We start from the raw sequence: 72,089 nt of genomic DNA, 5'->3' as shown, positions 1-72,089 counted from the left end.
CTGGCAGACCTTCGAGGAAGAGAGATCAAGCACAGAGGAAGAGTTGGAGAGGGAGAGCACGAGGGAGGAGAGATGGATGCAAAGACTCCAGTTTTGCAGTGGGTGCTCTTCCAGAGCAGGTAACCCCTCTCTGAGCTCTGCAGTGTGGCTGAGCCTGTCCCTACATCTATTCATTGCTTTCCAATCAGTAAAAAAGAACTCTTTTTTTTTTTTTTTTTTTTTTTTTTTTTTTTGCTATTTTGGAGTCATCTCCGTTTCCCAAGCTTGATCCCTTCTCCAGTGAGACTTGATCTCATCCTTGTTTCTCAAAAACCTCAAAATCTTATCTGCTTCTCTTTCTTCTAGAGCAGCATCAGTCATTTTCTCCTTTTCAGTTAAATATTCTTGTTTTTTCTTGATTTCGTCTTGCATTTTCTTTTTGATTTGACCCTTACTTTGTGTGTCCTTTGAGGTACGTTTATATGGCTGTAATCCACCCAGTAAGATTCCTAATGAGTTTAATCAAATGGAAATCCATATTCAACTGTCTTGGCAAAAAATGGTTCAACCAATCAAAGTTCCCGACCCGAAGTGCCACCTTTCTGCAGAAATTTGCTCCAGGCCTAATTAAACACCTGAACCAACTGAAAAAGGTCTTCAGGATTACTGGGTGTTTTGGAGCTATACTCTGTGGGACAGTTGCCCTCAAGGAGAGCAGGATTAGACACCTATGGTTAAGGCCCATCTGACTGAAGGTGATGGTGGTCTTAAAACCCTGTGTCCCATCTCAACATTATCTGGTTGTGATTCTGCACTTATCACCTGCCAGGACCTGCTCTTGGGAGTGGAATGGCTGCTCTTGACTTGGGAGAGCTGGAGCAAGTGCTACTGGATGAGGAGCTGGCCCACAGGCTTCAGGAAGAGGAGGAGAGATCGGCTGAAGCGGTGAGCTACAGGACCAAATATATCTACTGCAGTTTTGGTATACGCCACTGTCTCCTTAATTTTACACTGGGCTCGTTTGCTGCGGTCCGAGCCCGTGGACGATTTTTCCCGGCGCCGCCCGCAGTGTTGGTCTGCTTTCACACTCAGTAGTTGAATCAAACCCAGGTGTGTTTGCAGTCACCTTACGTCATCGCAAACGCACACGGAAAATGCATGGAGAACACAATGCGACTGAGCATAGTTGTCATTTTTATTTATTTTGGTGCTATTATGCACAGTATAATAATTAAATTTAATTATTTTAATTATTTCATTTTAATTTATTTAAATTTTGAGTTTTAGGAGTGTGTGGAATCAACCTCGGCTCTCTCGTGTGTTGAGGAAACAATGATGTCGGCAGTTTTACGCATGCGCAGAATACTTTACTTCCTGAACTAGTGCGCACCCGAGTCCGTGTTGCTTGCACATTCATGTGAACCGCACCACAGCTCAGGAGCAACCGAACTCAGACCACCTTCTCCAAGTAGTCTCTGGTTCGGTACCCCAGTGCGCACCAGCGTCCGATTACAGCGTTCACATTAGCGATTTTTCATGCGAACCGTGCCACGTTCCGCACTAAACTGCCAGTGTGAAAGCCCCCTAAGAAATTGGACTGTCAGGTAAAGGAGATATTCAAAATGTTTAGTGTTGAGGAGCTCCAGGAACATGATAGAAAACCACTGGTATATTGTGTACACTGAGCCATCTGGCTCCTGGAGGGCCACTTTCCTGCCAAGTTTAGCTCTAACACACCTGCCTGTAGGTTTTTAGTGTTCCTGATGAACTGCTTCAGGTGTGTTTAATTAGGGCTAGTGCTAAACACTGCTGGAAGGTGGCTCTTCAGGAGCAGAATTGGACATCCCTGGTATGTACCATCATACCAATCAGCTCTATTAGTGCTCTGCCGCAAATGTCTGTTTAATATCCATATCAATAACAGTAGTACAAATTCCTAAAATAAAGTGAAAATATGCAGAATTGTTTTGTTCTTTCATTGACTCACCAAGGTCCCTCTCCTCTTACAACCCGAATTCCGGAAAAGTTGGGACGTTTTTTAAATTTTAATAAAATGAAAACTAAAAGACTTTCAAATCTCATGAGCCAATATTTTATTCACAATAGAACATAGATAACATAGCAAATGTTTAAACTGAGAAAGTTTACAATTTGATGCACAAAATGAGCTCATTTCAATTTTGATTTCTGCTACAGGTCTCAAAATAGTTGGGACGGGGCATGTTTACCATGGTGTAGCATCTCCTTTTCTTTTCAAAACAGTTTGAAGACGTCTGGGCATTGAGGCTATGAGTTGCTGGAGTTTTGCTGTTGGAATTTGGTCCCATTCTTGCCTTATATAGATTTCCAGCTGCTGAAGAGTTCGTGGTCGTCTTTGACGTATTTTTCGTTTAATGATGCGCCAAATGTTCTCTATAGGTGAAAGATCTGGACTGCAGGCAGGCCAGGTTAGCACCCGGACTCTTTTATGGCGAAGCCATGCTGTTGTTATAGCTGCAGTATGTGGTTTTGCATTGTCCTGCTGAAATAAACAAGGCCTTCCCTGAAATAGACGTTTTTTGGAGGGAAGCATGTGTTGCTCTAAAACCTTTATATACCTTTCAGCATTCACAGAGCCTTCCAAAACATGTAAGCTGCCCATACCGTATGCACTTATGCACCCCCATACCATCAGAGATGCTGGCTTTTGAACTGAACGCTGATAACATGCTGGAAGGTCTCCCTCCTCTGTAGCCCGGAGGACACGGCGTCCGTGATTTCCAACAAGAATGTCAAATTTGGACTCGTCTGACAATAAAACACTATTCCACTTTGAAATAATCCATTTTAAATGAGCCTTGGCCCACAGGACACGACGGCGCTTCTGGACCATGTTCACATATGGCTTCCTTTTTGCATGATAGAGCTTTAGTTGGCATCTGCTGATGGCACGGCGGATTGTGTTTACCGACAGTGGTTTCTGAAAGTATTCCTGGGCCCATTTAGTAATGTCATTGACACAATCATGCCGATGAGTGATGCAGTGTCGTCTGAGAGCCTGAAGACCATGGGCATCCAATAAAGGTCTCCGGCCTTGTCCCTTACGCACAGAGATTTCTCCAGTTTCTCTGAATCTTTTGATGATGTTATGCACTGTAGATGATGAGATTTGCAAAGCCTTTGCAATTTGACGTTGAGGAACATTGTTTTTAAAGTTTTCCACAATTTTTTTACACAGTCTTTCACAGATTGGAGAGCCTCTGCCCATCTTTACTTCTGAGAGACTCTGCTTCTCTAAGACAAAGCTTTTATAGCTAATCATGTTACAGACCTGATATCAATTAACTTAATTAATCACTAGATGTTCTCCCAGCTGAATCTTTTCAAAACTGCTTGCTTTTTTAGCCATTTGTTGCCCCCGTGCCAACTTTTTTGAGACCTGTAGCAGGCATTAAATTTTAAATGAGCTAATTAAGTGGATAAAAGTGTAAAATTTCTCAGTTTAAACATTTGCTACGTTATCTATGTTCTATTGTGAATAAAATATTGGCTCATGTGATTTGAAATTCCTTTAGTTTTCATTTTATTAACATTTAAAAAACGTCCCAACTTTTCCGGAATTCGGGTTATAGAAGGGACTGTCCTATTGGAGATTTCATAGTGGCACAGGTTGCTCAAGATGAGGTAAGCAGTGCTTAAATGAGAGGGCTGCTTTCCCATCACATGAATGGGGGTGAGTATTCATTTGTCGTTTTGTTGCAGGAAATTGCACGTTTCATGCAGAAACAGGAGCTTAAGGTTAAACAGAGGTCTCGTGAGCTGGAACCTCTGGGGAGAATACTGGGAGAATGAGAGAGCAACATGTGACAGACAGGTAGTCAGTTTTAGAGTGATACTATCTTTTATTATTGTGTAACATTGTACTTCTAACTTACCAACATTCCAACCATCTAAAAGTTTCAAATGACACCTCTGCAGAACTGCCTTGTCCAAGCATCTCTTTGGGACAGGTCATTCTGATATTAGTGCTGTTGAACTGGAGTGCTGTGGTCACAAGCTCCATCGTTACCATGTGTTCAATGTAACTAACAACCATAGTTAGCTAACAATGCCTTTGGGAAATTCCCCCATTTTTAAACATTACTTTTGCTGTGCTAACATGAATTGATCATGTGATTCATCATTATTCAATTATAAATGAAATAAATGTATGCATTTAGCAGACGCTTTTATCCAAAGTGCCTTACATTGCATTCAAGCTATCAATTTTCTCCTAACGTGTTCCCTGGGATTGCCACATGTGTGATGTATCACACAGACTCAGAAATTCTTACAAATTCTAAAACCTTATTTGTGTTTGTTGAACCAGAGTGAACCAGCCTTTATGAGCCTTTTTTGTAGTAGTACAAAGAAATTCCCAAAAAAAATGATTAAAAATTTTGCTGTTTTTATATTCAGAGGCACAGACTGGATTCCGAAGGTCTTCATTCCCCATTTGATGACTTCACCCCAGACAATCGACTCGCTAGTCCAATTTCCGTGACAATGTAAATCACTCCTTTCTCTATGAATTACTGCTTCATTTTCAGGTAATATCATTTAACATCCTTTGGTGTCCCCACAGGCAACAGCAAGCCATCAGTAATATTGCTGAAGTGCTGGACCTCACCTTTCAAAAGGATTCAGCTGAATCAGAACAAATGAATGGTGCTTTGATTCATTCACATAACACAGCAACTTCTAATATATTTATGAATGGAATAAATAATAAATATAAATAGTTCATTTACAGGTTCATGTCAAAATCAAACATCACAAGTAGGTTTGAACAGCCCCATGGAAGAACCTACTTTTGTGCCCCAAACGAAACGACAGAGTGACAAACTGGGACGAGTAAAGCCCAAGGAGAAAAAGGAAAATGCAAAACAGAAAGAGAACTGCAAGCAGCAGTGATGCTGGACATATAAAAGTGTGAAATCAACTGAAATAATGAATTGATAACCAAATTAGTTTAAAGAAATGCATGCACGTCCTGGCAGTTTGGGGCTTTCCAGTCTTCTGCTTTCTCCAAGACCTGGGATAATTTTGTATTCAACAAATCCACTTGAACTTACAAAACAGGGACACTCCATCCAGATAATGCTATTACTACTAAACATCTGTTTGTCATGCCATGCACTATTAGTTTGTTTCATTTTTATTTACCTTCTGGTTAGAGGCTAGTATCGCACCACAAGAGGGAAAGCTCCCACTAGCGGTACTTGGTATTACACATTTGACTTCTGGGAAAACCTGAAGTGATACTATGCTTTGATGCTGGCACATGGTTGAGTGATCCTCTTTGGAGTTTTTCTACATGACTCTTGATCTCTTAAGATATTTAATCAAGCATTCTTTTTGAATTCCTGTATTCCCGGAACTAAACTAGTCTTAATTTGCCCAAAGTGCTATTTTAATTTCTAATGGATGCCTTCAGTATGTAAGAATGTCTCTTGTTTGTATAAAGTTATAAAACAAGTCCTGCTTTCACACTGTAAAAAAAAAAAAAAATGTTTACTATTCTTAATATTATTTGAATATTCACCGGTTTACGAGAGTGCTCCTTCATTGTGGTGTACATCAGCATAGTCTGTATATAAATGCACTACAGTAGTTTTACCAAGCTGTGTTTTCTTGTATTTTTGTACTGATGCTGAGTGCTATGAATATATGTTATCATATCTTTCTTGATGTGCATCAATAAGCTCTTTTTACTTTTACATTTAATTTAGACTGTAGGCAGAGGTTAAGACTTTCCCTAATACCAACAAATTCATGCAAATCTCTGCGGGAAGCACCTTTAACATCAAGTTCCACAGAGACCTCTTCTTCCCACAAAATGAAACTTCTGTGTAAAAAAGGGATTTTTTTTATTTTTTATTTACAAGAGGGAGAGCTGTTTTATTAACTCGGTGTAGGGTTTTACATAAATATAGTAGTGATGCATAAACTGACATTATACAGCTTGACTTTTTGTGGAAGTTAAAGACAAGTACCATCGTCACAAACCACCAGCTGTTTTGTTTCATCCTCACGGCCTCAGAAAACCTCCCTGGAGCCAAATAAGGTTGTTGGGTTTTTTTTTTTTTTTTTTTTTGTGGCTGCAGAGTGAATTAACTTGGCATGTCAGGATGGTGTGTTTGCCCGAGTCTAGACGTGGAAGGAAAATGACGCCATTATGCAAAAAGATCCATCATGATCCCTAGGTGAACTCTAGATTAATATCAGTACAGATACAGTAAATATTTTTCAAACCAGGTCATTAGGAAACTCTCGCTGAGTCAGCTGGATATACAGTCCACTAAACAATTTTAGAATTGATTAGTTCTGTAAAACCATCAGACGCTATCTCTTGTACTAGTAAACCTCTGTTCTCAGTGAAAATAACTGAACTTCATGAACTTACTACAGGAAAGTCCCTAACGCATGGATTCTGTGACCCCTGGGGTAAGCTTGGAGTTTTGATTTACGGCAAATGTATTTACAATATAGCCTACAGCACAAGCTGTGCAACATACATATTGCCACAGGGTAGTTATCGCATTCTATTTGATTATATAGGTTTTTTCTCACTGACCTTAACACCAGGCTGACATCTTTTGTGTGGTTACCTCATATGGCAGAGTAAAATGTATACAGTGTGAAACGATGCAATGTTTACAGTTGAACATAACGGCCTACAAACCACCAATTATAACCTAAATAGTACTTGCCTCATTTATTACTCATGCGGTCTGTACAGTTATCCCAATATTCAGTGCCCTATTTTGTTTTAGTGTTTGAGAGGGGAAAATGTTGAACACTGATGAAAACACATTAACTGGAGCAAAGAGACTATTTTAATTTTACAGCGAAAAGTTCAAAAAGTCTGTTTAGGGTAAACTAAAAGGCACAGTCAGGAATAAATAGCATAAGCCAAACTGATGCATATGAGCGAGACAAGCTTTAATTTAAAGTTTATCAAGTCAATGGAACTGACAACCCAAATATGCAAATAAGAATTTTAACCCGGAATTTACAAATGAATCATGTGAAACCTGAGTCAAAACCTAATTCTCTAAATCAATTCCTAACCCCAGGTGAACACTGAACTGTGAATGAATGAAAAGCAACAAGTCATGATTTTGTAAACCCAGGGTTTAGAATGGCCTGAGTTGACAATTTTACTTATTTTTAAATCCTAATATGTACAAAACAGTAAAATAAACACAAAAATCTTGAGGTCAAATGTTTAGTTATGCCAGATCAGTCAACACTACTCTGCTTTCTCTGCTGATTTTCAGACACAGAATAAAAAAATATATGTGTATATATATATATATGTGTGTGTATATATATATATATGTGTGTATATATATATACAGTATATAAACAATCAGACAAAGAACTATTAATTAAAAATAGTTAAAGTGCAAACATGCCATTTAAAACGGTCTCATTGCTCTTCGGTTATCCTCTTTGTTCTCTGTCCAAAGAGCTTTTATTTAATTTTTTTAATGATGTTGTTTTTAACAGAAAAGTGGGGAAGCCCACCAGGGTATTTCAAGAGAGCTTTGACCTGTAAATGTGACGCAAGCGCCAGTAGATGACGCCTACTCTCATAAAAGTGTTGACATATTGTCTGCTACTGCACACCTACATTAACAACCTCTCATCTATGTGTTATTAAGGTGCACTATACTTCAGAAGTTAAAACCTCTGACGTGAAACTACCCATTTTGTTCCCATTTATCACTTCTACACAAACTGGAATAGCTGACAGACACCCAGTCAAGTATGTATTTCACAGTTTAGTAGATGTTCAGTGGTTGTGCCCTCTCGTTCTTGAAGCAGTGCTAGAGTCAGATAAGAAAATTAAGGCTGTCTAGTGAATTCACACTATGAGTTTAGACTCTGAGTCTTGCGTATTGATGGACTCTGAGCTGCCACCCTGTTCCTGCTCAGGATGACGGAAACTACAGTCTTCTTGCTCAACAACCATTATCCTGGACTCTGAGTGGTCTAAAAGAAAGGAATGGCAATACTGTAAATTCAGACATTATCATGACAGTAGGGTTGCCACCCGGCCTTTAGAGTGACAGACAAATCCATGCTTCTAAAGGTAACGACCTATTGTTTTATTAAAATTCGGATAGTCTGTTAATATAATCTTTCATACATTATCAGAGCTTGGTAGACATAATTATTAAATTCTTAGACAGATGAATTAATAGATTAGAATTAATGTTAGTCCCTATTTATTCATTTTAACATTTATATTAGTCATAAATCTATACATAATAAATCATCATATTTATCATATAAAATTTGCCATTTAAAAAAGTGCTAAATTATTTAGATAAAAATGGAATAAATAATTACATGATGTAGTCCTAATTTAAGCAAATTAATAATAAAAAAAGAAGAAGAAGAAATTTGTCACATCCAGGTTACAGCTGCATCACTGGCAAAGACTAATAATAAATAATAATACAATACAATAATACAATTAATAATAATACAATTAAAAATAACAATATTAATGTATTCTGTGACAAGTTTACATACTGGAGCATGTTTTCTCTTGGTTTATTGATGAGCTGTGAGTTCCTCACTTATTATTTGGGTCCTTTTTCTTTTTCCTTTTTTTTTTTTTTTTTTTTTGGTTGGGGAAGGGTGAATGGGTGTCCCTTATTTTGCCTCGCTGAAGGTGGCAACCCTACATGATAGGTAGTTTTATTCTAAGAACGGCATATAAGAAAGACAAAATGGACACACAGGTTTAAATAGTACCTTGGTCAGGGGTATCTGTTTTTGGCTTCTCTGTTTTGTTTTGTGCCTTTACATATGCAACCACTGATACTATGATACAAAGGACAGCAAACCCTGCCATCCCTACAGCAATGTAAACTGGAAGCCATTTTCTTGGTTCTAGAAGAAACAAAATTATACTTGAGGTTAGAATTTGACATTCATATTGAAAGATATGCAGTCCAGTTAACTTGAGCACAACTCTGCAATGATGCTATGTTCTTTTTTTTTTTAACTAGATATTCTCATTTACCTTTTTTATCCATCAAATCAGTTTTTTTGTTAGGTTTAGGTTCTGTAACAAAAACTGTAGACAAAAACATTAGATTATGCAGCAGTATGTTGCTTGCCATCAAAGTTATGTTCTTCTCCTGTATTTACTTCTTACCTTCTAAATATGTGCACATACTGTCGCTGGTAACATTTCCTTTGACCAAAGTCTGTCCATCAGGACAACTAGAGAATTAATACGAAAGTTGGAATGACATTTATGACAAATGCATTTCTGAGAAAATACATAAAATAAATAAACAAAAATTGTACTCTACCTTTTTTTCCATTCTTTGCACATACTGTGGATCTTATCGTTGAATTTTCCCTCTGGACATTTTCTGCAAGATCCTACAAACATTAAACTACACAATTTAATTGAAAATAATACAGCGAAACAGCAAGTAATTTGCTATTAAACAGCTTGAGAGCTTATTTAATAAGAGATGGTCAAGAAAAGGAGTTTGATTAAATTCTTACGTTCTTCGGTTGGCTCCTCCCCCTCCTTGCATTCCGTAACACAGAAAGAACATTTGTCATTTCCACACCGATATCCGGCCTTGCATCCACATACGGTATCGCTGCTGATAGTGCAAGGTTTAAGCGTAAACTGTTTACCTGCAAACGTGTAACAGAAATATTAAAGCTTAGTCAGTATGATGTTATGTATGCATCATGTACTCAGTATGAAGCACATACAGTGTCAAAGCTCATGATGATGCAGATCAATAAAATCATTTATATCCTAGCCTTAAATTTTCATTTGCTTAACTAAAATGGCAATGAGGATGTAAAACTGGATCATACCTATGCACTGGGTACATCTCAAACAGTAGAATTCATGACTGGTTGTGTAAGTGTCAGGTTCACAGGGGGTACAAAGATGTTCTGGGTCTCTTCCACAACTCTCCACCAAGCGGTTCCCTGTAACCACAAGCAGCTACTTTTAGCATGGCCAATGAAACTCATACACATGTGATTCTTATAGATACATGGAGGGGTTAAAGAGCACTAATTTTGAGTATGGGTCACCATACATGTGACTTCACTTTCACTTTCACATTCATGACTTCAGGACTCTGATCACAAAAGCATGTCCAAAAGTCAGCAAGGGGATTTTTTCCCCATCTCATTAAAAACCCAGCAATAAAAAATGTTTTAGGATTTGGAAAAAATATAAAAACAAACAAAAGTTAAATCTTTTCATCTGATCATATTAAAATATTGAAATTTTAGTTCCACTGTATGTTTCCACTGTATGTTTTGTGAATATTGCAGAATGTTTGAAACTGGACCTTTAAAGCAAGCTTTACAGAACTCCTTATTTACAGTAAGATTTCCAGGACATCCTTTCAGATTCTCTAAGGATGATCTAATCATCTGTATGTAATGACAAAACACATCAAGGATTTCCCTTCGAGTGCTAAACCACATCCTTTTTCATGACACTTTCAAAATGATCTGAAACTTCACTTGGTCACTCACATGTAATCTGCTGTTTGGCATTTCGATATTCCAATCAATTATTTTGAAAGTGGTAAATCATGAAATCGTACCTTCATAAATGTTGCAAATATCTTGTTAGGTTACATAACAGTACATTGCAGTCAGTTAATGTCTCTGTACCTGGCTTGCATCTCTTGCAGCAGACATCACTTCCATTAAGACTCCAGTCATCGCAGCCAGTGTCAGCACCTATAGTGCAGTTCAGTACTAAACTGAATATTAGCAAAAACCTTGGGAGTCTTCCGGTAGCAGCCAACATTTCTTCCTGGGCAAGAAATTTAAAAAAAATGTACAACTAAGAAAAATCATTAAGCCATTATTAAATAACTGTTTATAATACCAGAGATGTTTACGAGTCATTAAGTTAGAGTCTAAGTCAAGTTTTGAGTCTTTGGTCACGAGTCAGAGTCGAGTCTCAAGTCCTTTAATAGCTTGCTAAAAAAATCCAATTCAGAATCCTCATGTATTGACATCGTCATACAAAACTGTTTTATAGGCTATACACAAAATATGTGATCTATGATCTTTTTTTTTTAAGAGGTGTTAAGATGTAAGCTTAATGTACATACAGCCTGTTATACGTTTTAATCCATTACCACGTTCAAAAAAGTATTTCTGTAATCAAATGATATAATAAAAGTCCTATCTACCATGACACATAAGAAAATATGTGACACAGATATTACAAAACCATACAAATCAATTCTTTATTTTTGAAATCAGGGGTATTCAATCAAATTAAATTCAGCATTGTTTTTTGTGTGTGTGTGTGTGTGTGTGTGTGTGTGTGTGTGTGTGTTTTCAGCATTGTTTTTTTTTTTTAGTTTTAGTAAAAGAAATCTGTAATTTTGCAGCTCTCCGTGTTTCTGGTGCTGTTAAAATAACCGCGTCATCCGCACCGGCGCGCGTCCCGAGAGAGAGAAAGCGCACGGAGCTGAAAGGGCTTGCGCGTTTAGCTTTAGATAAACAATACTAGAGTAGCCTCTATAGCGCTAAAATATATTTAAATGACCCCGAGCGCTTGTTATGTGATCTGCTCCGCTGTTCTGACGCGCTGCTCACTTAGAATGGTGCTATGTTACGGCTCGCGTTCCGGTTGGATGCCAGGACGCGGTCCGCCTTTTGAATATCAGTTAGGCCATATAAGGATTTAGAATCGATTTGCATTTAAAATATTTACAAGTCATTTTCCTCGAGTCGAGTAAAGTCTGGAGTCATTTCAGGTCGAGTCCGAGTCTCTGGAGTGCCCATCTCTGTATAATACAATAGCCTCATGAGAACCAAAAAAAAAAAAAGTTTTGTGATCTTTTTTTTTTTCTTGTCTTTTATGTCATAACATGGGTTGGAGCATTAAAAAAACAAATTGAGAAAAAAACATTTTGGACAAAATATTTTTATTCCTATTTTATTTTTATTTCATTTGTAGAGGACGCCGAGACTAAATAAATAAATAAATAAAATAGACATGAAAGGGCACATATAGGCACTTTTTTTCCTTTTTTTTTTAAGTTAGTTTTTAGGTTTCAGGATATTTAACCATACTTTGTACAAAACTCTCAACTATGTTATGAAAGATAGAATGATTTGATAAACTACCCTACTATACTCCATGGAATATGTGCAAAAAATGTCCATATAGTTGGTATTCCCATACAATGTATCTATATATTGCATCTGGTTTGCATATTAATGTTTTCTGGTGGCAAACTCATAATGAAAAAAGAAGTGTAATACTGGGAGTAATAACTTGGCAACATTTTCATAGGAATATTCACCTATAATTCTTTTCTTATTGACTTGTTGTGTCTCCCCAAAATGCCTGATTAACATGATGTTTGTCCTGGTGTCCTCAACAGAAGACAAATATGAAAATTATACCCCGTGTCGTAACAAAAGTCATATTCCGGTTTGAAACCCCATAACATTTCTGAGATATTTATATACGACAAACAATTTGAAAATTAGTCAGATTTAAAAGATTATTACAAAACATTGTCGTATTTCCCTAAAAGTGCTAAATGTAATCATTCTGTCAATATCAGTCATATTTAAAGACCCAAAGAGAGGGAGTGTTTATTATCAAACCTCCAAACATTTGATATCTCTAAGAAGCACTGAATGTTCTCTGTACAGGGCATGCAGAACTTAAAAACATCCAGAACATCCTTATAACTGTGGCATGTATGGTCTCAGAGAAATTCGCTTAATTATAATGCCCTCTACAGAGGATATATATATATATATATATATATATATATATATATATATATATATATATATATATATATAAATTATTAATAATAATTATAATTAAAAGTGTAATTCATTCATCAATTCATTCAACTCTGTCCGCAGTGAACAGTGAAGTAAAACAAAAGTCTCAGTCAACTTCTAAAATCCACAAATGTTTGTAGATGTAGCATAGAAAATAAAGTAACAATTATCTATATGATTCGTATTGATAAATTGTATTGATATACAGGTAAAAAAAAATAGTCTCTTACTGTTTTGAATGTAGTGGTCCTGGCTCGAAGCAAACGCGCAATAGGTTGAGAATTTCCACTTGCTCATGATTTAAAGATCACAAAAAAAGCGTTAACATTGCACTAGTAGGAGGGGCTTTTCCTCTCGCGCTCCTCTGTTAGCCATCCGCGTGAGTGACCGCATGTTTTTCTACTCACACATTTCATATCGGGTTATATAGAGTTTACGTTTTGCCAACTTTAGCGACTTTTTTTAAAAAGCGACTAGCGGCAAATATAGCGACTTCTTGGACAAACCTAGCGACTCGCTGGTACTACTGACGCACTAGCGCGAGTTCTTTCTTTCACAACACGTGCACACTTCTCTCGCTCTCTCTCTCTCTCTCTCTCTCTCTATCTCTCTCTCTCAGCGAGCGGCAGAGAGGAGGAGCAATTTCATTTAAATTATGTTGCTTCTCTAATTTTACATGTAAATATATCTTTGCTTATGTGATGTGTATTTGATTTCATCAGACGTCGGCTCGATTATAAATAAGGATTTTTATGCAGATTAACATCTTGGAAGGGAACGCTGCATGTAGTCTTAAAGGACCACATTTCAGTCAGTATTTCATATTTTTTATATATAATGAAAACAGTTTTAATGTGAATTTGGCTGAAATAAAATAGGCTACAGTATGTGAGCACAGAGAGGCAAACGAATGTAAAAGGCAATATGACTCGACGACGTCATGGATATGACGTCATCTAGTGACATTTAGCGATATTTCAAACTTTACCATTGAAAGAAGCTGTCAACACTGCGTAGTTTGTATTTTGCCAACTAGTCAACATAAACTGGTTAGTGACAAATCATGACTCAGTGCTGTCCAAAGGAAGGAGCACAATATATTTGCTTTGTCATCCACATTTAGAAACTCCGCTGCACATCGTTTTCGACTTCCTCCTAAGCCTATTTTAAAATATTTCATTCTTACTCCTGGCTTTAGAATGGAGCTTAAAGGAAGCTAGTAATATAGTGGCAATAAACAAAGACACCTGTAATAACTTTCAAGAATCCGGTGATTACTCATTGTCCCTAGAGGTGACCTCTTAGCTGCTGCTTCTTTCTCTTTCTTTCTTTCTTTTTACGGTCACACAAGAAAATATACCCATAGAAAAAACAAGACAAGCATGTTATATGGTAATGAAAGCATTTTAATGAACATACTTTGTACAAGATAATTTGTACGAGACACTTTTTGTAGTACAGTAAGCAATGCAAAACTTGGCAAATGCAAAATCCGCATTTCACAAACAGGCTATCTAGCGTCAACTAACAACAATAAATCAATACCATAGTTTAAAAAACTGAAATAATGAGTTAATACATATTAAAACACAAACAAACACAAAGGTTGACCAATTTCCTCGAGAACTTAAATCCTGGCTGTTTTTACCACTGGAAACAGAACAACGTATTTGTGGCAACTTGGAAAACTGAAGCAGTCAAAATGTGGCGTCTACATATATATGCAGCTTTTAGGTGGTACCCTACAAGCCATATCTCTCAGGAAATTCCTATTTTACAAGTTGTAATTAGGAGTTCCATGTAGACGTAAACTCTTTTTTACAATCCAGTATTTGCGGTAAAATAAACATTTTATATTCAGTCAATTGCCTGAGTCAGTTTGCAGCAGATGGCAGACACACACACCTTAATAATTACAGGTGCATCTAAAAAAAAATTGAATATCATGTCTTTATTTTTTTGTATTTGAAATACTTCAAGATTTTTTTGTTTGAATTCTGATGGTTACAACTTACAGCTTGGAAAAGTTAAAAAGTCAGTATTTCAAAAAATTTGAATATTCATTTTGAGCTTGATTAGTTTGATTAATTTTGAGTATAAATACTGGGTACCTCTTGGGCTAGTTTAGAACATGCAACTACAATTATTGGAAAAACTACTGACTTGACAGTTGTCCAGAAGACAATTATTAACATCCTCCACAGAAGGTCATTGCTTAAAGGTCTGGCTGTTCACATAATGCTGTATCAAAATATATTCATAGAAAGTTGACTGGAAGGAAAAAGTGTGGTAGGAAAAGGTGCACAAGCAACAGGGATGACCACAGCCTTGGAAAGATTTTCAGGAAAAGCTGATTCACTTGGAAGAGCTTCACAAGGAGTGGACTAAAGCCGGAGTCAGTAATAATGTCAAAAGCATTTCACCTGGGGTAAAGAGAAAAAGAACTGGACTCAGTTGTACAAAGTCCTCTTTTCAGATCTAAGTAATTTTAGCATTTCATTTGGAAATCAAGGTCTGGAGTCTGGAAGAATACTGGAGAGGCAAAGAATCCAAAGTCCAGTGTGAAGTTTCTGTCAGTGTTGATTTGGGTGCCGTGACGTCTGCTGGTGTTGCTCCATTGTGTTTTCTCAAGTCCCAAGTGCAGCCATCAACCAGGAGATTTTGGAGCACTTTATGCATCCCATCTGCTGACAAGCTTTATGGAGATGCTGGTATCATTTTGCAGCAGGACTATAGCACCTGCCCACAGTGCCAAAACCACTTCCAAGTAGTTTGATGACCATGCACAGCAAAATATCCAGTGTTGAAATCCTAGTGTTGGGTACTTTAAGAGTAAAGTGTTAAGGTTGTGGGGTTGAATTTTAGAGGATTAACACTAACTAGTGTAAATTTAACAGCACCCTCTGGCAGTGTAAATACGCAGAGCTACACTGTTGAGTGTTATTAGTCACACCCGGGAAATTTGCAGTACTGGTTTTTCTCAAAAAATTTTCAGTACTGCTTTTACCCCCAGTCCGACACCCCTGTATATATATATATATATATGTGTGTGTGTGTGTGTGTATGTGTGTGTGTGTGTGTGTGTTTCATATTTCATATATTCATATATTTTCATATATATTCTGTGTGTGTGTGTTTCATATATTCATATATTTTCATATATATTCTTTTATATTCATTTGTATATATTTGTAAATAATTTTCAGTATACTCAAAATCTCTATACTGAGTTAAATTGTTCACCATTCAAAATGAATTTTTGCCCTCACAAGACTTGAAATATGACACATGGGTAGCATGAACTACAGATCACATATTATTTTTTGGTATGCGTGTACTGTCATTTATTTATGTGCTGTCCCATTTATGCACATGCATTTTGATAGACGGAACACTGCCTCAGCGCAATGAGATCAGCATGGATCAGCATTCAGGAATTGCGACCTATTTTCCAGTAAGACGGACTTTCTTTTTACAACAAAAATATATACATTTACAGTGAGTTAAATGCTTTTCCTTAAAGGGATAGTTCAAATTTAAATTATCATTTTCTTTACTCTTGAATTTGACTTATGTCATATATTTCTTTGTCAGTCCACAAAAGGAGATTTAAACAAAATGTCCCGAATGTGCTTGTCCATATAATGGAGAATAACATCAAGCTTTTAAAATAGAAGCAAAAGTATAATAGAGAGGACTTATGTATCATGTGATGTATATTCCAAGTGTTCTGCGGGTATACAATAAGGTTTGGTGAGAAACATACTGAAACTTTTTAATATTATTTAACAAACATCCTGACTAGATTGTTGGTCTCTGTGCATGACTGTCTTAATGAGAAACTATTAGTTCAGTTCACTCTGAATTGCACAAAAGTTGTAAAAAAAAAAATCAAGATTAATAAAAATGGTACATAAAAAACTAAGCATGGAAATCCCCCAAAAAGTATCTGTGTACTTTCTTCACTGACTCTGGACTTGAGCTTAGGTTGTCATGACTGTCAAAATGACAGCTGAGACATGATGACCTGATAACTTCCTGTTGCAATGAGCACAACAGATATATTGACCTCAGATAAAAAAGCACATAGATTGCATTTTATTTTGTGTTTTTATTCATCTGGATTGTTCACAACTAGTGGGCTTTTCCTGGTTGAGTTAGACTGAAATGCTTTGCTAATAGAGTTTCATGAACGCGCATACAGATACCAGCACCTCACATCAGCTAAGTATGGCCCTGGATTCAGCTTTGATGGTAATGAATGAGATGCTGTGGTTTAAGCAGATAAATGTAAGCTATTACTGTGTTTGATTGGCCAGCCAACTCACCTGACCTGAACCTCACAGAGAATCTATGGGGTATCGCGAAGAGGAAGATAAGTAACATCTGGCAAACAATACAGAGGAGCTGAAGGCCGCTATCAAAGCAACCTGGGCTTCAATAACACCTCAGCAGTGCCACAGGCTGACTGCCTCCATGCCACGCCGCACTGAAGCAGTGATTCATGCTAAAGGAGCCCCAACCATGTATTGAGTGCATAAATAAACCTTGGAGATCTTGAACATTTCTGTTTTGTAAATCTTTTTTTGATTTATCTTTGATAAAAAATAAAATAAAATAAAAATTTAGATACTGACTTTTTAATTTTCCTAAGCTGTAAGTCATAACCATCAGAATTCAAACAAAAAACTTGAAATATTTCAGTTTGTGTGCAATGAATCTAGAATATAAGAAAGTTTGCTATTTAACTATTTTATAATCAAATTAAATTATAAAAAATAAAGAACCTTTCCATGATAATCAAATTTTTTTAGATGCACCTGTATACTGCCTGAAATACCCATAAACATTACAGATAATATCTGAAGTAACAATTCATCTCCATATACACATCCTAAAAACTAATCCCGTGCTACTAATAAACTAAAAATCCGGTTGATTTTAGTTCAAGGTTTTGGCTATCAGTCAATGACACCCTCTGTCAGGAAGGAATAGCAATATGGCTGCTCGAACACTTCCTGTGGCTTTGCCGCATAGATGACCACTTAGAATTCTATGATCAATCCATTAATTTGTATAAATCAGTTCTGACTTGTAATCAGACTTTGAGGCAAATGCTGTATTTAATTACTGTTGAATTGTATATTTACATGGTTGAAATGGCAAAAATGTATTGGGGGGACACTGAAATATGCAGTTTCAGATGTATTTAACAAAAAAGAAAAAAGTAAGAATCAGATTTAGAAAGAGCTTTATTGCCAAGTATGTTTGCCCATACAAGGAATTTGTTTTAGTGACATAAGCTTCCAGTACACAGAGACAACAACACACAGACAAAAAACAAAAACAAAAAAAAACATTAATTTGCAAATAACTAGTAGAACTGTTTCAGCAACTCCTGTGGCAAGTTGAACTTCCTCAGCTGGCACAGGCCGATGACTGTAGTGTCGTCTGCAAACTTCAGGAGCTTGACAGAAGGGTCCTTAGAGGTGCAGTCGTTGGTGTACAGTGAGAAGAGCAGTGGGGAGAGAACACATCCCTGAGGGTTACCAGTGTTGGTGGAGCAGCTGTTTGACATGAATTTCCCCAGTCTCCCTAACTGTTGCCTATCTGTCAGAAAGCTGGTGATCCACTGACAGATAGAGCTAGGAACAGAGAGCTGGGTCAGTTTGGTCTTTAGGGCTGTTGGGATGATGGTGTTGAAAGCCGAACTAAAGCCCACAAATAGGATTCTCACATAAGTTCCTGTTTTGTCCAGATGTTGCAGGATGAAGTGCAATCCCATGTTGATTGCATCATCCATGGACCTGTTTGCTCGGTAAGCAAATTGCAGGGGGTCCAGTAAAGGTCCAGTGATGTCCTTCAGATAAGCCAGATCCAGTTTTTCAAACGACTTCATGATGACAGTCATCAGATCAGAGCCATCAGGTCTGTAGTCGTTAAGTCCTGTTTTCTTGGGTTTCTTTGGAACGGGGATGATGGTGGAGCGTTTGAAGCAGGAAGGCACTTCACACAACTCCAGAGATCTGTTGAAGATCTGAGAAAAGATGGGGGCCAGCTGGTCAGCACAGGTTTTCAGACAGGCTGGAGTAATGCCATCTGGGCCTGGTGCTTTTCTTCTTTTGTTCTTCCTGAAGATCTGGCACACATCATCTTCACAGATTTGAAGAGAAGGAGGGGTGGAGAAGGGGATTGCAGGAGGTGTTAACGGTTGTGTAGGGTGATGGTCAGATTGGGTGTTGGGGGTTTCAAATCTCCAATAAAACTCATTCAGGTCGTTAGCAAGTTATTGATTAGCCTCAGTGCAGATGCACTTTATAATCTATAATAACATTATTGCATGTATCTCTAAACCACATGCTTTCTTGGGTATTGAGACACGCACATTCGACATTCAACAGAATCTCTGCATCAAGATAATAACCCGTGTAATTCTGGCTAAATAATAGATTGTGTAGGAATCTGCATGTGTTAATGTTAGCATCATTAATGACCCCTTGTGTTTAATAAAAGGAGAATGAGGACTTTTGCTCCTAATAATAATAATAATAATAATAATAATAAACAATTAATAAAAAAAATAGGAGTACCTTCTAATCATTGATAAAAATTAACCTTCTCAATACGAGGCAATATTTGATTCCTTAAAGTGATTTGCAGGGGCTGTTTTGTATTGCCTTTTTTTATTCATACATTTATATTTACAAACCTTTTTTAAAAATGTAATAAAAAAATAATTGAATTAGAATAAGACACAATCAGGAAAAATAAGTTACCAATCAAATAAAATCAACAAAAATAATCTTTGCACTACAGAGGTGCACGGAAGAACACAAAAGTGGTATTTAGGTATATTTACAGTGTGTAATGAGGCTTAAAGGTGGCATGAATGCTTTTAAATTTATAACAATTTTTTTATATATAAAGTTCTGAATATAGAAATATTAAATGCTTTAAATAACTGAAATTATTCTTTTAAATTAAAATAAAACTGCTAGTAGGTGGCGGTATTGTCACTGAATCATTCAATCATTAATTCATGGCTGATTCATTCATTCATGAACAAAGCGACTTTATGGTAACTGAATCATTGACTCACTAGAATCATTCAAATATGCACATTCATTCATAAACAAAACACAGCTGTGTTTGCTTACTGGAGATGTGCAGCGGCAGCTGTGACTTTGTTTGGACCTATTTAAACTAAAGACCTTTAAAATTGGTTAAGATTGGGGTGTCAAACTCAATTCCTGGATTAAACCCTGTTCCAACACACATACCATGTAGTCCCACCTCGAAATTCAACACTGAAAACAACTGGAAAAAAAAGACTGAAATAATTGCAAAATTACAAAGTGAAATTACAGTTTCTTTGAAAAAGTTTTAGGGACTGGGCCATAGTCGCAACTAACTTGAGAGAAATTACATTGTCTTTTGATGAGGTGTGGCTAAACAGCCCTATCACTTCTATCACTTTCACTGCAGCCTGGTAGTTTCACTATTGTCACAATTTACATTTAAACATACCCCAGAGGCACAGCCTTCATAATTAAAGGAGCATTTAATTTAAACATCCACTAATTTTCATATCCAATAACAAAAGTGATGATACTTCCAGACATCGTCACTGAATCACTGTTTTCCCCATTAATTTTGTCTAGTCATTTACAAAAAAATAAGTTAAATTTCGTAGTGATATTCTAAAATGCTATTATGTCATGTAATGAACTAAAAAAGAAGGTTAGTGAAGCTCTGGCACATACACCTATACTACCACATCACACACACCCACACCGACGTTTTCAGTGGAAAATTAAATGACATTGTCAGCCCACACCAAACACGTCATGCAGCTCAGCTTACTTAAGAATCTCTGTCTGGACAGAAAAGAAAAAAAGGACAAGAAAAATAAACAGGCACCAGATTCAGCATATATTGCAAACATGTTGCTAAGATATCTATCAGGTTAAATATTATCTCAGTATCTGTACTTGACACTTAAAAACCATTTTATGTAATAAGAATTTAGTTTATGTTAAAAGCTCACTTCCTCATACTTCAGAGCAGCAGTAGTGTCAGAGCCAGAGCATGACACACTCATGCAAATGTCTGACACATAGCAGGGAATAAACATCGTAGATAGTAGATATACTATGCCAGTAAGTGTTTCAGAATACTGTCTCAGACTTACCATCAAATATTATATATATTCACCAGAGCTGCACAGGTTGTTGCTGGGATCCACTTCCACTCCTCCACAATGACATCACAGAGCTGCTGGATGTTAGACACATGGCGCTTCTCCACCTTCCTCTCAATAGGGTTCAGGTCTGGAGACATACAGGTGCTGGTCATATAATTAGAATATCATCAAAAAGTTTACTTATTTCACAAATTCCATTCAAAAAGTGAAACTTGTATATTATATTCATTCATTACACACAGACTGATATATTTCAAATGTTTATTTCTTTTAATTTTGATGATTATAAGTGACAACTAAGGAAAATCCCAAATTCAGTATCTCAGAAAATTTGTATATTACTTAAGACCAATACAAAGAAAGGATTTTTAGAAATCTTGGCCAACTGAAAAGTATGAACATGAAAAGTATGAGCATATAAGTTACTCGATACTTAGTTGGGGCTCCTTTTGCCTGAATTACTGCAGCAATGTGGCGTGGCATAGAGTCGATCAGTCTGTGGCATTGCTCAGGTGTTATGAGAGCCCAGGTTGCTCTGATAGTGGCCTTCAGCTCTTCTGCATTGTTGGGTCTAGCAAATCGCATCCTCTTCACAATATCCCATAGATTTTCTATGGGGTTAAGGTCAGGTGAGTTTGCTGGCCAACTGAGAACCAGGATACCATGGTCCTTAAACCAGGTACTGGTAGCTTTGGGACTGTGTGCAGGTGCCAAGTCCTGTTGGAAAATTAAATCTGCATCTCCATAAAGTTGGTCAGCAGCAGGAATCATGAAGTGCTCTAAAACTTCCTGATATATGGCTGCGTTGACCTTGGACCTTAGAAAACACATTGGACCAACACCATCAGATGACATGGCACCCCAAACCATCACTGACTCTGGAAACTTTACACTGGACCTCAAGCAACGTGGATTGTGTGTACCTCTCCTCTCTTCCTCCAGACTCTAGGACCCTGATTTCCAAAAGAAATGCAAAATTAACTTTCATCAGAGAACATAACTTTGGACCACTCAGCAGCATTCCAGTCCTTTTTGAAGTGAGACGCTTCTGACGTTGTCTGTTGTTCAAGAGTGGCTTGACACAAGGAATTCGACAGCTGAAATCCATGTCTTGCATACGTCTGTGTGTGGTGGTTCTTGACGCACTGACTCCAGCTGCAATCCACTCTTTGTGAATCTCCCCCACATTTTTGAATGGGTTATCTTCTACAAGGTGTGGTTATCCCTATTGCTTGTAAACTTATTTCTACCACACCTTTTCCTTCCCTTTGCCTCTCTACGAATGTGCTTGGATACAGAGCTCTGTGAACAACCAGCCTCTTTTGCAATGACTTTTTGTGTCTTGCCCTCCTTGTGCAAGGTGTCAGTGGTCGTCTTTTGGACAACTGTCAAGTCAGCAGTCTTCCCCATGATTGTGTAGCCTACGGAACTAGACTGAGAGACCATTTAAAGGCCTTTGCAGGTGTTTTGAGTTAATTAGCTGATTAGAGTGTGGCACCAGGTGTCTTCAATATTGAACCTTTTCACAATATTCAAATTTTCTGAGATACTTTTTATAATCATCAAAATTTAAAGAAATAAACATTTGAAATATATCAGTCTGTGTGTAATGAATGAATATAATATACAAGTTTCACCTTTTGAATGGAATTAGTGAAATAAATCAACTTTTTGATGATATTCTAATTGATGATAATGACCAGCACCTGTACTTGGCCACGCCATCACCGTCAACCTTCAGCTTCCTCAGCAAGGCAGTTGTCATCTTGGCAGTGTTTGGGGTCTTCAAAACTGCCATTCTGGCCAGTTTCTGAAGGGAGGACATCATGTTTTGCTTCAGAATGTCACAGTACATGTTGGAATCCATGTTTCTCTCAATGAAGCACAGCTCCCCAGCACCAACCGCACTCATGCATCCCCAGACCATGATGCGACCACCAAGTTTGACTGTAGGAAAGACTCAATTTTCTTGGTACTCCTCACCAGGATGTCACCACACATGCTGGACACCATCTGAGCCAAACAATTTTATCTTAATATCATCAGACCACAGGACATGGTTCCAGTAATTCGGGGCGGCAGTGGCTCAGTGGTTCATGTAGGTTGTCTACAAACCGGAAGGTTGGTGGTTCAATCCCCAGCTCCACCTGACCAAGTGTCGAGGTGTCCTTGAGCAAGACACCTAACCCCAGCTGCTCCCGACGAGCTGGATGGCGCCTTGAATGGCTGACACCGCAGTCGGTGTGTGTGTGAATGGGTGAATGTGAGGCAAATTGTAAAGCGCTTTGGATGGCCACGTGGTCTGTTGAAAGTGCTATATATATAAATGCAGTCCATTACCATTTAATTCATGCTCTTGGACAGGTTGTGAGTCACCTTAAAAAGAAGCAAGAGGCAAGTTGACCTTCCACTTCTGCAACCTCTAAAGCCATGCCGGCAGCACTCATGCAACTGTTTTTTGATGCCAGCTTCTGCACTCGACTTCTTTGATCGACCCTTGTGAGGCCTTTTCCAAGTGGAACCCATCTTGGAAAACCTCTGTATGTACAATAACGGTTGTATGTTAAGTTATTTTCAGAAGACAGTAAATTTATACTGCTATACAAGCAGCACATTGACTACTCTAAAATATATCCAATATACTTTTGTATATTACTGTATATTACTATATATATATATATATATATATATATATATGAGACATATTAAATAACTAAAGTAATATAGTGAAAATTTAGGTGGTTCAATATTACAAAATAGTTAAGATAAACAGTTCCTAACAAACAGCTTTATGCCTAAATGAGATAGACATTTAAGGCATAATGCACAGTCATATATCTATTTACACAGCTTTTTGTAACATAAATAAAGGAGGAGGACATACAATGTAACTTGAGGAAAAAATGTTTTTTTAAATCTTACCTGTTTATTTGCTTAAATCCATTACAATGTACAAAACAAAGATACACATATAAAGATAGCAGCTGCACTGCACACAGGGGGACAGTGTAATATGTGACAAAATGTAAAGACGTTGACAGTGTAAAGACGTGAAAAAAAAGCGCTGGCCTAAAAACTGAGTGGTGTTATTTGGAATTGCTAATGAAGACGATTATTATTTTAGAAATAACCTTTGAATGTCACAACTAACCAATCAGAATCAAGTATTCCAGAGAACTGTGTAAGAAATTGTATTATATAGTACGCATGCATACATTGGGTACTAAAAAGAATTAGCTCCCTTAAAATAATCACATTTTGTTGCTTTGCAGTCTGAAATGTAGATGGCAGTTTTTGTTTTATCCAGCTGTATTTACTCAGTGCAACTTCTAAACATCCAAGTGAAATATATAACACCAACTTGTCATAAAAAACTGATTTATTGAGTTAAAGAAAGGATTACCCACTTTTGTCAGTATTTTGTTGAACCACCTTTAGCTTTAATTATAGCCTTTAGTCTGTTTGTATATGTTTCTAAAGATCTAGAGAGCTATTTTAACAATCTAACATTTTTAACAATTAACAATTTAACAACAGTGCCTTGAGAAAGTATTCATACACCTTATTTTTTTCACGTTTTATGTTGCTGCCTTGTGTTAAATTGCTTTAAATTACTTTTTTTTACCCACATCATTCTACACTCCATACACCATAAAAGCAAAGCAAAAAACAGGATTTGAACATCTTTGCAAATATATTTAAAATAAATAACTTCCATTGCATAAGTATTCATATATATATATATATGTATGTACTTATATATATATAAGTATATATATGGGACAGTTGAAATTTAGCTCGGGAACATTCTTATTGCTTTTAGATGTTACAACACTTCAAGTGAAGTTAACCTGTGGAAAATTGAATTGAATGGGTATAATTTAGAAAAGCACACATCTTAATAGAAGGTTAGAACAGCTAACAGCTGAATATCATATGTATATGCATATCAGAGCAAAAACCAAGCCCTGAGGTCAAAAGAACTGCAGTAGAAACAGGTTTGCTTCAAGCCACACATCTGGGGAAGAGTTCGGAAAAAAATTCTGATGACCCTCAATTCCAAGCATCATGTTTGAAAGAAACCAGGCACTGTTCATAACCTGCAGAGTACCATCCCAAAAGTAAAGTGTGCTGGTAGCAGCCTCATGGTGTGGGCTGTTTTTAAGTGCCAGGGACTGAGGGAATCATCAGTGTAGAAGAAAAGCTCAGTACACCAAAATATTGAGATAGCCTTAATGAGATAGCCCTAACCTTCTTCAGACTGGGAAGAAGGTTCACCTTCCAAGAGGACAATAACCCTAAGCACAGAGCAAGACAACTCTGTGAATGTCCTTGAGTAGACCAGCCACAGCCTGGAATTGAACCTAAGTTATGAATATTTATGTAAATACTTATTTCAGTGTTTTATTTTTAATAAATTTACCAAGTTGTGTCAGCTCTGTTTTTGCTTTGTCATTATGGTGTATGGAGTGTAGATTGATGTGGGGAAAAAAGTAATTTAAAGCAGTTTAACATAAGGCTGCAACATGTAAGCACTTGTAAGGGCATGGTCTAAAGTGCACGGTGCAGGTGCACTCAGGGCGTGTCCAAATCCACTTTTGCTAGTTTAACAATGGGAAAATGGTCTAAACGGTTTGATCCTATTCTCTTAATGAGTAATGGGTGTTTTTGGGCATAATGTGCAATAAACCAATCAGAGTCTCATCTCCCATCCCCTTTAAAAGCCAGATGCGCTCGTGCCATGACGGGTTTCGCTATTTAAATGTTGGAATATCATTTTTAAAAACGTTTTTGTGCTGCTGCGCGTCTCTGTGTGTGTAATAAGCAACGTGTACACGCATGGTGCACACTCTTTACACGGTCTTTAAATAACAAAGAAAAAATACTGTTCCAGACTTTAGACCAGATTTGAGTTGGTCTATGGCGCAGTCTATTTTCAGTTCCTCAAAATAGCAACGCGCAACAATGTGCCTGAACACACCTATTTTTTTAGACCAGCACGCTCATAGGTGCACAAATGAGTGCAAATTCATTTGCTTTTTAAACAATGCTGCACTGGACAAGAAAATGAGAACTGTGTAGGACTGAAAATAGCAAAAACACTGTCTTGAGCCATGCCTTGCGCTGCATTGCGCCGGGTGTATGATAGGGCCTCTAGATTTGGTAATATTTGTCTATTCTTCTTTGCACAACTGCTCAAGTTCAGTTAAATTTGATGGTGACCATTTGTGGACTACAGTTTTAAGCCATTCCACAGATTATCGATGGAGTTTGGGTCTGGGCTCTGACTAGGCAATGATTCAAGGACATGACCTTTTCTCCTTTAACCGCTGTGGTCAGTTTTGCTGTGTGCTTTGGCTCATTGTCATGTTGGAAGGTAAACCTTCTTCCAATTGTCTGGCAACTTTCTGGCAGAGGGCAGTAGATTTACCTCAAGAATTTAATGGTATTTTGCTACATGCATTTTTCCTTCTATCCTGACAAGTGCTCCAGTCCCTGCTGGAGAGAATCACCCCCATCACAGGATATTAGCGCCTCCATGCTTTACTGTAAGAATGCTGTTATTTGGATCGGGAGCTGTATTTGATTTCCGCCAGACATATCGTTTGGTGTTGTGGCCAAGTAATAACATTTTTGTCTCATCTGCCTCTGAATTTTCAAGATGCGTTTAGGCAAAGCTCAGTCATGACTGCACATGGCCTTTTTTGAGGAGTGTCTTTTTCCATACCAGCCACATTTGTGGAGAATTTGTGATATTGTAGTCACATGCACACAATTCATGTGACAATGCATGCCAGAACACTTCCCATCTAGGCTAATATTAGTCTCTTTCTTTCTTATTCCAAGGTCACCGTGGCCACCCAGATCCAGTCCAGATGGTGGATCAGCACCTGCAATAAACCATGCCATGCTGGTTTCCATCTGCCCTTACCAAATAGTAGTATACTTAAAGTTTATTTTATTAAGTATACTTAAGTAAAGTTCAAGTTTATTTTTAAGTATACTACATGTATCAAGTATACAAATATCAGTGTTCTAGTAGTATACTTGTAAGTGTACTGTTTCAATACTCCTTGGGACTAAATTGGCCCTAGTATATTAGTATATAAAAGTATACTTTTAAGTACACAACTAGTTTACTTCTATGTTTGTAGTTTGTACTAGAATTATACTAAAAGTGAACTTATAGGTATCCTGATAGTTTACTAATTAAATACTTTGTACACTTTGAAGTATAGTCGCAGTAAACAACTATTTTAGTAGTTTTATACTAGTTTTCTTAAAGTGAACTTTACATCATAATTTAAGTATACTATTATGTCCCTATTTAGGTTTAAATGTGTATATATTTTGTTACATGAATATCTGAACATACAAAACATCAAAATAAAGAACGGTATCTGCTTGTAAACAAAAACATTCTATTCTAGCTTCATGCATTCTTTTATAAAACACTTAAGTTCATGTGGGTAAGTTTCATAAAAAAAATTAAGAAATAACATTCTGGAAAAAAAAGCTGAAAAAAGACTATGAATTGGATCAAAACGTAGAGTCTATCAACACCCCAAAGCTTGACTGTAATTATTTCCTCTTCATCAGTCGACATTTTATTCCATAATGTTACAGTTTTGATGCGGTTTCATGTCAGATGATCGTGTTAGATTACATGTGTTAGTAGTTTTTGTTTCTTTTTCTTCTTCACTTGTGTTTTCTTTTTTTTTTTGGAAATTATGTACAAAATGTGTACTACCGCCCTCTACCGAAAAACAATGACAACATGGATTCTAGGAGAACAAGTATAGTTCAAATATATTTAGTCTTTTTGTAAGTATAAGTCAAGTATGGCATTTTAATCCCACTTCTGAGAAGTACATAAAAAGTAAACTAATAGCATACTTTCATATTTTAGCTTTAAAGAAGTATACTAATAGTACACTTGAATAAACCTATTTTTCATAAGGGTGTCCAGAGAAGAACTGGCCCCCCAACTGAGCCTGTTTTTTTTCCAAGGTTTTTTCTACATTTCTGTCACCAATGGAGTTTTGGTTCCTTGCCACTGTAGCCTTGCTTAGTTGGGGATGCTTACTGATTGCACGGACACTATTGGAAGAGAACTGAACTGGATGATGACATCACGGAATCATCAATGAACTGACTTTAGCTGAAAAATGACTCTTTTATTGTCTTCTTGCATCAATTTTGACTCTGTAAAGCTGCTTTGACACAACCAGAATTGTATAAAGTGCTACACAAATAAAGGTGACTTGACAATGACCACTCTTTGTCATAAATTCCTGTAAATGCTTCAGAGTTGCAGAGTTCAGAATACTTCTTAAAGGGGTCATATGATGCTTTTTTAAAGATCATTATTTTGTGTATTTGGTGTAACAGAATATGTTGACATGCTTTACTGTTCAAAAAACACATTTTTCAAATAATGTACATTATTGTAAGTCCTCTATGCCCTGCCTCTCTCAAACGAGTCATTTTTAACAAAGTCCCTCCTTCTGACAAGCGCAGTCTGCTCTGATTGACCAACTGACCCAGTGCATTGTGATTGGCTAAACACTGCAAGCACTCACCAGAAATGTAACGCCCCTTGCCATAATAGTGTGCTTCATCTTTCAAAATAAATGTAAAGACAGGTAACAATCTCCTTCGTTTTACCATCAGTTCAAGGCTGGAAGGGGAACAGAGTGGTGTGACAGACACAGTGATGAAGCTTGTATGATTTTGCAGAACACAAGCCACGGACGGTTAAGACAGCTGACTCCTCTCTATGACCCTTTCTCTCTCTCGCTCTCGAACACACACACACACAATGCGCAAAACTCAGCATTTGAACATTCAATAGCAAATACTAATAACAAAACATACGTACAGTAGCTGATTCAGAAGCACCAGATTTTCGTGGCAAAGTCAGAATTACCTCGTCTCCTAGGTTCAAGAAACGGTCGTCCATAAATTGCGTTGCTATTCTGTTGTAATCTTAAAGATTCCTAAAGTGCTTTTGCTTTGACGTAGATACACACAGCATCTCCCCGACATGGCTGCTTCAACACTAACTGCGGTTGCTGAAACCACTCCTCCTTTCTTTGCATGAAAATTTGGGCGGCATTATGCAGATTATTTCCACATAGTGATGTAGACATGTGGGGGCGTGTTTGAATGAGCCATTTTAGGGGGATGTGGCAGAGTCTAAACTTTGATGAAGAATATCTCTTTGGATTTGAGACTTCAGTCTTTGCAGCTTTACAGATCTTTTTCATGCACCAAGAGCTTGTAACACTCCTAAGAGAAAGGAAAAACTGAAATCTGAGGGGCCTTTATTCTTTCCTCCGAACTGTGTAAGGGGACATTTTATTACAGATATGTGCACTTTATCTCAGGTCTTCTGAACTGTTGACAACAAGCACCTGGTTTCCCCCATTGAAAGGCTTGGAAGAGCAAGGACAATTTTTAATATAACTCCGACTGGATTTGTCTGAAAGAAGAAAGTCACATACACCTAGGATGCTTCGAGGGTGAGTAAAACAAAAACTGTAATAAAAAACTTACAAGGATTTACGATGTTTACGACCATTAAACACGTTATCACAGTTTTGTGAAAAGGGTCCACTGCTGTTAACAGTGTTCATCGTCTGTTTGATTACGTCATTAACTGAAGTTTGCTGCACATTTTGACATCAATTTGACAGTCGCCACTTTCAAGCTAATACTAAATATAATGTAGAAACTTACAGTAATGGCTTAAAAGCTGCTTTGAAATGATTTGTATTGTGAAAAGCACTATACAAATAGGCTAAACTTTAATTGAATTTAAGATTTTGAAAAAAACTGCCTGCGTTAACACACTAATTTTGATACCACTAATATAGCCTATATACTGTATGGCCTGCACTACAGTACACACACTTTATCAATCTTCACTATATGACGTTATGACTTAAGGTATATAATGTAGGGTATTATTTATATTTGGGAAAACAGCATGACAACTGATGTCAAGAATGTGTTCAAATCCTACAACACTGCCAGTTATTCAGAATATAATTTTGTTTCATTTCTGTCTGCAGTTTTGGTATGAAGTTTAGTTTTAAGATAAACTTTTCTGATCACTGGTTCAACATCGAATATATGTTGTTATTGTTACTCCAGCTAAACTGGGGATATGATCCCCATCGGAAACTATGCTTCAGAAATGTAAAAATGATACCTTCCACAAATTTCAAATGACCACATAAGCAGACACAACACAAAGCTTGTCTTGTAAACTGTGTATAATCATGGGCCTTGAAAACTGATGAGTAGACAGGAAACATCTGTTCATTGAAAATGATCCGGTGTTTTGGCAGCACAAATCATGCAAACAAAACACAGATGACATCACTTCCCTAAGCTTTTACAGACACTCCAATGTTCTGTCCCAAATAGGAAATACTGGAGACCTAGTGCCAAACAGTAAACCAAAAAAGCCATTTTTGTAACAAGCTGGGTTCATGAATAAAAAGAAAGAAAAAAAACTACAAAACAATCGCTGTTCACTTCTTAATACTTTAAAATTTATTTTCTCAGTTTCATATATATATATATTTATATATTTATGTTATCATATTTACAATTTTTTATTCTTCCTTTGTGAAGAAACAAAAAAGCAAACCGCTTCCACTGCAATCAGCGTTTCATTCTAAAGGGCACAGAAGTTATATTTCAGAAGTGCTTGCCAGACTCTTACTCTTTTCCCGGTTTGGCTCAGGCAAATAGGTCAGTTCATGGAACAGGACATTATGAACAAAGACAACACCTCACTACTTTACCAGTAAATTTTATCATATTAAATATCATATCCTTTCCTCTACAAAAACTAAAATCATGACTCACTAATTGTCAAGGGACTTTGGTTAGCCTATCTGCCCGTTTTAATATCTACGTTATAACTTACAGGGCCTACAACCACTCTACTGTATTAACTGTACAGTGATGTTCATAATACAGTGGTGATACAAATACAAAACTGGTGAAATCTGAACAGTCAGTTCACAGAATCTATGAAAAGCACCTGTTTGTTGTTGTTAAAAATGTATCATGTACATTTAGAGTTCATGATGCTAATGAGGGAATTTTGAGTTGTAGTCTCATAAGACAATACATTCAACAATGTTTAGGGACATTATGATGTTATAATGTCTGATTGTCAACAGGGTTATAAATCTGTGAATTTAAAGTCAAATGCAACTGTGTAAGAAAAAATAAATCATCCACAGCATGGATACATTTAGAAGTACACTGTTTCGAGAGCTGTCATGCCAGTTTTCTGGCTTGTAACCTGTGCAAAGATTATAGCAGCTGCGTAGAAGAAGCAGACAGTCTGATGCACTGACATTCTTGTTAAAAGCTTATTAGTTGTGTTGTTTTGTACTGCTACTGTAGTGTTTGTGTCAGAGTCTAAATTAACTCTGCAGTTGTGCTTTTTTTTTAGTATCTTTCTATCATTGAAACAACATTGAATCAACGTTAAAGGAGTAGTTCACTTCCAGAATGAAAATTCTGCCATTTACTCAAAGTTTCTTTCTTCTGTTGAACACAAAAGAAGATATTTTGAAAAATGTTGGTAACAGAACAGTTGATGGGCACAATTGACTTCCATAGTATTTTTCTACTGTGGAAGTCAATGGTGCTCATCAACTGTTGAAAATATCTTTGCTTGTGTTCAACAGAAGAAAGAAACTCCTAAAAATGAAAAATCTGTCATTTGCTCACTCTTATGTTTTTTATTTTTTATTATTATTATTATATTTTTTAAGTAAAACTAAAGTAGTCCACGCGACATAGTGGGCAATATATCAAGTCTTCTGAAGACATATTATACATTTTCTAAACAGAAAGCTAAACTGTTAATAAATGATAATCTCAGTTTTATTATGACTACTTTTATGTTTTTTGCTTTTTCGTCATTTTGTACCTTGACAGCCCCAGTCCCTAGTCACTCAAATTACAAAAGAGTTGTCAGGATATTCTGAATAAAATGTGTTCAGGATTTTAAAAAATATATATTAAAAATAGCAGTGCTATTTTAATATTATGTATATGCTGTTATACCCCAATTTTATAAAAACAATTTAATAGCTTTTATTTTTATACGTTGTTTTCATTTTAATTTGAACGTTTTAATATTTATGATGCATATAATTACATTATTATATTTATTTATTACAATAATAATTATGTGCATTTGTCATTGTTATTAGTTTTTATATTTCTATATTGCCATTTTCATTTCATTTAAATAATTTTAGGACTTCAACTTAAATGTATTTATTTCTGTTAGTTGCCAAGGCAAACTCACATTTTCATTTATATTTTATTTCAGCGTTATTTCAATTACTGAAAACAATTTTTAATAGTTTTAGTTAACAATTACAACAGTGACAGTTTTTTGTTCCACAGAAGAAAGAAATTCTACATGTGCACAAATGAGAGTAAATGACAGAACTTTCAGTATTGGGTGAACTGTCCCTTTAAACGCTTTAAATTGGGCTGTCAGTTTGTACATTCTCTGCAGGGATGGTCAGTAGCAAAAATTCATTAAGCAAACTGCGGGAAATAGGCATTGTGCTCTGAAAGGGGTTGAAGGCACTCTCTTGTCACATAATATCAATGAAAAATTCACAAGGATTGCCCATAGCGTGTTGAAAGGACTGCCGACTAGCTGTGAGTTCTGGGGGGACGTTTGCTAGCTCCCGGATGGGAGGAGCCCCAGGTGGGCTGTTGCTTGATGTCGCTTTGCGGGCGAGGTGAGCGAGGCAGTACGGAGGGGGCAGACCTGGTGGGCCGTACGAAGAGCCGTGACTTCTCTCACTGTGGGCACACGACAGATGACTGGGCTGAATGAAAGGGGCATGGCTGTAGGTGAAGTTGTGGCTATGCTGCGGGATGCTGTGACACTGGCCGTGGCTGTACCCAGAATGAACGTAGCTGTGGCTGGAGTGGGCCTGACTGGCAGCAGAGCGGCTGTGACTTTGATGACTCAGCTGACTGGGTGCTCTCTCACCCCTCCTTCCAACCCACATTCCCATTTCTGATTCGCTGCCCCCACAGCACGGTGCCTTATGGTCCTTTTCTCGAGGGGAGGGTCTCCGTCCTTTCCCAGTGCTGGGGTTGGAGCCACTGCTTCTGCTACCTGAAGTGAAAGACAAATGTGTTTGGACAAAAGAAGCATCATTTTCCCCTCACAAAATCATATGCTAACCAGACTCAACAAGCAATGTCAGCCATTTTTTTCAGGTTACCTGAATTTCGAGCCGTGACAAGCAAATCTTCATTTGGTTAGTTACTTGATTTATATTTTTTGCAGCATCCACCAACTTGAAATCTCATTGAAAAAAAATCCAGCTTCTCATCTATACTACTTTTCAAAATTGCCAAAATATTTACAAATATTCAGTATGCATTTAAAAGAAATACAAATTCCCCAAATCTGACAAGAAACAACATTTAAAAAAGCCGTGTGTACAGGCATCATGGAAGGTACATTTTTAAGAGTTACGCTCTTCATCTGTGCTCTGATTGGCTGTAACGTTGTTTTGTCGCACCTGGTTAGGACACAGTGTGAGGGACAGCAATACCATGAGGGTACTTAACATCGATACGATATGGTAAGATTATGCAAATTCTGTGGTGGAAAATACGTCAGCATTGAAGGTAGGTCAAAATTTTACAATAATACAGTTCTTGTGAATGCAATAAGCTTCAACTCACATCATACAGTATCATGGAAATATTCATTTAAGCTTTTCCTAGTTGATTCAGACTTTGGCAAAAAAAAGAGTAAGTGTATTGCATAACATTTTAAAGGATGAGAATCAGTCAGATTCTCATCCACAAGGAAAGTAAAACTGCACATGCCCACACAAGAAACACAAACAAGCAACACAGCTGGGGAGCCACAATGGCCACCCAAATGAGTCATATGCCTTATGATGACAAACCACTGGATTAACATGATGTCAAAGAGAAAATGTGGGGCAGGAGGACATTCAAATGAGAGTGCTAATCTTACCGGATTTTCTGTAAATAGAAGAAATTTCCATCAGTCTATAGACGGCCAGCAAAAACAGAGGGAATATAAGAATTACGACATGTTGCCTAACCAGATCTTCCATCTCACACTCCCACGCCGAATATACCAACAAGCTCTTCACAAAAACCCTGCACCCCAGTTTCTGTGATGCCACCATATGTTATGCTTCCCAAAGCGACCAAACTTGTGAATGCTGGATCTGTGTTAAAAGTCATTAAGATCAATGACCTTTGCATTATTACTGATACACATTCCCAACTCTGTACTAACTCCACCATGCACATTTATGCAAAGGGTGGCATAGACAGTGTAAATTATTTAAAAGTCTGACCATACCACATATATGGGATATCCAAGCGAAAACAGCGACAATGATGATGGTTAAAAATGTAATTTAAAAAAATTTGAACCCATAAGTTGGGTTAGTTCATATATGACCCAAAGTTGGGTTGAAGCAACCTAGAATTTTTTTAGAGTGTACTAAAATAGCCAGATTCTGAGATATTTATTGGCTTATTTAATTTTTTAAAAATCAATAAATAAAGTAATTTAATTTAAAGAAAGGATATATATATATATATATATATATATATATATAAAATTTTATCTGTGCATGCTACAGAAAAGGTAATTAAATGTTCTTGTTTGCTTTTATATTTTTCTATATTATTTTATTATTTTTGTATTATCCATTATGCTATTTTATTTACAATAAATCAAATCATTATAAATTAATCCTTTAAAAATTTTAAAGAGCAATAATACAAAACACCAGAATAGGTTTCTTTTTGTGTAGTGTACCTTTAGGGAAAATTAGGGAATGTTTAATTATAAACATTCACATTAGAATAGAGTATTTTCATGTCCAGCAATGGTGTTAATTAATTGCTATGCATTTGATTTACATGAGTAACTGCTAATATGTCAAAAAGAAGTTGAGTTTTAAAACTTATTATTTTCAATATTTTCTGAATGTATAAATGGACAAAAATGAAAAGTGTTCTAATCATGCAAATATGTGCACATAGTGAACTTGTCTTGTGCGACTGATGTCATTCTGGCTGGATGCCGTGTTCATTTGTGTACTGAAAGCAAAACTCAATCTGCTTTAACATATAATAGTATTGAACCTAGTCATCCTACATGCAGATTTTCAATAAACCCACTGATGTTTTCTATTTTACTGTAATAAATTCCATTTATAATACATTTGAGCAATTACTAATGTAACAATTGTTACTTAACAACATTACGCACTCCTGAATCGGAAAGAAAAAGTCACACAGGAAGCTCACGAGATTGCTTGTGGGGACAAGCGTGAAAAGGGGATTTCCCTTTTATCTATTTATCGCGCTCTCTTACACACAAACAACACCTACCTTCACTCTGTTGGCTGCCTGCACTGCCACTGTGGAAACTGTGGCAAGGATCCGAGTATCCAGGAGGGAAGCCTGGTGGAGGAGTGGGGTAACCTGGGTAAGGGTAGGGCTGACCGCCGGGGGGCCAGGGGTTGGTTCCTGGTGGAGGAAGAGGAGCAAGACCATCCTGGTCAGAGCCTCCACCACTAGAACCCTCGTTGAGATTGAGAGAAGCCATATCTGAAAACAGAAGAATTTCCCAATACCATTAAATTGATCCATATTTCAGGTTATTTTAATTTTTAGTGTTATTAATGATGGTTTATGACTCTAAGCACAAAATCTTTGACTTTAACCTTTAAGCCATAACTTATCTTAACGTATTAAAAGGTACACTAGCGCTCTAAAGTTTGGGGTTGGTAATTTTTTTTTTTTTTTTAAATATTTTTATTCAGCAAAAATACATTAATTCAAAAGTGATAGTAAAGACAATCACAGTTTCCACAAAAATGATAATAATCAGAAATGTTTCTTAAGCACAAAATCTGTATATTAGAATGCTTTCTGTAGGATCATGCAACACCAAAACATATATAAGAGTGATATAAGAGACTTTTTTCTAAGACTGAAAACTCTTTGTCAACTCAAGTGTGTGTGTTGACTGTACTTTGGCACAGGTCTCCAAAAGTGTAGTAGCACTGCTCCGAGAAGGTGATTTTATTGACTGTGTGTCTCAGGTAGCCATGCTTCAACAAACTGCTGGCATATTTTCTAGCATCCCGACGGTCCTTGAAGCCCTCCACCCGTGAGAACAACCAGTCCACAACATCAGCCCCTGGAACACAGAGATTGAGCAATGAGAAAAATAACACCAATTACACTGAATATATAAAACATCTACACAAAACTTGATGCATGCAATAAACTAGGCACAAGGAACGTAACTCCCACCCAACAAATTCAAACCACGGCAAAGAAAGGAACAAACCGATGACAGCGTTGGCTATAGTGATCTTCAACCACATTCGGTCTCTGATCTCCAGGCCTGAATCTGGTAGCTGCATGACCTTTACTATAGTTGCCATGTCCGTTTTTGACAACGAAAGGGGGAGGTCATCAAACTCTGTGAAATGAGGGAGAAATAACAGTATTGAGCATAAGTTTGCCATTCCATTAACAGGTGATCTCCAGGATTCAGGAATCTGACTTTGATCATACCATAATGGGGGATTGGCCCAGAAAGTGCTGTAGTGTGTGAGATCCAGGCAGCAGGGTCAATGGGTCTCACTGGCTCGGCTGAAGATAGATAGACAGCAGAATTGAACTACAATCCGAAGGGTGATCCAAAAAATGAACTGGACGAATGCAGCATGGATCTTTATGTCTATAATTTAGCTGCTATAATGATAGGTGATAGGTACCTCTAGGGATGGTGAAGTAGCTTCTAGGAGATGGGTCCCAACATTTCGCCACTGTTAGGCTTATTGGCCTGTAGAGGACAAATGAAACATGAAACAATGTTAAAGAGTGCATTATGACAGATTTAAAGAAAAATGAGGTATAACACCCAATCTCACCCAGGTTTGGAGACGAGCTCCCGTAGAATCCTGACAGCATCATCATTACTCATGTTCTCAAAGTTTACGTCATTGACCTGAGAAAATTTAACTTCCATTAAACCTCCCATTATTTGAAACATTACATATATTTTTCCTATTTGTGGCAATTATTTGAGGGTTAGTATGCAGTAAAAAAAATAACTACCGTAAATATTATTTTTATTCCCTTATTCCTCTTTTTCCCCCCAAACTCTTACGAGTTATTTTCTTCTACAGAGCATAAAAGGTGAATATTTGAAGAGAATCCTGGCCACTCTTTTCAATAAAAAGAAGTAGAACGCAAACTAGGTCTGTCTAGTTCCAAAATGACTAAGAAGCTCCATAAAGGTCTCATAAAAGTAGAATAAATCACTTCTATGCATTATATTTTGAAGTCTGATACAATGTGTGACAAACAGACCAAAATGTAAGTCAATGTAAATGTAAGTCTATTAAAATTTCTATTTTTATGTTTCACACAAGAAAGAAATTCAAATGAGTTTGTAATACATTGGGGAGTAAATAATTACTTTTAGAATTCTAAGAAATTAATTCTTCGAAAGAATGGCTTGGGGAAAAAAAACTTGGTCTATCAAACTGCCTGTTTGTTTAAAGGGGTCATAAGATGCTAAATAAAGAAGATCTGTAAAGTTGCAAAAATACTTTGTTTGGCCTTCCAAAAGAGGACACAACTAGAAATCAGTGGCTAAGTTGTATTTACAACACAGTTCCAGAACAGTTCAACCCAATTATTTATTATGCAGCACATTTTATGGAGGACTGTTTCCTAATCCTGGCAGAGAAGACTACAATGCCGACTGTTCTGACTCACAGTCTGTAAGTATGTTTACATATGTAAAGGGTTTGCCACTGATGATTCAAATGCAAGTTTTGAGCAGTGTAGAGCAGCAGTTCTCAATTCCAGTCTTCGTGCCCCATGCTCTGCACATTTTGTACGTTTCTCTTATCGCTTCAGACGTTTGTTCTATTTGAACGCAAGTGCCCTGTGAAGTGGACATCACAGGATATTCTGCCATGATTTCAGTTCGAAGCGAACGTATATGTTCCATTCAAAGTGCACTGAAGTGTGCGAGAAATGAATTTAAATATTGTATTTATTTACAGAGGTATATGATGTCACGCTTGTCCGTGTGTGAAGACGTTCCGCAGCGCAAACCATGAATGAATGTTCCGAAGTGAGGTACTCTTCAACAGATTTCCCCTGCTCAGGGAGAAGGGAGCAATGAACACTGTGTAGGGACCATGTCAGTGGGAACACAGTTCATACACGGCGCTCACATCTAACTAACTGATTATCTGAATCAGGTGTGTTAACAGAGAGAGACGTGCGAAATATGCAGAGCTACTGTGCACGAGGACTGGAATTGAGAACCGCTGGTGTAGAGTAGCGCTTTGTTGTTTGACGTTTCTCTGATCACAAATGCAGACATGGTTTTATGTTTACGCGATGTGGCGCGATGCAATGCAACGCATAAAAACACAGTATAATTCATTATAATCGGTAATTATGTCCCCACTGGATGCAAAAAATGGCTCGTTTGTAATGAGTTTTATTGTGTTTGTCTTGTCTCACCGGTGTTCTGACAGGGACATGCATCACAGTATGGCAAGAGGCGTAACATTTCCGCCACATGCTTGAGGCATTCGGCCAATCACAAAGCACTGGATAGCTGGCCAATCAGAGCACACCTCGCTTTTCATAACTGATGTGCTTTGTAAAAAACGGTGCGTTTCAGAAAAGCGGGGCATAGAGGAGAAACAATAATGTACAGTATGTGGAAAATACCGTTTTTTTTGTTTTTTTTAACCTTAAACCGCATAAACATATTTAATTACACCAAATACACTATATTATATGACCCCTTTAAATATGTGATGTTTTATGGACATAATTCTGCAAAATTCACCTAATAACACAGTGTTATCTCATCATTATGGTTTCTAAATAAGATCACTGGGCTGAGGAAAACCCCACTGTTATGTAAATAAATGACAAAAGACTTGAAAGCACCATTCTATCCTTTGTGGTTTTCCTTTAGCATGAAGTAAAGGGAGTAGAACACAATAAATCAACAACACAGGGAAGTTAAAAAAATTAAATCTTGACAATTCCACAAGTGCATTTAGAAACTAAAAAGAGAAGAGACTAACAATAACAGGCCAGTTTCAGTTCCTTTTAATGGATTCATTGTTAGTGTATATTATCTATTAAATGTATATTGTGTAAACTTATTCATGCAATAACAATGAGGATATATTCGAGACGACTTTCCTGGTGATAACATTCAATCGGTATTTACCTAATGGAATGACATGAGGGTGAGTAAATGGTGACAGAATTTCCCTGTGAGTAACATTGTGGATACTGGCAATTACTTGAATGCACATTTTTGTCATATTTAATCTTCCTAAAAGCACATTAGTTCAGTCTCTAGCTCCCTCTTGGTAGTGGTTTCAGACTGCTGATTATTATACCTGTAACAGCATATCTCCAGGCTCAATCCTGCCGTCAGCCGCCACCGCGCCACCTTTCATGATGGAGCCAATATAGATGCCTCCATCTCCTCTGTCATTACTCTGACCCACTATACTGATGCCCAGGAAGTTGTACTTCTCTGTGAGAAAGAGTGATAAGTCTGTTTCCAAAAGACAGTTCATCTATATTTAGAGCACGCTGTGTACACTAGACCTTAAAAAACAAGAGGTTCAGTTTATTAAGCAGGTTGAGTGGACAGATAAGTGAAAAGGGACAAGGCACAGGGATGGATGAACTGGAAACAGAAAGGAATGAACTAGTGAATAAGTTCTTACCCATGTTGAGAGTGACAGTGATAATGTTGAGACTCATTGTGGAGTCTGTAATACTACTGAAGGATGAGGACTGCCAAAAGAACACACAAAAGATTAGAACAGATCAAACACTTATATGTAGAGACGTGTACTTTTCCCTCCATATTTCTCACCCTGTCCATTTTGGCAACTTTCTGCCTCCGTCGTCGGCGTTTGTGTCTACGCATGAGGTGTGATGAAGAGCTCTGCTCGGTTGAACTGCTAAGTCTGTGGCTTCAGACAAAATGAGAGGTCACAGCACATATCAAATCATATAAAACATATAAGTAGCATGGTTTTATGAAACTCTAAGTGCATTATTTTGGTGGCCAAACATGATCTACAATATGAGTTCAGTTTTAAGGTCAATTCTCAATTAGGTTTTCAATTAAAACTACTGCCACATCATTTATTTTGACATTGTTACTGTTTAATTCTGACTGGCACTGAAGCACACACAAAAATCTTAAAAAAAAAAAAAAAAAAAAATAGTTTTTATTTTTAGTTTACTTTAACATCATCTAGTTAATATTTAAAAACACATGGTTAATGTAATCTTCAGCAAATCTCAAATCTCATGAACATCCATTTTTCATACAGTACATTATTATTTGTTTCTTATATTAATCATGAATGCATTAACTATGGGAAAAATGTGAGATTAAACATGATTTAATAATTTCAATTGACTGCTAAACCATAATTAATTCTTAATTTTAAATTGTAATTCTTTGGCCAGCTTTACAAATTAAATTAGAGTGAAATGTAGTGACGCCATTCGGCAAATAAGTACAATCATTGTTGGAAAGGAAATGAATCCTGCAATCTGAGCCAAGCACTGTGTGACGTCTGACCTGCTGGCATCCTCATCCTCCTCACTGTCGACAAAAGAGCTTGATTCCAGCTCACTGCTCATCACTGACGCACTGTCATAGCCAACAACTGGGACACGATTCACACGCTCTGATTTCAAGGGACCGTTCATACGAGGGACTGAGAGAAAACAAAAAAAGACATTGTGTAAAAGATGAGCAAGGCGACAGAATAACAACACTTCAAAGAGACAATACAGTACATAGTTCTGGGAAAGGCATAACAGCTCTGGATGACAAATGAGATAAAGAGAATTTTTTTTCTTGATAGACTTATAAGAACTTTCTTTGTTTAAAGGGAAATGAATCCTGATCTATTTAAAGGTTTCAAAAAATCTACGGATGAGAGTGCTTTATGCTGAAGAACTGAAAGTTTATGACCTTTTCAACAAGTTATTTCCTTCTAGATACCATCACAACAGTCCAAAACATGGCTGGGGTATACGTACAGAGACAAGGACGAAGCTGTATCTCTGGGTACCATCAGATGCGCTGAAACGGTATGACCAAACGATAGGATCGCTGTGGACCCCGAGATTGACCAAAACACTCCAGTACCGCAGCAGTGCTCATTTCAGACCATTACCTTCCACATCACCACTCATATGCACAAATCAATCACAGCTATTTCAGCCAACCACATTTCAGTCTTCACATAGAGAGACTAGAGACTAGCTCTACTAGTTCAAAGGACAATGGTATCACTTCAACAAGCAAGGGTACAAGCATGTGGCGAGATGAGCTGCACGCCTGCAACGGAGTGAAACAGAATATCAGTAGCCTTCTTTTTCAGAAAGGTTGGTCCACAGGTGGGTAATGCATTTATAGCCTCTCCGAAGTCTTTTTAGGCTCAGTTTAGTATGCATTAGACATCAGGAAAGAGAGATATGACAGAAGATGAATTTGCTCAAAATGTGTGCACCAAAACAAATCCCTCTACATCTGACTTGAGGAGATGCCCTTATGCCTGTGAAGCACAATTTTAATGTAAATGACCAGTATATTCACACTAAAATCCAAACAGGCAATAAAAAATAATAGCTTTTATATGGTAAGCTAAATATACTTATTTTAATATAAGTATATTTAATATAATACTTAATTTAAAATGTATTAAAATATAGGATATATATATTTATATATATATTTATATATATATATATATATATATATATATATATATATATACAATATATATATATATATATATATATATATATATACACTCCACCACACACACACTAATTATTTTTTAATGTTTATTCAGAAATTAAATACCAATAATAATAATAAATAAATAAATAATCTTATTCACATTCATTATGTGTGTGTCAAAAGTTTGGGATCAGAACAATTTTTTATGTTTTTTAATAGAGTTTCTTATGCTCATCAAGGCTGCATTTATTTGATCAAAAATACAGGGAAACAATTATATTGTGAAATATTATTATGATTATTATGATGAAAAAAATGTCTCCAGACCTCAATCCTATAGAAAATCTGTGGAGGAAGCTGAAACTTCGAGTTGCCAAATGACAGCCAAGAAACCTTAAGGATTTAGAGAGGATCTGTAAAGAAGAGTGGATCAAAATCCCTCCAGAGATGTATGCAAACCTGGTGACCAACTACAAGAAACATCTTACCTATGTGCTCCAACTGAATTTGTATTATGTCAACATTAAATATGGAGCTTTTAACAACTTTTTTCTTTGCAGAAAACATTAGTTAGAATTAATTATAGGGTCTGGTGGATGTAATATTGGTGGCTCAGCATGGTTAACAGATCAGTGCCTGAAACTAGAAAACAGATCTTCTGTCTCACTCCTTCTGCCCCAAGGGCACACACCTGTCCTTAATAATCATAAACATATTTTTCATCCAATCACACCCAGCAGAGGTCAGCACTTGGGCAACCTTGACAAATCACCCTCTGAATCTGCAGGCATGACAGAACGTGAGCGCAAAAGCAATCAGAATTTTGCATTTGTTGTTGTTGTAATGAAAAGGTGAATCTGCTTTTCTAAACTAAGAGCTAAATAAAACTGCAAAGTGATTTCAGTTAAAACTTTAAATTACTACATTAAAACATTAATACAAATCAATAGTGAAAAATAAAATCAGATTTGTCATATATACCTTTTTTTCCTAATAAAATTACTAATAAAATGTAAATATAAAAGACAAAATTCTGATCAAATAAAAAACAAACATACATTTACACGAACAATTTTTTAAAAAGGTTTTTAAGCTCACCAAAGTATTTCATCAGAAATAATGTAAAAACTATAAAATATTATTACAATTTAAAATAACTGTTTTCTAAAATATCAAGTTTTTTTTTTTTTTTTTTATTTAATGTATTTTGAAATGTTATTTATTCCTGTGATGACAAAGCATATTTTTCAGTGTTACATGATCCTTCAGAAATTATTCTAATATGCTGATTTGGTGCTCAAGAAAATTTTTCTTATTATCAGGGTTTCATATTATTGATGAAAACAATGTTTTTTGTAATATTATAAGTAAAATAAATATATACAATTATTAAAATATATTTTTATTATAAAATAAAAACATATTGATATTTTTTTTATACACACACACATGAGACCCTGGACCACAAAACCAGTCACAAGGGTCAATTTCTCGAAATTGAGATTTATACATCACCTAACGCTGAATAAACAAGCTTTCCATTGATGTATGGTTTATTAGGATCTGACAATATTTGGCTGAGATACAACTATTTGAAAATCGGGAATCTGAGGGTGCCAAATTTCCTTTAAAGTTGTCCAAATTAAGTTCTTAGCCATGTATATTACTAATCAAAAATTAAGTTTTGAAATATTTACGGTAGGAAATTTACAGAATATCTTCATGGAACATAATCTTTACTTAATATCCTAAATTTTTGACATAAAAGAAAAATCAATCATTTTGACCCATACCCAATGTTTTTTTGGCTATTGCTAAAAATGTACCCCAGCGACTTAAGACTGGTTTTGTGGTCCAGGGTCTCACACACACACACACACACACACACATATATATATATAAATGCATGTGTGTGTTATTAATATAGATTTAAAACATGAATGCTGACTGAACAGTTTATCATGACAGCTTTCTGGGTTTAACAGCTGCATGACTGTTTCTGGAGAAGAAAGGGGGAGCTGACCTGACACATTTCTTATACATTCTCCACACCGCACACTTACACGACTGCTCCAGACATACACATGCTAAACAAACAGATGCTGTAATTCAAAGACATACCCAAAAAAACACAAGTACAGTGTGGATCACAACCATGAAATCAGTGTTGGGAACTAACTTAAAGTACTGACACTACAGAAGCAACTCCGTGGGGGTCTGATGTCTCTAACAGACAATCGTAAACACAGAGGTTCAACAAATATCCATAAAGCATCAGTATCTTCAGCAAGCACACAGACACACACCTCCATCTGTCTCATGTCTAACAGTTTCACTGTTAATGAAGCTGCACTAATTAATGCACTTGGCACTAGTGAGGTGCAAACAGCAGGAGAAATGGCGTGGAAGAGTATGAAATGATTCTAGTGGAAAGAACTGGAGGAGCAGCGGGGCTTCCACAAATACATCAGATAGATGTGAGAAGGAAGCAATGCGCTATCATGATAATCTATACAGTAAGAGGCTGAGGAAATAGCTTTCAACAATGTGGACATTCTAGTTGGGACTTTCTCAATTACCTTGAAATCTACTGTCTACACACACACACACACTTGTAAACTTTACAGGCAAAAGAACCTATAAGGAGCCAAGAACAGATTTTACTGATGACAGAATGTTTTTTTCCTGCAAAAGGAAGCTTTTATGTTTCCAAGAAACCTCTCTTTACCCAGAACTCAAGTCACACACAGCGTGCACACTAACAAAAATAAACTTTCTGTACTGGTTTATAACAAGCAAACTTCCTGTAAATGACCGCAGAACAGGGTCATACTGGGAAAAAAAATCTTAAGAAATCAACTACATCCTGCAACACACCTGTGTCAACTTTTGTGCTTTAAAAATGATGACGTTGAAATAATGATACTGAATTGATTATTTGTTTCTGTAGAAAGATAGACATGTATAATGATGAAGCCAAAGTATTCAATGTCATGGATGAAAATTTAATGAGTAATTTTCACTTAATGAGTAATTTTCACCCGAAATTCAGAGGGGGCTAAAAATGACTCTCTTATATTATCTTTCTTTAGAAAAAATTAGCAACTTTGGAAGTTTCTGAAATTTGATTGATTTGACACGAAATGACCCATAAAATGTCTCAAAAGATTTCCAAACGCTGTTCTCATGCGTTTCTGCTTGGAATATTTCATTCTCCAGCCAGACACGCATCACCTGGGGTAAGATCTTTACAAATAAAGTAATGCGTATCATATGTTTACGGATCCCTGGCACATGATATGTGATGTGTGTAGAGTTTGAGAACAGGTCTGTTTGGCTGAGTACTTTCCAAAGTCACACTCACTTTCTCGTGCCCTCCTGTGAGCTCGCTCCCTCTCCCGCTCTCTCCGCTGGCTCTGGAGAGACTCTGTCCCCGTCTCTGTGTCCAATCCATCCCGACTACTCACAGCATTGGCACTAGTACACACACAAAAAAAGAGAAAAGGGTCTTTATTTTATGATCTCGAAACCATCTTCATGCTGAGTAATAATACACATGGCCACAAAAGTGTTCTGGGAAACCTTCTGAAATTATGATTATCTACATTCAATTTCATCGCCAACAGATATTTCATTGTTTATGGGTATATGATTTATAGCCATGCACTTTCAGAAGCTGTCACTAGTTATTCAAAGCTAAGAATGTAGAATATGGTAAAGCATTTAGGACCAGGTGAGTTCAACTGCAGCCTAGGAGTTGCAAACCCTGCAAGCCTGTGGTAAGGCTCCAGAGGAGTAGGTTGGGGGTAAATTAATAATTGTATGTGTATACTGTATGGTAAAGGCTAGTTATTCTAGTAGAGTGGGTAGAGGGCTTTTGCTCAGGGCAGAAAAGAAACATGAGGTTGGTGAGAACAGCTTGATGTGACACATGCAAAGATGCGCACACATGATAACACATGAGAAAAATAAAGCTATTTTATTAACAACTTAAAGCTAAGTTATGAGAAATGAGAAAGTGACATTTCAGGTTCAATTTCTAAGAAAAGCATAAATACAATCTTGAATGCAATGTAAGTCACTTTGGATAAAAATATCTGCTAAAAACATAAGTACATATAAATATAAATGGCTGCCACGTTATTTCTACCTATAGAAAAGAGGCAGTAAATTAACTGTTAATTGTTTTGCATAATTCTTTTAATAAACTAACCACTATAACAATGCAAATAGTGCTTGCAAACTGTCCGTTTCTGAATGACTACTCATAAATTTTTGCCAGTATTTTTGCTTTTGTATCCCTTGAAGGTTCTTTCCGTAAATACATTTGCATAGACATAGATTTACCTATTTAAGCTATGGTTTCAGTTAAAAGCAGTGTACTTAAGCAACATGCATTCACATCTTACGAAAATCCTTAAGTTTAATTTTTGCCATTTTTCTCTGCATTTCAAATCTGTTTCAATAATGTATCAGCCCAAAGAGAACATACAATGAAGTCGTGTACAGAGCTTGTGAATATCTGTTGAGATCTGCTAAAATCTATTTAAATTGCTCACGGACAAGAAAGTAGAAAAAACCCTTTTAATTTCACGATACTATTTGGGAGAAAACATCTTAAACCAAACAAATAAATAATCGAAATAAATAATAATTGATGATTTTAACCCATTTCAGAAAACTGTATCTAACCAAAGTTAATCTGCATCCATTCTCCAAAAAGGAAAGTCCCACTCCTCAAGCACAACTAGCTCAAACACAAAGCATTGTGCAAACATCTCTCTCTGCTGGATGGAGCCCGTTACTTCATCAGTGGGGTGATAATTCACCAAAAGCACATCAATCAAAACACTAAAACTATGCATTAATTCAGTGGATCTCAACGGTTAAGACATCTTTAAATTGGGTATGGGCTAAAAGCAAATTGGAGGGAGAAACAAAGCTAAATGCAAATTATAACAATCTTCTAATGGCAAAGGTGGCACAGAAGTGTTTCATTTAGGTGTCTTTACAAAGACTGTTTAATGCTGCGTAGACATGGCAATTGATATAGCAATTTAAACTGTATAATGTGAGGGCTTAACTGGGTCAGAACAGGCATAATTTATCATTGCCATTGCATCTTTACACTGAATTTTGAGCAGGCACTGAGCAGTCTTAACTTAGCGGTGTAAAGATGCCTTCATATAATCATGCATAATTAGGACAGCAAAATACTAAATCTTGTAGAATTTAAAAACAAGAGAGAGATCACTATTCAATTTGCTGTTGACTTCAAATGCAAAGTAAAAATAAAAAAAAAGATCAAGCAATTAAAATATAATGTGGCCTGATTTAGTTACAAATAACTTCCCAAAATGAACAAAATTGTGAAATCAGTGTAAAATATATTTGATCAGACAATGGTATTAAATACCATTTATTGCACGTTTTTTGTGCTCTGTGAGTAAGTATATGGTGTATTTACAGGGGGCAGCAGGCAGACGGATAGTTTAGTCCTGGGAGACCGAGGCAGCTGTTTTCACCCTGCAGAGCCCACAGGGCAACGGAGATGGGTGCTTTTAATGTCCACTAATCCGGATTAGCTGCTCAAGGGACAGCCGAAAACATACTCTCCTCACCCTACCAAATGTATTCAGCAGGACCAATAAATAATGCACAGCACAAAGGGAGCAGGCAGAGGATAACATTTGGTTACTTACTAATGCTTACAGTGATGCTTTTATAATGGAAATGAGGCAGATTTCTTGTGGGAGAAACATTCATTTTAATTTCAAATAAAATTGGGCGGTAGTCTGCTGCAGAGACGATGAGGGAAAGGACTGATGGGAGAAAGGAAGTGGTCTGCGGTTCACCTTCACATGTTCTGGCACTAGATGGCACTAGACACTATAGAAAACAACCAGTGAGACTTCTCTGGTGGGGTGAGAAGGCTGCTTCTCAGAACACCACCAAAAAAGTCAGAAAGTCAAACATTAGATAAAGAAATCGCAGGACTTCTACAAAGTGAACAGGTGCAACAGAGATGCACAAAGAAAGGCTGCTGCCCTGAAGCTTGCTGATCTAAATTTAGCTTTCAACATCTTCAATACGAACAAAGAGAATATTTAATCTGTGTTTGCAGCAGGAGCAAAACATAACCACACCATAACCAGATATGCAACAGTGCACAACTCTCAAAGCCTTCTTTACAGCTCAAGCAACATTAAAGTGTTTTTAGAACCCCAAGCAAATGGAGAGAAGAAGAATGAGTCTGATTGATTTTAGCAAATCTGTTTGTGTCATTGAAGCAAATGGTTCAAGAGATATGTATACTATTATGTGCATACAAATTATTGAAGAAAGAAAAAAAAAACATGATCACTTGAACCTTACACACACACAAGAAAGATTAATTCATGAATCCGATATGACTATCACTAAAATACTTATAACTTAAAATACATAACTTAATGTTATGAAAGCTGTAATTGGTATTTGCCCAAGAACATTAATTATTATTGTGGGCAGCTGTGTATGAGTGGAGGGAGGCACTGCTACATGACTGGTTGAAGACCTGACCGCATGATTGCTGGCAAATCAAACAAACACATAGAACTTTGTGAGGCAAACATGAGTCCTATTAGAATGCAGCTCAAGAGACAGCCACTGGAATTGGACTGTGATTCACACATGTGGCTCCCAGAAGGATAAGAATGATATTTTCCCTCCAGCTGGATAACAGACATCTGCTACTGCTGTGACTGTGGTCAGGAACTCAGAACAAATCAAATCAGCGGTTTTGTAATGCTTGTCAAAAGTGTGCGTTTGTGTGTGTGTGTGCACGTGCATCTGCATTCTATGGGTGTATTCCAGTTTATTTTACCAAACAACAGTTAAAAAAATAATATTGTGAAATATTATTACCATTTTATATTTTAATATGGCTTAAAATGTAATATATTCCTGTGACGGCAAAGCTGAATTTTCAGCAGCCATTACCCCACACTTACCCGACCCCACACTTTTGAACGGCAGTGTATGTTTGAAAATGAATAATGATTAAGATGTGCACTTGCATCTCATGCATATTCAAAGGGTCGTATAAAATCTAAAATACCAACAGGAAGAACTTGACCCTTTCACCTTAATTCTTTATTCGTTGTACATCAGATTATAACAGGATGTGACCTTATAAGACCTCAATGGTGTACTACAGCCTAAAAAGTGTGTATTAAATGTCAGTCAAATTATTTGCACGGCATTACTCACTGGAAGGAGGGGGGTCTGGAATCGCCAATCCCTCCAGTTCGCTCCAAGGGTGGTGGCAGCTCTTTGTGGCTCTCTGTGCACTGAGATCCGCCATCCGAGTGTGTGCCTTCAGCCAACACCAACTACAGCCAAACACACACACATACAGAATTACCCACAAAGACTTCAGGAAGAAACTCTCCAGACTAACTACTAGCCCTGCATAAATAAATAGACCAGCAGAAGGAAGACAAGAGAGTGCATTTGTTTGAGAAGACAGGAGATTGAAACATGGACCCTTTAAGGCAAGTCAGTTCACTTGGCAGGCTTCTTAATAAAGGCCTTGGGGGGCTATTTCAACATATTTCAAAAAAGCAATGAAATATGAACATGATAGTATTCAGTACTGATGCATACTTTGCTCACACACAAAACAATTCAGGTTGGTCCAGTTAAATTTCATGCAATAGAATAGCAAATATTTCTATGAGTGGTCCAATGACTCCACCTTATTCTATCAGAGACAAAAAAAGGTGACTTATGATGTGGTGAAGTGCTTTCATGATCCAAATAATGGGTGGTAGATGTCGATACCTGAGACTATAACCCTATAAAAACCAATTTTGTTAATATTCTATGCACAAACCAATTATAAAACCTTGAAGTACGGCAGAAATCCAATGCACTGTTAAAAGTAGTGATCATGTTATGGTATACTGAAGGTGTCCATGTTTGGACAGAAGGCATTGAAGCACATATTTTAGTGGAGTACAGTCAATGTCATGCATCACAGCATGTCTGTGCAGCTCTCTGCAGCTGGAGGCTCGCTGGAGTCCACTAACCTGTATTTTGCACCTCACTTCAATTCTACCCAACACTATGGTTATAACACCAGTTTGTAGGAGTGTAGATGTGTATTTTAGAGGCAATTATCAGATTCTTTATTATTCCTTGCTTTTGCTGCCACTATCAAATGTAAATATTTAAATTTCTGTATTTGTATGAAGTTTACTCATAAAATAAAGTCACAGATATTAATCCAGATTGCCATTTGACTTCTGTTATGTGGCATGAAACAAGATGGGTTTAATAGGGTTGGTCTGATAGACGATGCCATCATCCATCACCGATGGCTATTGATAGACAGCACAATGTTGAGCCGACATCACAAAGGTGTCAACACACAAAAAGGTAAATTTAATATTCATTTTATAATTTTATAATCATTTAATACATTTGTATAATCAACAAGCACTGTTTACAATACAATAGTGTATATTAAGAATGCTGATCTTCTGGTCTTGAATGGTTTGATTGTCTCCCAGCCAAACCAAGCTGGTATTTATCTAACTGGTTGTTATGTAATTGATTCACTAAAAAGAGCTGGTTCTTAAGAGTCATTCCTTCAGGAATCGCACTACACTGGTTGCAATGTATTGGTTTATTCACTAGAAAGAACCAGCTCATAAGAATAATTTGTTCAGGAATCGGACTACACAGGTCGTGCTGCATTGGTTTATTGACTAAAAAGAAATTCTGCAAGTTCATGAGAGTCATTAATTCAGGAATCGGAATACACTGGCTACAGCATATTGGTTTATTCACTAAAAAGAAATAGTTCAACAGAGTCACTTGTTCAAGAATCAGACTACACTGGTCTTGCAGTATTCGTTTGATTCTCTAAAATGAACCAGTTTATAAATCGGACTGCACTAGTTGCGCTTTATTGGTTTATTCACTTGAAATATCTAGTTCATAAGAATCAAATGTTCAGTAATCAGACTACGCTGGTTTCATTGTATTTGTTTGATTCACTAAAAAGAACCAGCTCATAAGAATCATTAATTCTGGAATTTGTTCTCTGTGTTTGTTCCCCTAAAACTAGCCAACAGACTGGCCTGAAAGACCTATAAAAATAACTTTAGCCGTTTTTCTGTTTTTTTTCAGCAGCGTCGATACACTGATATTTCATAATGTCACAATCAGTCTAATGCAAAGAGGAGGGCACCATCCATCTCACTTACCCAGGACACCACTCTGCCGTTGAAGCAGGGCAGCTTGGCATTATCATCAGAGATTTCTTCTTTGACAACTCTGCGGGAAAGAACACAAACTGTTAGGGACTCGGTGAGACCAGCTCCCAGGATTGCACACCAGTATTCCCATCTATTCTCAAAAGCTGAGACATACTGAAAGCATGTCACGCTCAAACAGCGGAATTTTCCACTTAGCTCGCAACTGATGAGAATGCTGAACACCCCTGTTGACCGACTACTCTGTTGAAATCTACTCAGTTTTACAACGGGCCTCATTAGTACCTCATGCACGTTCCAGACTACCTACTAAAACTGCTGTTGCCGGACTGATACAGTGGCTTAGCATAAACGTAGATCTAATGTTTCTCTAAGTGTGTGAGCGTTTACGAGTGTTGAGGGTCTGTACATATATATATATATATACATACAAGTGTGGGCATATTTATATGTGAAAGGTGCAGCAAGGGTGTCAGGGTACATGAGGTTATTAATAGAGTAAGTGAGTGTGTTAGCAGAGTGTCCATCCCAGGCTGTAAATTCCCTACGTAAATACCATACAGTTACCCTTTAACCCTCCCAGTCGAGTTTCAGCAGTCACGCCCCTGCTGGTCTCCTGTCATTGTGCATAGGCCTAGAGTGTCCACAGTCCAGACACACATAAACAAACCACATGAGACTGACAAAATTATGAAAACTGACAAAAATGAAATTTATGTCATTAATAACTCACCCTCATGTCGTTCCAAACCAGTAAGACCTCCATTTATCTTCGGAACACAGTTTAAGATATTTTAGATTTAGTCCGAGAGCTCTCTGTGTGTATGGTATACTGTCCATGTCCAGAAAGGTAAGAAAAACATCATCAAAGTAGTCCATGTGATATTAGAGGGTCAGTTAGAAATTTTTGAAGCATCGAAAATACATTTTGGTCCAAAAATAGCAAAAACTAAGACTTTATTCAGCATTGTCTTCTCTTTCGTGTCAGTTGTAAGACAGTTCAAAACAAAGCAGTTTGTCATATCCGGTTCGCGAATGAATCATTCGATGTAACCGGATCTTTTTGAAACAGTTCACCAAATCGAACTGAATCGTTTTAAACGGTTCGCGTCTCCAACACGCATTAATCCACAAATGACTTAAGCTGTTAACTTGTTTAATGTGGCTGACACTCCCTCTGAGTTAAAACAAACCAATATCCCGGAGTAATTCATGTACTCAAACAGTACACTGACTGAACTGCTGTGAAGAGAGAGATGAACACCGAGCCGAGCAAGATAATGACTCGTTCACGAGTCAAGAACCGGTTGCATCGGTTTTCGGATCACCAGTAGTTCTTTCTTACCGTTCGATTCAATAAACCGGTTGAAGAAAACGGTTCACCGGTTCTTTTGCGCTCGACGTAAAGGCATCATTTGCGATGATTGCCCTTGTTTCAAGCCTTCGGTTTACCGGGGCTCATAACATTAGCACAGAATCAGTTCAGAATCAATCACCAAAAGAATCAGTTCGGTTCAGACGCTCTGTGTGTCGGTCTGCTTCACGCTGAATCACACATGCGCAGTATCATCAGCTCCTCGGTTCTCGAAATTGGACACGTCTGATAGAAACGGTTCTTGACTCGTGAACGAGTCATTATCTGGCTCGGCTCGGCGTTTATCTTCACTTCTCTTTTCACAGCAGTTCAGTCAATGTACTGTTTGAGTAAATGAATTACTCCGGGATATTGGTTTGTTTTAACTCAGAGGGAGTGTCAGCACCATTAAACAAGTTAATAGCTTAAGTCATTTGTGAACTGTTTCAAAAAGATCCGGTTACATCGAATGATTCGTTCGCGAACCGGATATCACAAACTGCTTTGTTTTGAACTGTCTTACAACAGACACAGAAGAGAAGACAATGCTGAATAAAGTCATAATTGTTGCTATTTTTGGACCAAAATGTATTTTCGATGCTTCAACAAATTCTAACTGACCCTCTGATGTCACATGGACTACTTTGATGATGTTTTTCTTACCTTTCTGGACATGGACACTATACTGTACACACAGCTTCAATGGAGGGACTAAGAGCTCTCGGACTAAATCTAAAATATCTTAAACTGTGTTCCAAAGATAAACGGAGGTCTTACGGGTTTGGAACAACATGAGGGTAAGTTATTAATGACATAATTTTGCAAATTGGGCGAACTAACCCTTTAAATGCTACATACGAACAACCACTAAAGTTACAGGAATTTCTCACAAGCCAACTTGTACAACATATAACCACTTGCGGTTCAGCAAGTGAGTCTTATATTGTGTGTTCACCGTCTTTTCTGATTGATTCATAACTGTCATTGATTCATTAATAAGAACCGGCTCTTAAAGTTTCATCACAAATTGAATTACACTGGTTACGGTGTGTTTCTGATCCACTAGAATTCAGAAGATTCTTTTGTTCAGGATTCAGAATACATTGGGTGCATTGTAATTTTTTGAATTACTAAAAAGAACCAGTTATTAGAGGCATTTGTTTGGGAATCTATCTACACTGGTCACACTGAATCCTACTGATTCACTATAAAAAGAGCCAGATCATAAGTAATTTGTTCAAGAATCGGACTACAATGGCCGTGCTGCATTTGTTGTTTGCTAAGAAGAACCAGTTTATTAGATTAATTTGTTCAAGAGTCAGACTACACTGGTTTCTGAGTCAGACTACACTGGTTTCTGTTTATTTAATTCACTAAAAAGCACCAGTTCCTAAAAAGACATTACTTTAGACAACAACTGCACTACACATTTGATACATTAAAAAAGAGTCATTTGTTCGGGAATCAGACCACACTGGTCGTGCTGTATATGAAACTAAAAAACATTTGTTTCTGGTATTTTTTCCTCTGTTCCCAACCCAAGAAAGATGCTTAGCACCTGCAATCAAAAGTGACAGATCAACATGAACTCAAACATGTCACAAATATCTTCAAATACCAAATAATTGTCTCATAGGAGAAACATCTGAGAAAAGTTTCAAAGTTCAGATTTAAAGGGATAGTTCACCTAAAAATGAAAGTTTTATGTTTATCTGCTTACCCCCAGGGCATTCAAGATTCAAACTTCACAGATTTTTAGCTCAGACCATTGCAGTCTATTATGCTTTAAGTAGTCTTTTAAAGGAGCTGTATGTAAGAAATATATTTCAATTAATCATAAAATGGCCCTGATGTGTCACTAGACATTAAGAAATCATGTTCATTTCAAATACTTATACCACTGACAACAGTAGTCCGGCCAGGATATTGTCATTTAAAAAGTGGACTTGCAGCCCTCAACTGATGTTGATGTTGTCATTTTGTGTTTTGGCCTGACGCGTCTCCCTCCACCTATGTACCAATCACGAAGTCAGTAGTGTTTCGGGATCCATGTTGCCAGCTTTGCTGTAACCTACCCTAACTCCAGTCGGATAAAAATGTCTAATGTAACTAAATCAAAAATACCTCGTTATAATTCAAATATTCATCATGACAAAGTCCGAAATAAAACCAGAATTTGTATTGGAGATGCTTTTGAAAGATGGAGACGGCTGAAAACGGAGAAGAATTTGAACACAGGCGCCAACGTTGCTAATTTTCTCCTGGACAGGTAGGATTCATCTATGCTTGGCTAACTTGTACTTGATGTCAATGGACATTTCATATATTCATGACAGTCGAACAAAGTTATGCATGTTTGTGCAAAGTAACATGACGTTAGCTCACATGGACGTATAATAACATTAGCAATGCATTATAGGAGCCCGTTTCTCTGTCATTATGCTGAGACGCTGAGGAAAACAACATTAGCACGCCCATTATGGCAATTTGAAACGTTATTGAGACAGTAGCCTATAATGTTACCTCAGTAAAAATGATTCGTCATTTGTTCTTCACGTATATCGTTGACTAAGTTACACATGCTGCAAGTTGACCTGTATGATTATTGCTAAGGTAATTTAGTTACTCTAACAATATTTTCTGATGGAACTGATGAAAGATACATAACGTTACAAGTTAGACTAACAGCTACCGTTCTGTCTGTCACGTATGAGCATAAATCTTTACGATTATACTATCACATACGAGCATACATCTTTACGATTATACTGTCACATACGAGCATAAATCTTTACGATTATACTGTCACATACGAGCATACATCTTTACGATTATACTGTCACATACGAGCATACATCTTTACGATTATGCTGTCACATACGAGCATACATCTTTACAATTATGCTGTCACATACGAGCATAAATCTTTACGATTATACTGTCACATACGAGCATACATCTTTACGATTATGCTGTCACATACGAGCATACATCTTTACGATTATACTGTCACATACGAGCATGTAAAGCACATAAATCTTTACTATTATAATTAACTAATGACAATTAGTAAATTTTTTAAATACATAATTACTTATCAAAATATCTCTCATGAAGCATAAACATAATTAACAGAAAAAAAAACTTACTGTGTACGTCTGTTCGTCACTTGCCATTGGAAGCTCATTGAAGCAGCCTACGTTTCTGCTGAATCCTGCAGCTTATCTGGCAACCTCGAGTCAGGGGGTATGGGGAGGGGATACACCGCTCTACAGTATTTTTATAGTGATTGCAGTACCAGTTTTGGCCACAATCCTACATACGGCTCCTTTAATGTAAGTGGATGGGAATCAAGGCTAAAACATACAATAAAACAAAACAAAAAAACTATCTACAATCTCAATTAGTAGTGTCTATGGTCCACTTGAGAGAAAAGTGGTGGTAATGCACTTTTGCACAGGTCTGCGATCTGCCATAAAGCAAGAAGAAAAAGCCTCCTCACACACCTGCTTGAGGACACACTCAGGAGAGCTAAAAATCTCAGTTTGTGTTCTACTGAAGAAACAAAGTCATCTTGGATGCCCTGGAGGTGAGCAGACAGGGTGAACTATCCCTTTAAGGTATGAGTGCATGTTGTGGATTATGACATGAAGAGTGTCTTCAAGAAATGTTAACCACAGATTTTATTTTAATCATAAATTGAACACAACCACTCTAAAAACCCATTAGAGGTTTCTGAATTAGCCGTCCGGGTTGGCCTAGAGACTGATGCCAGGACTGAACAGCTCTATACAGAATCCTCCTCTCTGCTTTATGTCATACTATCTTGTACTTTTCTAACAATTTTAAACCTTTGTTAACTTATGTTACTGTCTCTTTAAGATGAACAGCTGGATCAAAGCATCTGCTAAATGAAGAATGGATGTAATATCAGTGATCATATTTTAACCACAACATAAAAATCAATATTAGGCAGTCAGTAGTAAAATGCGTTGACAGAGTATAATGATTTGAGAAATTTCAGCAGCCTGTCATAATTATTATGTCTTCCTCTCTGCTCCTCCAGAACATCCAGGTCACATCACCCACACGGCTGTGAGGCCGAGGAGGTGAGTTAAGTGGGACTGAAGGATGACGATAACATGGTCTTTTGGAAAGAGTTACAAAACAAGTTGAGTTTCTGCAGCCTGTGAAAGCGTCCTGAGCCCAGCACAGGAAACTGGGGTGTAACTCTAGTCATGGTTAGGAAGTGTTTGTGTCCTTTCAAGAGGTCTTTACAATATACAGCAACATACACTGAGGAGTGTGGGGGTGGTCATAAGGAAGTATGTTTGTCCAAACTTGAGGAAAGGTAATGCCTTTGGTTACACAATGGAGTTTAAATCTGTTCTTCTGGGTAGGGATGTTGCGGTGACGGATTTTTTCCACCGGTTAATCGACGTGTAAAAAAAACCGGTAATCCCGGTGTCACCGGGGTTGCGTGTCGGGGATTTCGGGAGGCCGAAAATGCGGTCGTGCAGACGTGCACACGTCTCAATTTACTTTCACTTTAATTAGCGGCAATTCAGTAGCATTTGTTTGAATTAATCATGGGTTAATTTATTTTATTCTTAATAAAAATACACAAAACAATAAGACACTCGCTTGTATTACACACATCTTTATTGCAAAATGAATAATAACTTAACACACCATGCAAAAACTAAACGAAAGCACTTATGAAACACCTTTAAAGTGCATTTATTAACAAAACGAACCACTGCACACATCGTGCAAGTATCAAACAAGACTCGTTAAATAATTATAAATATTCGTTAAATAAAGTGCCTGCCTTTTTCAGCAAAAAAAAAAAAAAAAAAAACACCGCACAACCATCAAATATGAAACGAACGAACATCAAAAACAAAAAACTAATATAAAAATTAAACTCACGTTAAGCTGTTAAAAAAAAAGAGGTAGGCCTATTAACTGCATACACCGTACAAAAAAAATTATAAATAGGCTAAATGAGAAACAATAAACGAAAAACCTTCATTTTAAATTGCAACAGTTCGCTTTGAAACCAGATCTTCCGCCATCCTTTGCCAGTTAGCTTGCCTCACTCTCCTCTAATGATAAATGAAATCGGACACCTGCTGCTTTACTGCGGCGCTCGTTCCGCTTATGCTAAATTACGAAGGCACGTAGTCACTAACTGAATTAAGTGCTTTATCGCTATAGGCTAAAACTTCAACACGATGGGGACGGTGCCGGTGGTCAAGTGCTATGACCGGTAGGTGGGTTAAACACCGTGTATCACCGGTAACACCGACTATCGCAACAAGCCTACTTCTGGGTAATAATATCAGTTTTAAGCTTAAAACGTCTCGTAACTAGCTAACAAGCTTTCGTAAAGGGATAGTTCACAAGACCCAATGAAAGTTTTGTAGTTATTTACTCATTCTCATGTCATTCCAACTTCTGTGTAACACAAAATAAGATATTTTGGAAAGTACTGCAGTGTTTTATGTCCATGCAATGTATGTCAATGGGGTCCAATGCTTTTCTGGATGCATTTGCCTTAAGCTGTATGGACAGCTGAAACATTCTTCTAAATATCTTCTTGTGTGTTCTTAAGAAGAAAGTCAGTCATAAAGGTTTAGACAATACAACATTTACAATCTGAATGGTCCTAGCCTGTGCAAAACTCACCATCATGATGCTAGCATGCTATGAATGGTTGCCAGATTGTTGCTATGGGTTACTAAGGTGTTCTGTGTGTTTTTTTGCATTTTGCTATGCAGTTGCTAGGGTGTTCTGGGTGGTTGTTTACTGGCCCAAGTCAAAACAGCCCTCCAGCAAATGTCTATGTTATTCCGGTTTCTCTTTTCATGTCTAAGTGTAAGGAATCAGTTTAATAGAGGGCTGTAACTTACTGTTTACTACAGCTAAAACTATTAGACCTATTTTCATTAAATGATATAAGGCTGAAAAAAAAAATTATATATTTATATATATATATATATATATATATATATATATATATGTGTGTGTGTGTGTGTGTGTGTGTGTGTGTGTGTGTGTGTGTGTGTGTGTGTGTGTGTGTGTGTGTATATATATATATATATATATATATATATATACACACACTATTTTAATATATTTAAAAAATATATCTAAATATTTTATTAAAAAATAGAAATGTCAACTTGGCAACTGAAGTACATTTGAAGAAAAAATTGAAGTACTAAAATTGCTAAACTAAAACTGAAATAAATAAACAATTACATAAAGCAAAAACTAATCAAAATGACAAACAAATGATTTAACAAAATTACTCAAAGAAACTAAAATTAAAATACAAAATACATTAATAATCCTAAACACTGGTTTTATTATCTACCAGGCAAAAATCTTAAATTAGAGCGCTTAGAAAATAACTCTACTCTACCAGTCACACAATTTATGGTAAAATTCATATTAATAGCCCAAACAGCCGGAGTTTAATAATTAAGATTAGTGAAAAGAGTAAATAGTGATGCAAGCACCACTGACGACATTCCCAGTAAGATCTAACAGATGAAAATATATAATAATGCAATATATTACCATGCACATGCCCTTTTTCAGAAACTTATAGGGCTTTTCTGACTAGCAAGTAGGGCTGGGCGATATAAAAAAAAAAATGATATCTCGATATTGTCAAAATTTTTACGATATTCGATATATATCTCGATATGTTTGCATTTGCATTTAAATAATAAAAAATAAAACATGATTTTCTTTTGCCCATTAAAAAAAAAAACTATTTAGATTAAACAGCTAATTTAAGCAGTTAAAAAATCTAGACCAAGAGATCACTTACTGCTTTTTATTAAATGAATACATGTAGGCCTATATGTAACTGAAGCAATGCAAATTAAGTAACAGTTACAGAAAGTGCATTCTTCTTTTTAGTGCATGCAATTCACAATTTAAACTATGCAACTGGGATAAGTATTTTATTTAAAAAATTTTAACAAGTTTTTAAGCTAAGAACACAAGTCTGTCAACTGTCTGTGGTTTTAAGAGAAGCTCTGTGGTATGAAACTATGTTCCTACTGACAATAAAAACCCTCTTAGATGGGGAGCTAGTTGCTGAAGCACATAGCTCTTATATATAAATATATATAAATGAATACCAAAGACTTTTGCATTCTCTCTGTCTATATTATGGAAACTGGTAAACATATCAGTGAAATTCCCCAATAGTAATTCCAAATGGCCATAGCCTATGTTTCTCTATTCAAACATCAGCGGTCGAGTAAGTGCATTTATTTTGCGATCACAAATGCAAACAATACAGTTGAGATCTCACGACAGAACACAGACCGGCTGAACGACGCTTTCATTAGATCGCTCAATTCCAGCTTGTTAAGTGTTTTCAGATTATCGTCGGCGGCTCTTCCGCAATGAGGAGTGAGCACGTGCGCATGGTTGCCAGATTGCTTAAAATAAGCAAACACCGGGCAGAAAATGTATCCTTGTAACAGTGGAGCTCTGATTCGGAGATTTAAACTCTTGTTATCTGGCAACCGCTATCATTAAAGCTCTCGTAGTAGAGGGGCGTAGAGCAGTCAGCAGTTACAGGTTCCTTTTTTGGACATTCGGCGCGTTCTTTTGGGAAAGTATGCTTGAATTTGAAATATTCGATATTCCCGATATATTCAAATTGTACATCGTCGTCAAAATTATTCCGATGTTATCGCTAATATTCGATATATCGCCCAGCCCTACTAGCAAGCACATGGTAATGATATCATTTATCTACTTCAGGGATTTCCTGTGATGTGGGATCATTCCATCTGTGAGCTGCGCACAGCTTAGCATGATCCTATAACAAATAATGAGGGCTGAGACGAGGGCCAGCTCAGTCCGATTAATGCCTGATCATCAGTCAGTGAATGAGACCATGAGATTATTTCACTTACAAGCTGTTAGAGTGCCACTTCCGTATCACTTCCAGACCTAAAGCTAACCTTCACACAACACGTGACAGCAGCACTTTAAATATGAAACACAACCAAAGTCTTTCTGTGAAGTCAATGGGGGTCTGATAAAAATACATTAACTTGGCCTTGACACTGAGGAATCCATTACAGCGTAACCATTAGTTAAAACACATGCGCTCCATACGCAACGTGTACTGAACAAAGGCTGCTTAAAAGCCAATGAAATCCACCTGGATCATTACTCCCAGTCTTCATTCATACGCTCCACTGATATCTTGTTGAACACAAGATTTATTTAAGATTATGTTTTCCAACCAACACACACAGCAGCAGCAGTGAAATGGAGGTAACTGGCATCCATCAGCCCTCAGAGAGATGGTGTTTGGGTGTCTGCTGCTGCGGTCTATCCTCAAAGGTGGTTTACAGCGGTAATAAGAGACTGTGGAGGATAATAGCAGAAGATATTATCAGAAGCAGCAGAATGTTGTTTAACATTACGGAGGATGCACACAGTGGGGACCTATGGCAGTAATACTGGGATTAGCAATATATTGGACACTGTTGGGCTAGTTATGATGTGATAATTAGGGGTGTGTCTCTATGCCATCCCAGAGTTCATAGGTTCATCTCATCGCTGATCTGTAAATGTAAACATTAACTAACCCACATTACAGAGGCCCATTTTTGTGCATTTGAGATCTCACTAGACTTGCGCTGGTTGGATTTCTTCCTGCTTTATGAATGGGTGAAGAATGAACAATGCACGGCTGTCTAAAAATAATGTTCACCGCATTTAGCTGCACACATAATAACTCAACTCCCCCTGAGATGCATTTATGGTTCTGAAATGTTTCCAGATCCAAGTTGTGACTCACAGATTTGTAGTCAAGCATACTGATCCTCAAAGTAGGACTGCTTGGTTATGGCAAAAATCATAATTATGATCAATATCATAATCATTAGCAGTGGTCGTTTAGACCAAACTCTTATGAGTATGTTTTTTTTCACAATAGCAATATAAAGAGTATATTTTGCTGGACAAATGATTGCTATAATAACACAATTTTAGATACCAATGGAATTTCGTAATACTTGATACCAATTTCAGTGCCACAGCAGAAACTAATACTAGGCTAAATAATGTTTTTAAAAAATTGAGTAAATAGTCAGTAATACAATTAAAACAAATAGAACAAATAAAACAGAGAACAAACTATGCTTTAAGTTTGGAAATTAAGTCTGGGCTTTTAAGGAAGGACGAAACCCCACTTTAAAGGAAATAATAATAATCATTTTATCTTGATTTTTGCTTTTTCATAATCATTGAAAGCCAAAATCAAAATTGAAACTAAAATTCAATTAATTGCAGAGCCCAAACTCTAGGCCCAATATATAGGCCCAAGCTACTACTCCACATTTTAGCACAACAAAGTAGCCAAGGAGAACCTAGTAAACCACAGCAGTCTGACACTGAAGGTCAAGCGTTGTTTGTTCAGGTAATCTACTTCACGGTCACCAGGGCCAACTGTGCACTCAGTGCTAGGTGTAACAGGAAAGCAACGCTGTTAGTAAACTCTCCTATGTTAACAGGAAAAGCAAGTTTTTTTTTTGGAATGTCGTGCTAGAACACCAGCACGTGTTTTGGTTAGGGATGGGTACTAAGAACAGGTATTCGGTGGACCGGTACGTAATTGGGTCGATACACAAGTACTGATAAGCTTCAGGACAAATGATACTGTTATCGATACTTGCTTTTTTTTCTCTGTATACTTCAGTATTAACGTCGAATTAGAAGCTGCTGTTTTTCATTTCTCTTCACTGAAATATGTGGCCACTAGTGTCAGATGCAATATAAGTGGTCCCCAACCTTGTTCCTGGAGGCCCCTAACACTGCACATTTTGCATCTCTCCTTTGTCTGACACACCTATTTCAGGTCTTAAGAGTCTCTACTAATGAGCTGATGATCTGAATCAGGTGTGTTTGATTAAGGTGACATGGAGAACACGCAGTGATGGGGGGCCTCCAGGACCACTGCAATATATGCAGTAGTGTAATACTGAACGAAGGAGGCAACACAAGTAATATAATGAAACATTCACTAACAAAACACAACATCTACCTCAAGCAATGCACTGTATTATGTCTCGTGGCTCTATCTCTAACCAGGGGCGGGTCTACGTGGTGGCCAGGGGGGGCACAGGCCCCCCTGAAATTCGATTGGCCACCCCAGGTGCCCCCCCCCCCCATAAGATGTCTTGTGATTGGTTCATTTTATGGCCAGTCAATTTATAGACTCTACTGAAGTTCGCGATTCAAAGAAGTGCAGCAGCGTCAGAGAAACGTTGTTATTATGTTATTAAAATGTTACGTGTTACTTCCCCAGCACATCTAGTACTTACGCAAACGTTGATCACACTAAAAACAATATAAAACTAAAATGCTATAAAGATACAGAAAAGATTAATTCATTCTTTACCTAGGTCTTTAGTCTGTGATTAACTCACCTCTTGTCTGACAAGTCTTCGGGTTCAAGTCATTCCTTAATCACGTGACAGACCCATGCGCTATTTCTGACATTTCTGTCACTGTGTTTTTGTTACGGTTTCTTGAGGATCTGTGGTGTTATTATTTTATAAATAAATAAAATCTTGTTGTAAATAAAATAATGATTAATTTGTCTTTTTGACTGTCTATCAGTAAATAAACACTAGACTATATAATAATATAATAATCCAAGTTTTTATAGCTAAGTTTAATTTTTAATCCAATTTTGAGTTTGCTGGTTTAATAATTGCTTTTCCTAGGCAGACTTGACAAATTGGTCTAATATATGTATACGATGCTTGCTCAAAAAGGACATAATGACATAAATTAAAAGCAAATAACATTTTGAATCCTAAACAAGTAACACTACAGTTCTATAGTCTAATCTGAAGGGTTTACTCAAAAGACATAAATCATTCAACAAGGTAATTTTTGAAGATTAGAATCCACTGAAGATTAGAATCCACTGTAAAAAAATAAATAAAATCAAAGTGATGTCGCTCTATCGGCTCGAAATATGACGACTCGATCTTCCCTAGTCACATTAAAGATTCGTTCGTTCAAGAATGACACATCACAAGATACCAAACAAACAGCTGGTAGGTAACCTTTATGTATGGTATAATATGTTTGTATGGCTTTCTCAGATCAATGTTTTTACCCCGTCAGGCTCTGCTAGCGTTGGTCGTGGTTGATTTCAATCGAATGTTCAGTCAACGTTCAAACAATATACAGTCATGGTGATTTGCATATTTTGCATCAGTTTATTTTGTGACGGTGACCACATAGCAAGATTGCACTAAATGACAATATGCACAGAATGTTCCATAATAATAATTGTCTGGTGACACGTTACTTGTTAATGCATGAGAGTAAGTCAGTTAGATAGTCAGTTAAATTGTCAGGCCTAACTTAGTCATTTACACGTGAAATGACATGGATGCATTCTGTGCATTTCATTCACAATTTGAATTTTTTTTTTTTGAGATTGAGATTGAAAATAACAGACACACATAAGTGTTTCTTTTGAAGGCAGGGAAGAGAGCAGTGCCAAGCCATGAAAAGAAGTAAAGATATAGGGAGTTTCGTTGGATATATATACATGGATGACAAAAAAACTAAATAAAAAATATGCTTTATTAATGCATTTGTTTACAAATAACTTTATTAAAGTTAAAAAAATAATAAAATCAATAGGATTTACGTAATATACTGTAGAATTTAGCTTTTTTTTTTCTTTTGGTCACTAGGGGCCACCCCATTTGGAGGCAGTGCCCCAGCATGGCCCCCCCCACTGAAAATGCTCTAGACACGCCCCTGGCTCTAACTACAACTCACGAGCAGGGGCGCCTCCAAGGGGTCGCCACGGCCACCCCTATATAAACTCTGGCCACCCCTGCGGCCACCCCTAGGATTATTTACAGTGGGTCCTATTAATAACAATAGTTTAAGAAGTGAAAAAAAAGTGCAGCACCTGCTGCAGCCACAGTTTTGCGTCTCTGAGCAACATTAAAGTGTTTCGTTCCTGAATGAATCAACCGTTTAAATGATTTGGTTCAATCGCAATGACTCACTTATTAACAGTGACTCGCTGCCACCTATTAACATTATTTATTCATTTGTAACTGCAGACTAAGTATTCCATGTTCCACGGAGCTGCATTAAACAGTGTGTAAAAACATCTAAATGGCACTTCAGATGCAGCTTGTTTTATCTGCATTGCAAAGATCAATTTTGTTGATACTGATTGCATATGCTTGGTAACAGCCCAAATGCAAGTATTTGACCTAAAATATGGTGCACACTTTTAGAAACAATGGTGTAAAGGTATAAAAAAAAAAAAAAAAAAAAAAAAAAAATCAGGTGTCAGCACAATTAAAAATAAGATATCAGCACAATAACACTCATTAAAATAGTGTAATTATCGTTATCGATAAAATCCTAGAACTCACAGAGACATAACTTTTTGTCTATATTGCAAACCCTTAATTTTTTTTTCTCTATTTTTATGTGCCACCCCCAAAATTTACTGTGGCCTCATTTGGCCACCCCTGTTAACATTTTCTGGGGGCGCCACTGCTCACGAGACACGTCATCCACATATGTGGATATGTGGATATGTAAATGTCAATTCAAAGGTAGAGTCACACTCATGAGACACTGGATTTATTTGCAATCACAAAAGCAGATTATTTGCGTATGCTTTAACGCCCTGCTGGTGAAATGTTTTATTCACTTGCTGTTCTAACATGTGTTTATTCAGAGCGCGTCCACCCAAAGAGTTCATACATTAAATTGCCAGTCAAACAGCACCTGATTATTTAGTTATATTAATTATCGTCTGATTGTGCCAATACTTTCAAAAACACACAAGGTTTACATATAAACATTCTGTCATTATTTACTCAGTCATGTTGTACCAAATTAATTTGTATTTATTCTTGTGCTGAACACAAAATAATGTATTTTGACGAATGTGGGTAAGCAAACAGTTGCTGGTCCCCACTGACTTTGATAGTAGGAAAAAAAAATATGAAAAGTCACTGGGGACCAGCAACTGTTTAGTTTCCCACTTTTTTTCAAAATAACTTATGTTCAACAGAAGAAGAAACTCGTTAAGGTTTAAAACAGCTTGAGAGTGAGCAAATGATAACACAATTTTCATTTTTCATGTTAATAAAATAAAACACAAAGAGAAAAATAACTCGTTGCTCTTGACTGAAGAACATTAATACAGTTTCTAAAGTTCAGCAGTAATAAAATAACTTGAAATTTTCAACAACTTATCTTTTTGCACCAAATAGTGTTGATAACAGTATCAATAAGTGTCGTATCAGTAAGCATTATCGTTATCGATCAAATGTAAACGATACCCATCCCTAGTTGTGGTGCATATTCGAGTTTAAAAGAGTCCGGAGAATGGCTATGTGGAATTAAAGAGGTCTTCAAATTGAAATTGTGAGAAATAACCACATTTCGTACTGCAGGGGAGCATTTCCATCCTAGACATCAGTGGCTGTTTGTGTGTCTTTTCAGATCAAATGACACCGTCATCTCTGAACATAAATAACCCAGAGTCTCCTTAGAAGTTAACATGGGAAGCCAAGATCAAATGTATCTATTTATCCAGAATATCCACCAATGACATTACATATAAGCAGATATTGCAGCTGAACAGAAGGGTATTGTGTAAAAAGTGTGGATGCTAATATAGTTATAGCTATAGTTCTCATTCTTGGTCTAAAGAGGCCTTTTGTCACTTCAATAGACATTTGAGGGAAACACTTTAAAAGAAACTCACCCAAAATTGACAATTCCAGTTAGAAGTCAGCATATATGTACTATTATAGATAGCAGCGACCATAATAATAAAAAAAAAAAATCCAATGCCACCCTGAATTCATTATGTAGTATTTGCTTAAGTAACAACTGAGAAATGAATAACTTTATGATCTGCTATTTTAACAGTAAGTAATATGTATAACATAATAATTTTTGTTATTTTATACAGCTTCAATATGGTTAGAATATTGCTACTTAAAACACTAGATGACCTATTGTGAATGACTATGTATTCACAGTCTCAAATTTGACTTAATTTCAAAATGACAATGTTTAACAATCACAGAAAAATAGAAAGCTGAAAGGACAGCTGCTTGTTTTATCTGACAGCATGTTTGCCATTTGGAAATATTAGGCAACTGATCCATTCATGTTAGGTGACTGACAAATTGAAAAGAAAGTGACAGTTCTGCCTGACAGCTGATGGTTCACAGTCTCTCACTTCCCCTCAACTAACCTCAGTGACAGAAGTGACAGAAAATGACTGAAATTCTGCTACACAACGAGTTTGCTGTCTAAACATATTAGGACCTGTGAGATGTTAATTGGATTTAAAGATTATGTTTGATGTCTTCCTTTTATCTGGCCAACGATGGTCAGTGTATCTGACCCATCTGTCTAACATGGAAGTACTTCTAATAAATTTTAACTTAATTTTAACTAAATTGAGAGCGTGTTTGTTTTAGAGCTATGAAAGGTGCTGTCACCTTTCAAAATCAGGCTGACTTTGTCATGTCATGTTCAGATTTTCTAGTATGATGGCTCTGAAGGCCAGGCCTAAACTTCAAAAGCTTCAAATCCCGGGAAACCAGAGCACTGTCAAATGGAGTTACAACAGAAGACACTGTATTAGGAAATAACCAGGATATATTACATGTGGATAACTGAAGCATGCCACTGGAGTTGACAAAATTAGCTCTGTTTCAGTGCATGTGTGGTGCTGTGGCAAGCCATATAACATGAATTAATTAAAACTAATTAGTATTTATTATGTTACTAGTAATTATTTATTAATTATTAATTATGTCTGATAAGTAATCAGACAGTGACTGCTATTTTTTTCTATTTCACTAATAACCAAGAACCAATTTAGATATTTAGTAGCCATTATTTTTGGCTACTAGTCACTTAACAGTGAATATCTTAATATGGTTACTTTTATCGTTACTTTTATTAAAAAAAATTAAAAAAAACTTTTGTTACTGACTTCTATGCTCACCCGTGGTTCAGACAGTAAAACAAACCAGTAACTGTTAGAACCATTCTGGGGGGAATAAAAAAAAAAGCTTCAAATTGCTGCCAATTTCAATAGTTAAAGGCCATGTTGCAGGTTAACCACCACTTTCGATTAATGGGTACATAAATCATTCAAGATATGTATATCATTTTTAAAATGTCTCAAAAATGGTCTTAAAGACCTATTTTTTAAGTTTTTGGTATTAACGGTTTTTTTACCCAACACGTTGATGACGTCACGTTGGGGAGAAGTTGAGGAAAGGTAGCCTCAGTCTAGTATGATGCCGCGTTCCAGGCAACCCGTAACCCGTGTTTTTCCAACCTCAAACCCGTGAAAGTGCACTGGAACGGCCATCAAACCCGTGACTTCCCACCCATGAACTCTTGTCTCGTACTAGATCGATGTACTCCGAGTTCCGAGGTCACACAGCACGCGAAACAACGATGGCAGCCACTACGAATAATAGTGCCTACGGATGCAGTGTTTATGCAAGTGGCACACGTTGAAAAAACGATTTTAGGTCAATGCAACGTTGCAATAAAACAAATAATCTAGTTACAATTCCTTGCGCTCAGAAAGTTGGGCGTAACTTGCCTGGAACGGTACAAAGTCGGTAGTAGTAAGTGATTACGAGCTCAAAAACCTGCCTGGAACGCAGCATCAGAACTATAGCGGCTGACTGGGATGAGGAAGAGGTGGCAAGAGCCAACATGTATGATCCACAGCCGTGTAATTTCGATCGAGCCAGTCGTGAGAGGGCAAATGAGGAATTGCCAAGAACTGATGTCCGTCAAAGCCTATGCATGGTCCGAGGAGAATGAGTGGAGAGTTGGTGAAGTGTCCTGGTGAGTTACTATCGTTTAGCATCGCAGCAATGAGCACTGGAGCTAGTCTACGAGCAGCAGTGCACAATAACGAAACACACACATATATATGTACACACACACACGTGTATATATATATATATATATATATATATATATATATATATATATATATATATATATATATATATATATATATAAAATTGTATTTATTTTTTACTGTCATTGAGTAGCACCGAGTAAAAAAAATAAATCTAAGTTTTCTTTATATCTAGTGGCAGTGATCATGACGTTAGTTCAGATAAGTACCGGTAACCTTTTTCATAGTGTCGTAGTACTGGTAAACGTTGTCTTTGTCATCTAAAAATAGAAGGCATCATGTTTGCTATATGGACGTTTCTAAGCGTTTATCTCGTCCTCCGGTGAAAATGTTGTTGCAAACGTAGTCGCGTGTCTGTCGCTGTGTTTGGCAGGTGCTTGTGTGGGCGGTGCTGTCCCACGGAAACTGCGCTGACAAGCTTGTGCTGTAGGGAAGTGAGTGTCTCTCTATCTATCTGTCTGTTTATCTAACTATATATGTAGTCTATCTGTCTATATATATCTATGTATTTATCTATAATCTGCGCTATCTGAATACTCATGTCTACTACTCGTCTCTCTAGTCACTCTCAATGCGGCTTTGGTAAATTCTCTCTCCAACGTGACGTGATGCAATGCATTGTGGGGGAAAGGAGACCGCTGTAAGATAGTACCTACTTTTTCGTATTATATTCCGTTTTGTGATACCCAACAACATAAAATACAATGGATAACAGTTTAAATGTTTATTACCAACAAGCAAATTGCACAAATTTGTTAAAAAATTAACCTTGCAACACGGCCTTTAAGATACAAGTCACTGTTGGGGAAAAATTTAAGTAAAGGAATAAGTAGCAATATGTACAGAAAAATCAATAGACTGATGTAATAAATCAATATAGTAACCACTGGAACAATCATTAGTCCAAAAAATATCCAATTACTAGTGAAAATGAAACTTGAAATTTAAAAGATACTAGTCAATACTGGATTACTTAGTATATACAAAATGTAACTTAATGCAAAGACTAGGTAGTAAGGAATAATGCTGCCCTCAAGTGCACCTTGGGAATCTGTTATTAGGATGCAAGTCCTATAAACAAAGCAAAAGAATTAGGCTTTATTATGTATTGGAATTCAAAAAGATACAAATGTAAATGTACATTTATATCACTTACTTATACATGTTTACAAGAAATTAAAATATTTCGATACTTCCGTCTTCACATTGACGCTAAACGTAAATGTTAAAGCGGCTTGCCACATTGGGTTGCTCTGAGTCGAGCACCCGCGCAAGAACGCGCACTTTAGAACACGGGTTCAAAGCAGGTGCCAGCAGCAACAATGTAACAATGTAGCAACGTCACAACGAACAACCAAACGTTCTAAACCTATGTTCTAAACGCTTTCCAGGTTTGACAGCGTCTATAAGGCACGTGACTGCCGTAATGCTGAGTCGATCATGGGTGTGATCGTGTTTGTTGAATACCACACTACAATATGAGCAAAATCATATTTCTCCATACTTACCCGAAATCCTGATCCATGGATTTGAAAAAGAATTTATAACTGTTGACCGGCCGGTTGTTGAGGACATTTTTAAAATCCGCCAACGTGACTTTTTCCGGAGAAACCGCCAGTTTCACTAAATAAGGGGTTTCTTCTTCGTCGATATGGTATATAATTTTGGTCTCCGCCATGAGTAGGCTTATATGGGTAGGATAATCATTGACAGAAGAAGGAGCAAGGGTTGCAGCAGCGCGATACAAAATATATTTGTAGACTATAACTCGTCAAGTGCCATTTATGCGCTATAAAGCGACATTGCTGGCTGCCGGTTTCACGTAGGCAAACAAAAATCCTGGTCTTCAACGGAGCGATCGGTTCCAGACATAATGGGAGCTTGCGCGTCTCTATTACGGCGTCAATGTTTCTCTCTGATCGCCAGTAAAACAGGAAGGGACGGTTCACATCCCTACGAGCAGGAGTTCAGGATATTTTAGCATTACAGGTTTCTCGTAGAGGTAGGCTGCCCTCTAGCGGTAGACTTGACTGAACTGCTGTGGCTCTGCTAAGCCAACAGCTGTAATACACTGTACTGTACATTAACCTTGTCCTTGCAAAACCTTTGCAGAAATGCTTTTTTTTCTTTCGTGTTTTCAATATATACAAGGTCGAATAAAAAGGTGGGAGTGTAAGCAGTCTATATATTTTTATACAACTAAGTATATGATTAAAAGATGACAAAACAAAGACCTACTGTCAATCGTTGTTACAGATTTACATTTTAAATGTATCACAAAAATCGTTTGTCTTGCACTATAGGTACCAAAAATCTATTCATTTACAAAGCAAATATTAAGAACAAGAATACATAACCAAATATGACAGGGACATATAGGGAAACAATTATATACATTCCCCAAAAAAATAATCTTCCTTTTTTTTTACAAATAACATTAACTTTTTAAATTAATTTTATTGCTATATTGCAAAATGTGAATTTGAATAGAACATAAATGGACAGTAAAAATGTAAGAAAATAATGTAAAATCTAGAACTACTAACATGTCAAAGTTATGTAGTTTTAATAAATGTGGCAATACAGCGGACCTAAATTAAAAAAGGCTTCACACATACATAATACAGGAAAAAGTAGTTTGTGACCAATAGCTTTAAATGGGGAGGCAAACACAAAGTGTAATAAAATACACAAAGGTAGGCTACAACGTTTTGAAGTTGTGTAAGCATGAGCACCCATTAAAGTCGCCATGAATGTCTGAAGCCCTATACCATCCCGCCAATCCTATTGGCCAAATAGCGCTTGGCCCCGCCCTACGCATGCGTACGCATCATATACCTGAGTGCCTTGCGCTATTTCGCTCAGATTTCATTCCTTCAGGAAGGCGAATCATCTGTGCCCTAAGGAAACCATCTCGTTTTTTTTTTTCTTCGAGCAGTTTTCAATTCCTCTTCGTGGACGCGATGAGTCAACGAAAGGTAAGAGCCGTATAATGGGTTTATCACGAGGAGGCACTCATGAGAGGTTCGTAGCAGCCTCTCTACATGTTCTCTCCGTGATAGCCTACGGCTACAGTAAAAAAAAAAAAAAAAAAGAATCCGCGCTCTGGAGTGTATTTTCTATAGGTTGCCTCGCGTCTAACCCCCACCGTTTCGCATCTGCGGTCGCCGAGGCCCCGCACGAGGTGGTGGTTTGGGGCGATATGTGCGGCTTTGACTATGAATACAGTGATGCACTGGAGTTTTTCCACTTGCTCGCTCTCCCCCACTTGAGCGTGTTAATCAGCAGATTTGCTTTTTCAAAATATGTTTGTCCACCGCGGCTTCAAACTCAAGAGTAGGCTCTGGCCGGCACATGCGGTTCTCTCCCTCCGAGTGGACAGGAGAAATGCACCTCCCCTTCCTCAGTGAGCTATTGAATGTGGTTACCCGCGTAGTGGATAAACTATCCCCCCTTTGAGCCGCTACCCTTCTTCACGGACCTCCACCAAGAGTTTTCGA

At 37.0% G+C, this 72,089-nt stretch overlaps 2 protein-coding genes and 1 pseudogene across 3 annotated transcripts; 1 reads left to right on the top strand and 2 right to left on the bottom strand.

The window, feature by feature from the left end:
- Window positions 1–828: 828 nt before the first annotated feature.
- LOC132129539 (uncharacterized) lies at window positions 829–5,619 on the top strand (annotated as a pseudogene).
- Window positions 5,620–7,353: 1,734 nt separating this feature from the next.
- On the bottom strand, window positions 7,354–13,364 carry LOC132129538 (tumor necrosis factor receptor superfamily member 9-like). Its single transcript, XM_059541170.1, has 9 exons — window positions 13,068–13,364; window positions 10,684–10,824; window positions 9,865–9,981; window positions 9,538–9,675; window positions 9,336–9,408; window positions 9,176–9,252; window positions 9,041–9,094; window positions 8,770–8,907; window positions 7,354–7,998 (listed from the first exon to the last, which is right to left on the bottom strand). Exons 1-9 carry the CDS (start codon window positions 13,132–13,134, stop codon window positions 7,871–7,873), a joined length of 933 nt encoding a protein of 310 aa, XP_059397153.1. The 5' UTR covers window positions 13,135–13,364; the 3' UTR covers window positions 7,354–7,870.
- An 18,505-nt stretch (window positions 13,365–31,869) lies between these two features.
- Window positions 31,870–70,538, bottom strand: LOC132128829 (segment polarity protein dishevelled homolog DVL-1-like). 2 transcript variants are annotated; one of them, XM_059540190.1, is made up of 15 exons: window positions 70,098–70,538; window positions 51,209–51,278; window positions 49,206–49,327; window positions 45,319–45,431; window positions 40,782–40,920; window positions 40,062–40,161; window positions 39,910–39,979; window positions 39,574–39,713; window positions 37,057–37,133; window positions 36,901–36,968; window positions 36,698–36,775; window positions 36,468–36,602; window positions 36,147–36,314; window positions 35,501–35,719; window positions 31,870–33,221 (listed from the first exon to the last, which is right to left on the bottom strand). In XM_059540190.1, the coding sequence occupies exons 1-15, from the start codon at window positions 70,265–70,267 to the stop codon at window positions 32,686–32,688; spliced, it is 2,205 nt and encodes a 734-aa protein (XP_059396173.1). In that variant the 5' UTR covers window positions 70,268–70,538; the 3' UTR covers window positions 31,870–32,685. The 2 variants fall into 2 exon arrangements, with proteins under 2 accessions (XP_059396173.1, XP_059396174.1); XM_059540191.1 differs by having other exon boundaries at window positions 40,062–40,155.
- Between the last annotated feature and the right edge of the window lie 1,551 nt (window positions 70,539–72,089).

This window comes from Carassius carassius, chromosome 46 (assembly GCF_963082965.1).
Source record: "Carassius carassius chromosome 46, fCarCar2.1, whole genome shotgun sequence".
Lineage (NCBI taxonomy): Eukaryota > Metazoa > Chordata > Actinopteri > Cypriniformes > Cyprinidae > Carassius > Carassius carassius.
Note: the sequence above shows the minus strand (reverse complement) of the source record. Positions and strands in the feature narration are given on the sequence as shown.

Excerpts from the sequence above, each read along its gene's own strand:
- LOC132129538 (XM_059541170.1), bottom strand. The coding sequence starts at position 13,134 with ATGAGCAAGTGGAAATTCTCAACCTATTGCGCGTTTGCTTCGAGCCAG. Across the intron at positions 9,676-9,864 it reads GAGATGTACCCAGTGCATAG|GTAAACAGTTTACGCTTAAA; the intron begins GTATGATCCAGT and ends ACACGTTTGCAG. Across the intron at positions 9,409-9,537 it reads GGAGGAGCCAACCGAAGAAC|GATCTTGCAGAAAATGTCCA; the intron begins GTAAGAATTTAA and ends TAATGTTTGTAG.
- LOC132128829 (XM_059540190.1), bottom strand. The coding sequence starts at position 70,267 with ATGGCGGAGACCAAAATTATATACCATATCGACGAAGAAGAAACCCCT. Across the intron at positions 37,134-39,573 it reads CTGGAGATATGCTGTTACAG|GTCAATGACGTAAACTTTGA; the intron begins GTATAATAATCA and ends AAATTTTCTCAG. Across the intron at positions 33,222-35,500 it reads AGGCAGCCAACAGAGTGAAG|GTAGCAGAAGCAGTGGCTCC; the intron begins GTAGGTGTTGTT and ends CTTTCACTTCAG.